Genomic DNA, 63,837 nt, shown 5'->3' with positions numbered 1-63,837 from the left:
AGATCCCCTGGGACTGGAATTTATGGGTGGTTGTGAGCCACTATGTGGGCGCCAGCGACCTCCGCAAAAGTACTGAGTTCTCTTAACATCTAAGACATCTCCCAATGACATTTTCTTTCTTTCTTCCTTCCTTTCTTTTGGTTTTTCGAGTCAGGATTTCTCCGTGTAGCCTTGGTTGTCCTAGACTCGCTTTGTAGACCAGGCTGGCCTCAAACTCACAGTGGTCCGAGCGTTGGGAATAAAGGCACGTGCCACCATGCCTGGCTAAATGATATTTTCTTAATTTGGGTTCTCCAAAGCAGAGTAGATGCCTAGTCATGAGTGTTAGTTCACAGGCAAGCCCCCCACCCTTTAGGCTCCTATCAATTTCTTATGTCATCAGGTAAAGGACCTGCCCACCACCCTAGCTCTCTTGATCTCTCTGTCCTCATGTTTTCTCTCTCTGTCCTTCTCTGCACTCATGGGTCTATGTCTGTCTGTCTGCTTACATGTCTGTCCATCATCTGCCTCTACCTGGAGGCCCTAACTTCTCTCCGCTTCCCCCCTCCTAAATAAACTTCCTTATGCCAGATATGTCGGGTGGCATAATCATGTATTAGAGTGTAGTGGGGGTGTCTGATGCCATCTGCAATCCCCTCTGAACTCTACTCTTTGAGACCAGATCACATGTAGCCCAGGCTGGCCCCAAACTTGCCATGTTTCTGAGGATGATTTTGAACTTCCGACCCTCCTGTCTCCACCTCCTTCATGCTGGGATTACAAGTGTGCGCCACCACACACAGTTTATGCACTGCCAGGGATCTGACCCAAGGTTCTTGCATGCTAGAGCAAAGCTCTACAGACTGAGGTGTGTCCTCAGCCTCTGAGTTGTGCTCTAGGACAGTCTAGGGAGGTGGCATGTGCCCTGATCCCTGCTCTCCTGAGCCTGCAGCAGGAGGAGTATGAGTCTGAATCTAGTCTATGGTACATAGTGAGTTCAAAGCCAGTTTGTGAGCCGGGCGTGGTGGCGCACGCCTTTAATCCCAGCACTTGGGAGGCAGAAGCAGGCAGATCGCTGTGAGTTCGAGGCCACCCTGGTCTACAAAGTGAGCCCAGGACAACCGAGGCTACACAGAGAAACCCTGTCTTGAAAAACAAAAACAAAAACAAACAAACAAAAAAACAAACAATCAAAGCCAGTTTGTGTCATATTGCAAGATCCTCTCTCGGGCTGGGGAGTTGGCTCAGTGGTTAAGAGCACCATATGCTCTTCCAAAAGACCAGAGTTCAATTCCCAGCACCCACATGGCAGCTCACAACTGTCTGTAACTCCAAGATCTGACACCCTCACCCAAATGCACATAAATTAAAATTAAATTAAAAAAAAAAAAGATCCTCTCTCAAAAAACAAAGAAACAGACAAACAAACAAAAAACCCCAAACAACCGCCTCCCCCCCCCCAAAAAAACCAGGAGGCCCCATCAGGTAAAGGTCCTTGTCACACAAGCCTGGCAGCCTGAATCTTGCCTTCCAGAACCCACATAAAGGTAGAAGGTGTCCTCTGACTTTCCCCCACACACCATGGCAGGGGCAGAATCTCCACACCCATATCTGTCTCCAGTACCATCAAAACCAACCAACAAACAAAAGAAGGTTAATGTCTTACATGATGCTAATTTCACCTCAATAATGCAAATTAGGTCGGGTATTAGATGAACAGAGCCTGGGGCCTCCATTATGCTAAGCACAGGATCCACGGCTAGACCCCACCCCCAGCCCTGTGTAGCACTGGTTGTCCTGGACTCACTTTGTAGAGCAGACTGGCCTTGAACTTATGGAGATCTGCCTGCCTCTGCCTCCCAAGTGCTGGGATTAAAGACGTGCGCTGCCACCACCACCCAGCCAAACAAAATTTTAATTGCTTTCTCTATAAGCAGGTATCTAATTTTCTGGAATGCAAAGTTCTTAACATTTCCAAACACCTCTCTAGACATCCTTCCTCTCACCAGATTGCCATCCTGAAGTCACCGTGCGGTTATAGAGGCACCACGGTCAGGCCCTTCTTGTGACCTTTCTAGAGACCAGCTGTCTGTAGTCACACTCAGGGTCTTGATGAAACAAAACCAGAACCCGCTTCTGCAGATGTGCCTTCTGACCACTGGATGTCATGAGTGTACAATCTATCCTCGGGACAGAGCCGCTGCCTTAAGGAAAGCAGCTTTGTGCCATCTGGCGGTGGCTCTCGTCTCTGCAGAGGACACTGAGCAGTAGATCTTCTGTTTTCCTGCACAGTTCAGGAAAGTGAAGTTATGTGGGAAAAATGAAGATCGAAGATCAAGTGTTCTTCAGATATGTCTCAGTGGTTTTGACCAAGAAAGGGAAACAACTTAGCACCCTTTGGTCTCAGGCAGCTCATAGCTTCAGTCACCTAAAGAATTAAAATGGAAGAGAATTTAAAAAGTCGGGTGCTTGCCTGGCATCAGTGGAGGTCGCTCCATGGCCGGGGAATCCAGGTGTGGTGAGCACTGCTGCATCCCAGCACTTAGAACTGGAGGCCAGAGGACCAGGAGTTCAAGGCCAGGCTGAGGTACAAGTACCCGTGCCTCTCAAAAACAATGGATTAAATACTCATTGTCATTGTCTTGTTCCCTATCTGGTCTTTATTTGACAGGAGAGCAATGTCCTTTTTATCGTCCTGAATAAGGTCTGTCCTACTTTGTGTTGTGACAGGACTCAGCTAGACAGACGTGCCGCTGGCTCCATCCTTGCTGAAGACAGTTCAGGGAGGGCTGGCTGCAAGCTGGACCTGTGAGACAATGACATCATCATCATCATCATCATCATCATCATCATCATTATTATTATTATTATTATTATCTTTATTTTGAGATTGTGTCTCACTATGTTCTTCAGGCTGGTAGCAAACCTCTGGACTCCAGTGGTACTTTTGCCTCAGCTACTGAGAGAACAGTCCTGTGGGCCAAGTCAGCGATTTAGCCTAGCTAACCTTTTTTTTTTTTTTTTAAGTTTATTTGATTGGGGCTGGAGAGATGGCTCTATGGCTAAGTGATTGCGTCTTTTGCAAAGGACCTGAGTCTGGTTCCTCCATGGCAGGCAGCTCACAGCTGCCTGGAGCTTCAGCACTGGGGCTCCACAGATGCTCAGCACCCCACCATGGCAAACATTTGTGTAGACATATTAAAAAAAAAAAAAAACCAAACCAGGCATGATGGCGCATGCCTTTAATCCCAGTACTCGGGAGGCAGAGGCAGGTGGACTGCTGTGAGTTCGAGGCCAGCCTGGTCTACAAAGCGAGTCCAGGACAGCCAAGGCTACACAGAGAAACCCTATCTCAAAAAACCATTAAAAAAAAAAAAAGAAGACTGGCTAGAGAGATGCCTCAGAGGTTAAGAGCACTGTCTGTTCTTCCAAAGGTCCTGAGTTCAATTCCCAGCAACCACATGGAGGCTCACAACCATCTACAATGAGATCTGGTGCCCTTTTCTGGCGGGCAGACACACATGCAAGCAGAATATATATAAATAATAAATATTTTTTAAAAAGGATAACTTTTTAATCTTATGTGTCTGCTTGCCTGTGTGGTGGGCAAGTGGGTGTACCAATGGACTGGGAAGTATATGCCACCACACCAGGCTACACTGGCTTTTGTTTTGTTTTGTTTTGAGATCATTGTAATCACAGCACCCTGCTCCCCGGTGCTCTCCATCATGACCTCTTTTCCTCACTTATTGTTGTCACTGCGTGTAGTATGTATATGTATATACATGCACATCCCTGAACATAACCTGCTCAGTCTACGCAGTGCCACTGCTGTGCTTGGCTGCAGGGCTGAGTCTTTGGCAGTGGACAACCAATTGGTGTGCTCGTCCCTAAGGAAGACCTCCTCTCCCGCATCCAGCTCTCCTCAGTCGTCTGTAGTGTAGGCTTGAAGCCCCCGGGAAGGCAGAAGGCTTGGAATCGGTGTGTAGAGAGATGGGAGTCAGGGGTTGAAAAAAGAGCGTCCACACATTTGGATGAGGCCTCTTACTTTAACTTTTTTTTCCCCTCAGACAGGGTTTCTCTGTGTAACAGCTCTGGCTGTTCTAGAACTCAGGCTGACCTCGAACTCATGGAGATCCACTTGCCTCTGCCTCCAGATTGCTGGGATTACAGGCGTGTGCCATCATGCTCGGCTTCGGCATCTTTTAAGAACTATTTATTTTATGTGTGTGAGATTGCTGCACACATGTATGTGCACCACACGTATGTAGTCCCTGTGGAGGTCAGAAGAGGATGTTGGATCCCGTGGACTTTAGTTGCAGACGTTTGTGAATCAACATGCAGGTGCTGGAAGCTAAACTCAGGTTCTCTGCAAGAGCAGTGAGTTGTCTTCACTGCCGAGGCCCAGCTCCAGCCCAAGCCTTTTCTTAATTTTTATTTGTTTATTTTTATTTTTTAGACAGGATCTCGTTCTGTAGGCCCAGCTGGCCAGCAGTTTACAACAGAGGACTTCCTGCCTCTATATCCTGAATGCCGCTGAGATTAAAGATGTCGCAATCACACTTTATTGCTAATATTATTATTGAGATATGGTTTTATGACTCACTAGGCTGGCATTGGCTTTGAACTTCTGAACGTCTTGCCCTTACCTCCTGAGTGCTGTGATTGCAGGCATATGCTACCATGCTTGCTTTAGTCAGTGCTGGAAATTGAACCCATGGTCACTCACATGCTAGGTGATCACTCTACCAACTGAACTATTTTCCCAGCCCCTAATTCTGTTTTTATAAGAATGCAAAACTAAGCTGGGTATGGTGGCACATGCCTACAATCCCAGCACTTAGGAGGCAGAAGCAGATGGATCTCTATGAGTTTGAGGCCAGGCTGGTCTACAAAGTGAGTCCAGGACACAGAGAAACCTTGTCTCAAAAAAAAAAAAAAAAAAAAACAGACAAACAAACAAAAAGACAAAACCAAAAACGAGAAAACCAAACCAAAACAAACAAAAACAACAATAACAAAACAAACAAACAAGAATGTAAAACTAACAGATGTGAGTATAGAGGCAGAGGCAGGCAGATCTGTGAGTTCCAGGCTAGCCTGGTCTACATAGGAAGTTCCTGGCCATTCAGGTCTACAGTGAGACCCTGTTTCAAAAACAGAACAGCGGTTTATGGGGGCTGAAGGGAAGCTGGAGAGGTGGCCCAGTGGTTAAGAGCACTGGCTGCTCTTGCAGAGGACTGGAACTTGATTCCCAGCGCCCACAGGGATGCTAACAATGGTCTGTAACTCGGTTCGCAGAGGATCCAGTCCAGTGCCCTCCTCTGGCCTCCAAGAGTATTGCACACAGGTGGCGTGCAGACAAACTGATAGGCTGAAAATAATAAAAATTTAAAAAGAAAGCAAAACCTCCAGAAGTCTCTTCAGCAGATTTCCCATGTGTCTGGATGTCTAAAGGCGATGGATGAAGCTAATCTCAGCTATGAGAGGCATGGGGAGGTGCCCGGGGAATCAGGCAATGTCATTAGCCCTGTCTCCCATTGCAGCTGAGCAAATGAATCCAAAGAGACAGAGTAACAAAAACACTATGTTCATATAAAAGGACCAAAAATTCCTAACAAGTAGAGGCTGAAAATTAGGACAGTGCTAGGAGGACCATCGATCATTCATTCATTCATTCATTCATTCATCCATCCATTCATGGCTTGTTATATATAAGTTCTTGCTTACTTACAGGGCTGGAGAGATGGCTCAGAGGTTAAGAGCACTGGCTGCCGTTCCAGAGGACCCAGGTTCAATTCCCAGCACCCACATGGTAGCTCAAAACTGTCAATAACTTCAGTTCCTTACACAGACACCCATGCAGGCCAAACACTGAAATGCACATTAAAATGAAAATACTTGCTTACAGGTTTTGTTTCTTGTCCTTTGTCAGATTTGGACATCAAAGATATACTGGCTTCATAGAACAGCTTGGCTAGCCTCTCTAGACAAGGCCGTGTTGGTAAACATGTGGGTTCTGCCGCTCCCTCTCTCTGTTGTGACTGCCTGGGGTAGGGGAGGGGGGCGGGGAGGGGGTCAGGGCGGCTGCAGAGCAAGTGCAGCCACAGACAGTAGGTAAAGAGCAGACTGCCCGAGTTTGGTTCTTGTGCTGTGGTTTACCCAGCCCTGTCTAGCCTATGGTTTTTTATTTTTATTTTTTTATTAAATCTTTGGGAAAACTTTGACTCCAATACATCCTGGGTTTGTTTTCCTTTTTTTTTTTTTAGACAGGGTTTCTCTGTGTAACCTTGGCTGTCTTGGAACTCCCTCTGTAGACCAGGCTACCCTTGAACTCAGAGATCTGACTGCCTCCTCAGTTCTGGTATTAAAGGTATGTGCCACCAGCGCCAGGCTCTGGGCTTGCTTTTTTGTTTATTTTTTAATTAATTAATTAATTAGTTATTATGTGTACAGTGTTCTCTGCCTGCATGTACACCTGCATGCTAGAAGAGAGCATCAGGTCACATTATAAATGGTTGTGAGCCACCATGTAGTTGCTGGGAATTGAACTCAGGACCTCTGGAGGAGCAAGTCAGTGCTCTTAACCTCTGAGCCATCTCTCCAGCCCTGGGCTTGCTTTTTAATTCTCTAATTTTTTTTTTGTTTTTTTGTTTTTTTGTTTTTTGAGACAGGGTTTCTCTGTGTAGCCTTGGCTGTCCTGGACCCACTTTGTAGACCAGGCTGGCCTCGAACTCACAGTGATCCTCCTGCCTCTGCCTCCCGAGTGCTGGGATTATAGGCATGCCCCACCACGCCCGGCTAATTCTCTAATTTTTTATTCAAATATTTACATATTAAACAATTTTAGTCTTATTTGTGGTGTGTGATGTGTGTGTGCGTGTGCGTGTGTGTGTGTGTGTGTGTGTGTGTGTGTGTGTGGTGTGTGTGTGTGTGGTGTGTGCGTGTGCGTGTGTGTGTGTGTGTGTGTGTGTGTGTGTGTGTGTGTGTGTGTGTGTGAGCTTGTGTCACAGAGCACCTGTGGAGATCAGAGGACAATGTGAGAGTCTGTTCCTCTTCTATGTGGGTTCTGGGAATTAAACTCAGAACAAGTGTCCTGATCCAGCTTGGATCTGACCCAGCTTGCCTAAGAAAGCAAAGTCGGGAAACCTCGCTCCTCTGCTCAGTTCTTGCTTCCAGGTTCCTGTCCTGAGCTCTCATCCTGGTTTTCTTTCATCATGGATTTCTTTAAGCCAAATTCACTCTTTTCTCTCCAAGTTGCTTTTTCTAAAATTCATTTTTATTTTTATTTATTTTTTGAGACAGGGGTTCTCTGCGTAGCCCTGGTTGTTTTGGGACTCACTCTGTAGACCAGGCTGGCCTTGAACTCACAGAGATCCACCTGCCTCTGCCTCCCTAGTGCTGGGATTAAAGGCGTGCGCCACCACTGCTCAGCTCAAGTTGCTTTTGTTCATGGCATTTGCTGCTGAGACAGAAGAGCAAACTAGGACATCCACCTCCTGGGAGATTGACACGTTGGGCTGTGGTGCCACCTTCTTGATGCCTCACCCATATTTTAGGTCCCCAAGGCTGGTCTAGATCAGTTAGCTGACTACCATTAGCACAGCAGCCATTGAGAGCTCAGAGGAGAAGGCCCGGCATTTGTGTGCTCTGTGGTTCATTTTGCTCTTCCAAAGCCACTCCACGCCTGGGAGCCTCAAGACATGGCAGTGTGTCATTTTGTCCTCTGAAGTCTGAATCCAATTTCCAGGAAACCTTGGTTTAATTCACCTTTTGTATGTGTGTAGGTGTGCATATGTATGTATGTATGTACGTACGTATGTATATAGATATTTGTGGAGGCCAGAGGTCAACCTTGAGTGTCATTTCTCAAGAGCTGTCCATCTTATTTTGAGACAAGGTCTCTAATGGCCCCTGGGCTCTCCAATTAGGTGAGGCTGGTTGGCCTGGGAGCCCCAGGTTCTGCTTGTCTCTGCCCTAGGCTAAAATTACAGGCCCACAGCACCAGCGCCCAGCTTTTTACCTGGGTTCTGGTTTTTATGCTTGCACAGCAAGTACTTTGCCAAATGAGCTGCCCTCCTCCCCCTGCCCCGTCCCGCCCCATAATTTAACCTAATGGCGGTTCCGTGGCTCCTTCCCTCGCTGGGGCAGACTAAATATTAGCTGAGTCCCCTGGGAACTGCGGTTGGTTTCTGCCGCTGTGTTAACGTTTCCCTGGGAGCTTTAAACAAACATCTGTTCCCCCAGACGGGCATCTGTGACAGACCGAAGTATGATTTCACCTGAGTTCAACTTGGGGAAACTGGTGAGTTTATTATGCTTTTACTCACAAGACCATGGGTGACCCCGCCCCAAACAGCTACATTGTTGCAAAGTTCCACTCCACCATGGAAGCTGGACCATGAGTGACCCCCCCCCTCCAAAAAAAAAAACTCCAGCTACATTGTTGCAAAGTTCCACTCCACCATGGAAGAAGCTGCGTCATGGAACCATCTATCCCGTGAACCTTTCTTTCACTTTCTGTATAGTCTAGACTCTCCCAAGATCACTTTCCATGAGGGAGGGGGAAGTAGGAGCAATAGCTGAAATCCCAGGTTAGGGTCTTCCGAACTTCCCTTCATCCATTAGTGTCAGTGACTCCATCACCACTACCATAAACCTGGGTATCACTGTGTTTCTCTGTTCTAGTTGCCATGGTTACCAAGCCACAGCATTTTCAAGATGGCGTCAGGTTCAGTTCAGAGGGGAAAACAGTGCATGGCATTGACTCAGGCCGAGAGACTTGACGATATGAACGAGCTGGGATCTGGGATGGGGTTATTGGGGTTCCCAGGAGGGACAGGATTGTAACCTTAGCACCCTTCATCAGGTAGAGGCAGGGGATCAAGGAGGGAGCAGGAGTAGGGGTGACAGAGGCCAGAGGCGAGGACTCATGCCTGGATATGCAGGTGGCCACCAGGGGCTAATTGTCCACTGTCTACTTGAGCCTCTGAGGATCTGTCATCTAGACCTCACCTCCTGATCTGTTAGAGAATGAATGTTTCCCTATTTCTCACATGTGTAGGTACACATCCGTGCATGGCTGCACATGTCTGTGTGTGTGCACGGGTGCGCGCGTAGGTCAGAGACCCACCTCCCATATCATTCTCCAGAAGCCTTCCACCTTTTATTTGAGCGTTCCTCGCTGGCCTAGACCATTGGCCAGTAAGCTTCCAGAGACCAGCCAGTCCCAGTCTCCCATCTCTTTGTTGCTGGAGTTACAACTGCCACATTGCTTGACCTTTATATGGGTTCTGGGAGTCTAAGCTCAGGCCCTCATGCTATTGAGGCAAACGCTTTACAGACCAAGCCATGGCCCCAGTTCGCCTCTATTTGAGCACTGAGGCTGTGGACATTTGTTTCCGTGTCACCAAGAAACCAACAGATGCTTCTTTCTCACTGGGTTAGCACTCACCATAGATTCGAAATGGACCATTTGATCAGTTAAGGGTCTGGTGGAGAGACACAAATGTATCCTGGAGAAGTAAATTGAGGCAGAGACTGACAAAATGATACAGCAGGTTCCACGCTCCATCAACAAGCAGCTAGGCCAGGGAGCAGCCAGCCCCATTGGCTGGAACTTTGCTGGGTTTGCACCAAGAAGGGTCAGGCAGCGCTATTCATATTTTTAGGTATTTAGGTACTCACATATTTAGGTATTGTTACTTTTACCTAAATTAACAGTATAGGAGAAATTGGGATGGGAATTTTTTTTTAGATTTATTTTATTTATTTATTATGTATACAGTGCTCTGCCTGATCAGATGGTTGTGAACCACCATGTGGTTGCTGGGAATTGAACTCAGGACCTCTGGAAGAGCAGCCAGTGCATTTAACCACTGAGCCATCTCTCTAGCCCAGGAGATCTTTTTTATTATTTCATTTTATTTGTTTTTTGAGACAGGGTTTCTCTGTGTGTATCCCTGGCTGTCCTGGACTCACTTTGTAGACAAGGCTGGCTTCCAAATCACAGGGATCCACCTGCCTCTGCCCCCAGAGTGTTGTCATTAAAGGCGTGCGCCACCTCGCCTGGTTCCAGAGATTCAAAAAATTTTTTTTATTATGTATACAACAATCTGCCTGCATGTACACCTGCCTGCCAGAAGAAGACACCAGATCTCACTATAGATGTTTATGAGCCACCATGTGGTTGCTGGGAATTGAACTTAGGGCCTCTGGAAGAGCAGACAGTGCTCTTAACCTCTGAGCTATCTCTCCAGCCCCAGGGGAGAACTTTTTAAATGTGTGTTACTGATACCCATAAGGAAGAATCATGGATTAATGTGTATACATGTATATGAGTGTGGTGCATGTGGGCATCTATTTGTGGCATATACTCATGCACACATTTGGAAACCAGAGGAGGCTTCCTGTGTCCTGCTCCATCACTCTCTGCTTTATTCCCCAGAGCCAGGGACCTTCACTGAATATGGAACTAGGCTGGAAGCCATCAAACCCCAGTCCTTCTGTCTCTGCCTCCTATACTGGGAATGCACATAGCCCTGCCCAGCTTTTATTTTTATTTGTTTTAAATGGGTGCTGGGGATTCAAACTCATGTGTCCAAGTTTGTTCAGAAAGTGCTTTTTATCCCCTGAGCCATCTTTAGAGCCCTGATCTTTTTTTTTTAATATTTTATTTTTAGTTACATGTAAATGTATGTTGCATGTGTATATCAGTAAAGGTGTCTGAGGAGACCAGAAGAAAGTAGTAACTTTGCTGTGATCTACCTGATGTGGGGACTGGGCATTGAACCTCAGTCCTCTGGAAGAGCTGCCAGTGCTCTTAACCACCGAGCCGTCTCTCCAGCACCGTGTGTGTGTGTGTGTGTGTGTGTGTGTGTGTGTGTGTGTGTGTTTTCTGAGACAGGGTTTCTCTGTGTAGCCTTGGCTGTCTTGGACTCCCTTTGTAGACCAGGCTGGCTTGGAACTCAGTGATCTGCCTGCCTCTGCCTCCCGAGTGCTGGGATCAAAGGCACATGCCACCATACCCGGCCTTCCTTTTGTGTTTTTCAGACAGGGTCTCACTGGGTATCCCTTGCTGTCATGGAGCTCACTATGTAGAGAGGTAGAATTTACAAAAATCTGCCTGCCTTTTCCTTCCAGAGTGCTGGGATAAAGCATGCACCACCACCACCTGGCTCTGTTTTGTTTTTAATGAAAGAAATCTCATGTATTAGGTGAGGATGACCTTAAGCTCCTGATGTACAACTCCTGGGTGCTGGTACCACGCCCAGGAAGGAGGGTGGAGCTGATGGAGCATGTGCCTATAAGATAGCCTTGCCTATAGATAGTCTATGGTGGGTGCTGAGATCTACAAGGGAAACCAGCGGTCTCCTCTAAAACTGGGCAAGTTCATCATCACAGACTCTGAGGAAGACAGGGCAAAGGTAATCCTGAGGAACTGGAGCTGGCTATGGTTGGGCATTTCATAGGAATCAACGACTCGGTAGATTCTGCCCACTCGTCTATGTGCAGTTCTGAGAAATGTGGTCGCCTGCTAGGTGTCTGGCCAAACAGGTGAGAATCAGTAAGGATGAACCCAGAAGAGGAAGGCGGGCAGAGAGACAGCAGCTGGTGCTCATTATAAGAATGTCAATGAAGCCGGGCGGTGGTGGCGCACGCCTTTAGTCCCAGCACTCGGGAGGCAGAGGCAGGCGGATCGCTGTGAGTTCAAGGCCAACCTGGTCTACAAAGTGAGTCCAGGACAGCCAGGGCTACACAGAGAGACCCTGTCTCCAAAAAAAAAAAAAAAAAAAAAAAAGAAAGAAAGAAAGAAAGAAAGAAAGTCAATGACCAGCTAGGTTAGTGATGCACACCTTTAATCCCAGCACTTGAGAGGCAGGCAGATATCTGTGAGTTCGAGGCCAGCCAGGCCTGTATAGTGAGACCCTGTCTCAAAACAAACAAACAAAACATCACTGCAAGATGTCATTTTCCATAGGGAAGAGTGTCACATATGCCTGTAACCTCAAGAGACATGAATATGTTATATGCAGGACCATATTGATATTTATATTAATGGGCTTCAGTCACTAAGAAAAGTGTTGCTGGCTCTCTGGAGGCAGAGGCGAGTGGATCTTGGTGAGTTCCAGGCCAGCCTTGTCTAGATCAGCTGGAACTACATAGTGTGACCCTGTTTACAAACAAAACAAAAAACAGAAAAGGGGAAGAAGAGAAAGAAAAGTGTTGCTGGTGGGCTGGAGAGATGGCTCAGAGGTTAAGAGCACTGGCTGCACTTCCAAATATTCTGAGTTCAATTTGCAGCACCCGCATGGTGGCTCATAACCATCTATAAAGAGATTTGGTGCCCTCTTCTGTCCAAGAGGCATACATGCAGACAGAACACTATACATAATAAAGTATATATATGTATATATATTATATATATATATAAAAGAAAGAAAAGAATATATATATAAAAAAGAAAAGAAAAGGGACAAAAAAGCATTACTGGGGCTGGGTATGTAGCTCAGTTGGCAGAGTTCCTAGCCAGCATCCATGAGACCTTGGGTTCGATCCACTGCACTGCATAAATTAGCATGGAGGCACACACATGCTTCAAACCAACACTTAGGAGTAGGATGAGATCAGAAGTGAGTTTCAGGCCAGCATTGGGTACATGAGGCCCTATCTTTAAAAAGAAAAAAAAAAGAAAGAGAAAGAAAGAAAGAAAGAAAAAAGAAAGAGGGCTAGAGAGCTGGCTCCGTGGTTAAGAACACTGGCTGCTCACCCAGAGGCCCTGATCCAATTCCCAGCAACCCCACGGTGGCTCACAACCATCTACAATGTCGTCAGATGTTAATTTTTCTCTTGGGTGCTAGGTCTCCAACCTTGAGCTCTAGGTAAATTCACTGCCACTGAGTTATACCTCCAGCCCAGGAAAAGCTTAGACACATTGCTGTTATTATGGTTAAGAAAGCAGCCTTCACCCAGAGCCAGGCAGATTTCTGAGGCCAGCAAGTTTGAGGCCAGCTAGGACCACATAGCTCTATGACAGCCTCAAACCAAACCAAACAACACAACAGCAACGAAAGGCCCACGCGCAAGCAGGCTCCAACTGTGAAAGATTAAACGCTTTGGTGGTTAAATAGGACCAAGTGATGTAGAAAACCTGTGCAGAACGGCTCAGCCTTCAGGATCCCTGGGAGCTCACGGTCCTGTGGGACATGAACAATGGCCTCTCTGTGTTGGGCACAGCATATTCTGATGCAACCAGAGCCGCTCTTCCTGCATGAACCTGAGTGCTGGCTCACTGCGCTGTCTTCCACCTCACCTGTGCTCCCCTTCCTTGCTCTTGTCCCTGTTCCCTGTGCGGATGGACGGTTCCTCCCTGCCCATGTGAGGTGAGCACACCTCCCTTCCAGCTGGGCAGGAGGTGCCGACCTGTTTACTTGGGCTGCTGTCACCTCCTGCTCACCTGGGATGGCCATGTCTCCCTGTCTTCCTTTTCTTCACCCCTTTGGACCTTTCCATCAAACAGTCAGTCATAAACTCGAGAAGCACAAAGGTGCCTTTCTCACTCTTAGCTCTCCACTGCGGTGAGGATGGTACACTTGCCGGAGCATCTCAAACAGCCAATCAGATCATGAGCAGAGAAAAACAGGAGGTTAGAACAAAGATAAGTTTCAATTACCTAGGGGGCATGTGGCAGGATAAAGGTAGAAGGAATTTACACCCCTGCGTGAGTGCACACACGCACGAGTGCGCGTGGATGACCCACAAATACAAGAAATAAGATATTTCCTCTTCAGAGTTGATGGATGGAAAATTTTAGGAAGACAATGAGTCAGAAATTAGGCAACAAGATTGCTATTATCTTATTCTGTGCTGAGTATGTCATTGGGAGTAGGCAGTCCAGAGGAGGGAGGGGACCTCGTATCTAGTAATGTGTCTTTGTTAGCAAGTGGCTCTTGCATTTCAGGAGCTGATCTGATCTACTCCCTTTAATAATTTAATTGATCTCTTTAACACAGGTGTCAGCATCAGCAGCTGAAATAAGGGTGGGCAGCATGGCTTCTGTGCATGGGGTGGGCAGTTTGGCCTCTGTGCATAGGGTGGGCATCATGACCGATGTGCATGGGGTGGGCAGCATGGCCTCTGTGCATGGGGTGGGCAGCATGGCCTCTGGGCATGGGGTGGGCAGCATGGCCTCTGTGCATGGGGTGGGCAGCATGGCCTCTGGGCATGGGGTGGGCAGCATGGCCTCTGGGCATGGGGTGGGCAGTTTGGCCTCTGTGCATGGGGTGGGCAGCATGGCCTCTGGGCATGGGGTGGGCAGTTTGGCCTCTGGGCATGGGGTGGGCAGCATGGCCTCTGTGCATGGAGTGGGCAACATGGCCTCTGGGCATGGGGTGGGCAGTTTGGCCTCTGTGCATGGGGTGGGCAGCATGGCCTCTGTGCATGGGGTGGGCAGCATGGCCTCTGTGCATAGGGTGGGCAGCATGGTCTGTGTGCATGGGGTGGGCAGCATGGCCTCTGTGCATGGGGTGGGCAGCATGGCCTCTGGGCATGAGCATGGGCAGCAAACCTGAGGCATGGTGGTGGCAGTGGGCTTGACGTTACAGACCCAGTCACTGCAGCCATGTACAGCATGCAAGGAGACTCCTGGCCAGAGAAGCACAGGGCTGTCTGCCATGATCTCCAAAACGCTAACCTCAGGGTTGCAGAACGCCACGGGAGATGCGGCTGGGAGCTGCTCGCAATGGTAAACACAATAAATGTCGCTACTTTCCGGAGCCCTCCTACCTCAGAATAGTTGTTCTCTCTCCTCTGCCTCCTTCCCTCCTTGTTGGACTTTGCTTTCCCAAGGCCCCATTTACTCTGAGTTCCCTCGGCACCAGCTTTCTCTCACATTACTCTCTGAGCCTCCTCAGATCAGCTGCCTCCTGACCCTAAGCAACACACTCAGTTTCCCAATGCAGATTCCCAAGAAAATATACATGCCTTAAACCCCAGTGCTCTGAGGCAGAGGTGAGCAGATTTCTGAGTTCAGGGTCAGCCTGGGATAAACAGTGAGACCCTGGTTCAGTTTTGTGGTTTTCACTCAACTTGAAACAAGGTGCTGTGTTGTCGAGAGTTGGTGGGATGTCACTTTTCTTTTTTCTTTCTTTCTTTTTTTTTAGAGACAGCATCTCATGCCATCCAGGTTGACCTCAAACTCAATATACAGCCAAGGATAATTTTGAACTTCTGAGTGCTGGAAATATTGCCCATCTGCTACCACACCAAGTTTACGTGATGTGTGGGGGCTTGAACCTGTCCCATGCTGGCAAGGACTCTACCAACTGAGCCACGTCCCCGGCTCTCAATAATATTTTTGTTTCTTTTTGTTTTAGTTTCACTTTATTATTTATGCCTGTGTACAATTGAGTGTCTGTGTGAGTGTGTGTCCCTGTGTGTGCACATGCATGCGTGCATGCGTGCGTGCATGTGGATCAGGTGCTGATGTTCAAAGAGCCTGGAAGTGCATCAGATTCCCTGGATCTGGAGTTACAGGTGGTTGTCATCTGCCTGGGGTGGGCGCTGGGAACTGAACCCAGGCCCTCTGCAAGAACAGCATTCCATCTTAACTGCTGAGCCATCTCGAGTAGCCCATCTCTCCTCCCCGCCCCCAGCTTCATTCTGTAGCACAGGCTGGCTTCCAACTCCTGGCTGTCATCAACTCACCACACTCTTTCTGCTTCAGTCTCCCAATTGTGATGACATTTATTAAACTGTTCATCAGAGACGGGGGCTCATGGGGTCAACAAGGTGGCCCTTTCGGCTGGTCCTGGGGCTCAGCAGACCAGGCAAGACTTGACTTAGCCAAGACAGCAAACTCAGGTTTGAGTTCGGAGAAACTCAATGAGCTGAAGAGCAAGTGCTTTGTGACCGCTGGTCCCTCTCTAACTGGGTGACAATGGTAAGTTACTTCCTTTTCAGAAAACGAGCAGTTCAAAATAATGCCAGTGGCCCTGCACTGAGCCTACACATAAATGTACGGCTGAATGTACACACACACACACACACACACACACACACACACACACACACACACACACACACACACACTGTCATAAGCTCCTACTGAAGACGGGGAAACTGACACACAGTGTAGCTGGGTAGCTGTTTCCTTCGAGAATCCTTGAGTTTTATGGGTCTAGGACCTCAGTGGAATCTTCCCAGCAACGGGTGTCCCCTGACTAAATGGCAGCAGGGGGCCCTTTGAAGTATGAGCAACCCTCCACCTCTCATAAACTTGATGTGACTAATGCCACCATGTTGCTACCCCAGCATCGCACACAGTGGGGACAGTGAGCAGGGGGATAAAGGACACTGGTGAGGGGATTGGCCATTTGTCAGAGCAGATCAATTCTTCCCATCTGGCCAGCATGGCGGGTGCCCTCCAGCAGCCCCTCCTGCCCTCTGCCTTTGCCTCTCTGAAGGGCACGGGAACCCCTGGCTCGTCAGCAGGCGTAAATGCCGGGTTCTCCGGCACTAGCAGGTGGGCGCACAAAGATTAGGCAACTCATCGGTTCAGCTTGGGTGTTCCCGAGTGTCCTGCAGCTGGCAGAACAAATCACCAGAGAAATACACGAGCCTGCGCCACCTCCACCTCCTCCACCTCGGTGGCCCCAAGGCATGTGTGCAGACATAGCTCAAGAGCCAAGCTCCAAGGTCAAGGGCTGGAGAAACCTATTTCTGCCTGCAAGTGGGGCTCCTACATTTCTTGCCTAAAGCTAGGGTACCAGACTATGTTCCCAGTTACCTACAAGGCTCAGGGGTGGGAGAGTGAAGTGGGGGGGGGAGGGACCACCCTGAGCCATTTTTTTTTCTCTCTAAACCTATTTAGTTTTATTTCACATGCATTGGTATTTTGCCTGAATGTATGTCTGTATGAGGGTGTATTAGGTTCCCCTAGAAGTGGACTTAGAGACAGCTGTGATCTGCTGTGTGGGTGCTGGGAATTGGACCTGAGTTCTCTGGAAGAGCAGCCAGTGTTCCTAAACGCTGAGCTATGTCCCCAACCTCCAACAGGGATGTTCTTATGTCCACTCTGGGACAGGCAGGAAATACCAGCTGGAACCTGGCAAGGTTTGCAGGCCCTGGTGGTTCCCTCAGCAGCCAGGAGAAAGGGCAGATGAAATAATACCCTGTTTCAGGGTATACTGTCCAGGAAGCCCCTGTTTCTGGGTACACTGTGCCTCAGGCTCTTCACTCATCACTGAAGGGCCACAATGCCTGCACTGTGTGGCCCCTGGACCGAGTTTCCAAAGATGTGGAACAATCAGCCATGGGCTAATTGGCTGTGGTAATGCCTGGGGAGGAGGTGAGGCACGTGCACACAGCACCATGTCAGAAGGGCCATTGTGGGGAGGTGTTATTGTTCAGTGGGTGCAGCAAGGGCGGATCAGCCAGCTGGACCTGGGAAATTGTTATTTACAGTTTCTGAGCTTTTAAAAGAAGTGCAGCCCAGAGCCTGTCCTGCATTCACAGCTACAGCATCTACCATGAGGGCTGTGGTGACCATGGTGTCCCTGTTCCTCCTGGGCATTCCGGCACTGTGTCAGTGGAGCTACTCAGGTAAGCCACCTCCTGGCACCTCAAGACAGAGTGACAAGGCTGCCATCTGTACTCAACATGGGTCCTCTGTTGGGGTCGGCCTGCTCCTTGTGGGTTCACATTTGTTTTGCTATCAATGAAGAAGCAAATAGACTTACAACCCTGAAGGAGGAGAGGAGACAGCCTTTTGCCTCAGCCCGGCTTCCGTTGGCGGCTTTAAAAGCTTTTCCACTCAGGGCTGGCGTGGTGGCGCACACCTTTAATCCCAGCACTTGGGAGGCAGAGGCAGGTGGATTTCTGTGAGTTTGAGCCCAGCCTGGTCTACAAAGTGAGTCCAGGACAGCCAAGACTACACAGAGAAACTTTGTCTCGAAAAACCAAAACAACAACAACAACAACAAAAGCTTTTCCACCCAGTATTGGCTGCTTCAAGAACCCACTTCTGAGTGTGAAGCTCTTATTGGTGTCAGAATATGTGACAATCGAGGTGTCTGGAAAGGACACCCATGGCCTCATAGAGACTGCTAGACCACAGACAGCCTCCTCCTCAGAAATGTGCCCACTCACTGTTCCCCCAGGATGCCTTGCCTCCATCAGAGCCTACTGACCTTATGACCAGTCAGCCTTTCCAAGGAGAACTATAGAAGAATCTTCCCACTTGTATCTTTATAGAACCATGTTGGGGGTGGTAGTGCCTGGGGGTTGGGGAGGCTGGAGGCTGCTGGAATGTGCAGGAGGCCAAACTGTCACTGGACACAAATTTTCTCTTCATGGTCCTCTCCCCTCATACAGGGACTCATATTCAGAGTGGACTTTAGGTCCTAAATCAAGGCTCAGAGGGCAGCTCCACCAGTCATCCTATTCAGAGAAGGGTCCCACGGCTGCCTGGGAAGATTGGGGTTTTCCGGTGTCAACCTGCAGCCTTATCTACTGGCAGTGAGTGGTTCAGAGGTGACAGAAATGGAGGATTCAGATGGCAAATCCTTGTCTTCTTCGTGGTGTTTGAGATTCCCAGACTGAAGGTCTCCCTCTCACATGCCCCACAGCGCCTGGAACAGGGGGGCTTTTGTAAATACCTGGTAGGTTCCCCTAGCCCTGGAGGCCAGCCTTGTGCACTCTTGGCAAGCTCTACTGCTGAGCTATGCCCCAGGCTCCTTCGCATTATCCAAAAGTCCGAGACCCAAGGTGTTTGGATCAAGAACTGGGCTGTGTCACAGGCTTCTTTTTTCTTTTTTCTTTTCTTTTCTTTTCTTTTTTTTTTCCGAGACAGGGTCTCAGAGTCCTTGGCTGTCCTGGACTCGCTTTGTAGACCAGGCTGGCCTTGAACTCACAGCGATCCACCTGCCTTTGCCTCCCTCCCAAGTGCTGGGATTAAAGGTGTGCGCCACTGCACCTGGCACAGACTTCTTAATCTTGGCATCTTGCCTCTAAGAAAGAATTGTTTTAAAAATTGGTTCTAATTACTATTATTATTATTTTGTGTTTTTTTGAGACAGTTTCTTTATGTTATCTTGGCTGTCCTGGACCAGCTTTGTAGACCAGGCTGGCCTCGAACTCACAGCAATCCTCCTGCCTCTGCCAGCCAAGTCCTAGGATTAAAGGTGTGCACCACCATGCCTGGCTGGTTATAATTATTGACTAGGATGAAAATAATCAACTTCTCTGTTGATTGCACACGAAGCAGCCCCAACTTGAGCACCGTTCCTAGAGAAAGCTATGAGCTCATTGAAAGCTACTCTTTTTAAAAAGTTTTTCCTTTAAGATGTATTTATTTATTATATATACAGTGTTTTGCTTGCATGTGTGCCTGCATGGCAGAGAAGGGGACCAGGTCTCATTATAGATAGTTATGAGCCTCCATGTGGTTGCTGGGAATTGAACCCAGGACCTTTGGAAGAGCAGTCAGTGCTCTTAACCACTGAGCCATCTCTCCAGCCCAAAAGCGTCTCTTGAAGTGTCCTCTATTGCAACAGGCTGAACAGAGCCAGGCGTGGTGGCTTGCCCTTTAATCTTAGCAATCAGGAAGCAGAGGCAGGTAGATCTCTGTGAGTTCAAGGCCAGATGGGACTACATAGAGAGACCCTGTCTAAAAGCCAAAACCAAGCCAAAACAAGTGGCTTAGCAAATGTCCTCAGTGCTGTGGGGCCTCTGTCATCTGCAGTGACTGGCCTTCACTACTGTGGCCTCACAATTATTAACTGTCTCCTGAAAGAAGGACTTTTCAACCTTCCTTTCCTCCCTCTCCTCCCTCCCTCCATCTCTACCCCTACTCTTTTCTTCTTCTTTTTTTTGAGACAGGGTTTTTCTGTGTAGCCTTGGCTGTCCTGTAGAGCAAGCTCGTTCTTTCTTTCTTTCAGATTTCTTTTTGGGAGGATTGGCTTTTTTTTTTTTTTTTTTGAGACAGGGTTTTTCTGAGTAGCTCTGGATGTCCTGTCCAGGCTGGCCTCAAATTCACAGTGATCTGCCTGGCTCTGCCTCCCTGAGAGCTGGGATTAAAGACATGTGCTACCATACCCGGCTAGCTCTGGTTCTTAATGCCTGTAGCTGCAAAGGACGACGGGAGCCCCATTGCCACACTCCGAGTCCTCAGCTTAGTGTGGAACTCTCCTGGCTTGTCTTCTGGAAGTCCTGCTTCTGTTTCCAGAAGGATGCCCTGTGGGTCTTGCCCCCAGGAGACCCTGACACCGGCCTGGTAGGAAACCTCAGAGGAGGCTCAGCTGGGCAGTTCTGAGCTGGGCCCCACTCTCTCCTGTTGCAGGGGATTACCCACAGTTAAATGAGTGGGCTGAGAAGTACCCTACTTGCGGGGGACAGAGACAGTCGCCCATCGACTTGCAGACGAGGAAGGTGAAATACAACAAGTCCTTGAGGCCCCTGATCCTGGTCAACTATGAGGAGGAGGAGCTGGCGTTCCCCATGACTAACAACGGACACACAGGTAAGAGGTGCTGGTGGCCTTAGAAGTCCACATGGGAAGCAGGTAGTGCGCATGTGTGCCAGGAGCAGCCTGCACAGGGGCCGGATTTTCATGGGCTGAGGGAGAACCTCTCGCCTTGCACATGCTAGGCAAACCTGAGGAAGGCTGGCTACACTTGTCAGCCTTCCTCGCTTTTAAGACACTCTGGCTGGGCTCAGGGGAGGATGACCCTGAGCTCCTGAGTTTCCCACTTAGGCTTCCTGAATCTGAGCTTATGCTACCTACCATGAACAGTTTTCATAGAGCGGGGAGGGGGTGGGGATATCAAACCCAGGGCGCAAGGCATGCTGGGCAAGTACTCTCCCTCAGCCCCGCTGATGGTCATCTGAAGGCAGCAAATGTTCAGATGCCTGTTGTCTGACGAGATCCAGGATAAATTGTCGTTCCTCACAGAGGGAGCAAAGGCTTTCGGAAGGTGAATCCATTTTCACAGTCTGGAACCGTTAGTAGGTGGATCTGCGGACAGAGAGATCTGGGCCTGGGCTTTTCAACAGCACAGCCACAGGCTCCGAAGGACAGCTCCTTTCCAAGCTGCCTGAGCAGGACTGTCAATGGGGCAGGATGGAGACAGCCTGTCTCCTAGAAGCTGAGAGCTGGGAGCAGGAAGTTGCTGGGATCTCTCTTGCTGCTCCTGCAGTGGAAGGTCCATTGGGAAGCTCAGCGGGGTCCAGGTTCCTGCCTCCCATTCGCTCTGACAGAGCTGACTCAGCAACTTCCTCGTTTATAGTTTCTTCTGTTCTTGAGAAGTGAGCTTTTGCAGGTTCTAAATAAAACCGTGTTCTACAAAGGGGCCGTTCACGTCTTCACGCCTGGATTAGCGTGTTAAGGTGATCTAATCACAGCTCCCAACTCCTTTAGATGATTTGGGGGGAAAGAAAGGGACATCCCAGAGAGGAATGTTTGCATCCACAGGCACCTGTAAACACTTTCCAATTAATGAGGGAAGGAGAGAGAGAGAGAGAGAGAGAGAGAGAGAGAGAGAGAGAGAGAGGAACTTGTAACACTCCTCACTTGTGGAGATCAAGGATGAATCTCAAGACTTACTTTCCTTTCACCATCTTGTCAGATATAGGAAGCAAACTCAGCCCAAATGCCTTGCCAGCAAATTTCTCTGCTTCGAGTCATCTCAGTGGTCCCACCGCCATTTTGGTAACTTTGAATAAGAAGACCGTGGCAGCAGGGGAGAGCGTTTGTTGCTTGCATAGTCCTGAATCAGATCTTTTTTTTTTTTTTTTTGGTTTTTTCGATACAGGGTTTCTCTGTGTAGCCTTGGCCATCCTGGACTCACTTTGTAGACTAGACTGGCTTCGAACTCACAGTGATCCGCCTGCCTCTGCCTCCCCAGTGCTGGAATTAAAGGCGTGCGCCAGATTTCTCTTCAGATTGTACAAATCTTTCGCCTTTTACTGAATCAGATCCTTTAAAAAGCCCTTTGACCCACTATTACTGAGTGTGTGTGCTAGCTGTGTACGTGCACAAGCCACAGAGCACCCACACCAAGTTGCCAGGCTCAAATGTCAGACGCTGTGATCTGCTGGTCATCCCGCTGGTTCAGATCTTTCTCTCTTTTGAGTCAGGGTCCCGCATTGTAGCCTCGACCAGCTGAGAACTCATGATCCTCCTGCCTCAGGATCCTGAGTGCTGAGATGGCAGACAAGGCTCAAGATCATCTCTTTCATCCTATCCTGGAGACCTAGGCCTTGTGCCTGTGTGACAGACACCCAGCAGCTGAGCTGTATTCTCAGCTCCTAAATTAAACTGTTTTGTTTGATTTAAAACAGGGTCTCCTGGAGCCCAGGCTAGCCTCCAGCTGCAGGTGCAGCAAGATTAGCCTCAAATTCTGATGGTTCCATCTCTACTTCTTCTGTGCTGAGCTTGAAGCATGTGACAGCATGGCCGACCACAGTACCTTACTGTCTTTTTCTAGTCATTCTCTGGTGTCACTACCCAGTTTTACTCTTGCTGAGCTCCTTCCAGGCGACAGAGACAGTGAGATGAATCTCTGCATCATTTGATACAAGTCCTGGCCCTGTAGTAAGTCTGGAGGGCATGTGGCAGAAGGACCTGTTCATTTTTCCTCTGGCAAACAAGCCTCACAATTTAGTGTTAGAATCTCCGTCAGTTTAGGTCCTAAACCAAGCAAGAGCTCACATGGTCCTGGCTGGCTGTGTAACTTGGTTTCTTGTCCTCTGGGGACAAGCTGAGCCACAGCATGGTGTGTGGTTAGTGACTGGATGTAGGTGCTGGGTTCTCAGCCCAGCTCTGTCCCGGCCCAAGGAACCACAGGAAGTTACTGAATCTTCCCCCTCCCACAGCAGCTTCCTTGTCCACAAACAGCCCAGCATGGTGCTGCCTCCAGTCCAGCAGAGCTGGCCCTTCTGTGGGCTAGCTAACAGGCTCATGCGGAAAGCCACGAAGCCATGTTTCAAACTAGCAATCCTCCTGCCTCAGCCTCCAAGTGCTGGGAGTATAGGCATGTACTATGGACAATATTTTTTCTGAGCTTTCCCATTTTATAGGACCAACCAGCTGGATCTGCTGCACTGGAGTCTCCCCTCCCCCACAGCCTGTTGGTTCTGGACAGAGAGGTGTCCTAGCACCCATCTTGACTGCTCTGTGTCCTGTGCACCACTCCCCTTGCCTTTGGGGACAGCACTCTCATCCATCTATAACACCTTGGGTTGTCTTGGGTGGTGGGTGGGAGGTGACCAGGGAGCTGTTACTGGGAACTCTGAGTGTCCCTGTGTTTTGTTCTCTCTTGCAGTGCAGATCACCCTGCCCGACAGCATGCACATGGTAGACTCTGATGGCACTACATACAAAGCTGAGCAGATGCACTTGCACTGGGGAGGAGCGTCCTCAGAAATCAGCGGCTCTGAACACACCATTGATGGGATGAGACGTGCAGTGGAGGTCTGTGAGGACTCTAACAGGGTTCACGTTCCTTCAAGCTCCATCATCACTTTTATTTTTATGAATATGTGTTTGTATGTTTGTGTTATGTAGGTGTCATGTGTGTGCACATGCATGTGAGTGTGCATGCATGTATATATGCATATGTGTGGAGACCAGGGGTTAACACTGTCTTCCTCTATCACAGTCCAACTGTTGTTTTGAGACAAGCTCTCCCACTGCGTCTGGGTCTCCTCAGCTAGCTAGACTGCCTGGCCACTGAACCCAGGGATCCTTCTGTCATGGCTCAGCATTTAGATTACAGGCCTGCACTGCTTGCCCAGTTTCCCTTGGAGGGTGCTGGGGATTGAACTCTGTTCCTCATGCTCACACAGCAGGTGCTTTACCAACTGAGCCGCCTCCCAGGCTCTGCTTTCCTTATTAAAATAGCCAATATGACTCTGTGAAGTGGTGATGGCTCAGTCACCCTGTGGTTGATTTTGTTTTTGATTTATTCAGAAACTACTCCCTGGTCTCTGCTCTGTAAGGGAATGGAAACGGGATCTCTCTTCTGGGAACTCACAGCATGGCAGGCGTCTCTCGCCTGGCTGGTGGCAGGCTGGCCTCTGTTTCATCTGAATTCGTGTGTTAGAGCTTTAGGGTCCCTCTTGGCCTGTGTCCATCATTGGGCTGATTTCAGGCTTACTGATGATTACAGAGGCTTCCTGAGGGAGGAGCCTTCACTGCTCACTCTCTCCTCAAGCCCTGTAGAGGCCTGAGGAGGGCACAGTGGCCTCATATGATTCAGCCTCTGCCAGGAGGGAGGTTGGTTCAAGGCAAACCAGAACCACCATCTTCCAGAATCCCACTTTCCCTCTTTACAGTCTCAGGGAATTTTCTGGTCTTGGCTGCTGGGACCTGTAGCCTGCATGGGAGGAGAGAGGTCAGGGGTGTGTGAGATCGTCTGGGGCCTCAGCGGGAACAGCTCACGTTCTTTCCTTTTTTCCCCTTAGAATCCTCTAAGTGTTCGATGTCCAGATGACCGGCCCTTGACTGCTTTTTCTCACTCACAGATTCATGTTGTTCACTACAATGCAAACTACGAGAGCTTTGAGAGAGCCATGGAGCAATCTGACGGTTTGGCAGTAGTGGCGTTCTGGATTGAGGTAGGCTGCAACTACACATGTGTGTCTGCAATCGGGCTGTGCCCTCATTGTGTGACTGTCACATGCCCTTCAGTGTCTCTCTCCATCCCTTCCTAAGCTCAGAATTGCTGGGAAAGCTCCCTTGGTGGAGGGCTGACCATTTCTCCAGCCCTTGGTCACTCCTGTGTCATGAACCATGGGACCCTGAGTAATAAGGTGACTGAAAGACCTGGTATCCCAGAAGGGTTGGCTGGACACAGGCTGCTGAAATGGGCCACGTGAAGCCTCCAGACAAAGGCAACAGTGCGGCGATCTAAGAGCGACCACAGGATGGACGTAGGGATGGGTGATGAAAGTAGCCAGGAGGCGGCTGGAGAGATGCTCAGAGGTTCAGAGCCCTGGCTGCTCTTCCCAAGACTCAGCTTCTGGTCTCTGCACTCACATGGCTGTTCACAACCAGTTCCAGGAGAGCAAATGTCTTCATTTGCCTCTGAGGGCCCCAGACTTGCACATGGTGCACGGACGCACATGCAGACAAAACTCCCACACATAGAAAATAAATGAATCTAAAAAATAAGTTCAAAGTAGACAGGAATCTAATTTTCAAAAACTTAATGTGAACCTGGACAAATTTACAAAGAAAATGAAAAACTCAGTGTTTCCATAGTGTCTCAAAAGATAAACACAAAGCTGTTGTGGTGGTGCAAAGCTGTAAACCCACACTCAGGAGGCTGAGGCAGAGGAGCACAGATATTAAGTCAGTCTGGGCCAGACAGGGAGATCTTTTTTGTTTTCCTTTGAGACAGGATTTCTCTGTGTAGTGACAGTGAGATTTTGTCTCCAACAAAACACTGCAAAGGAAGATAAAAAACAAAACCATGCAGCCCACCTCCCAGCATGCAGCACGGGCTAGCAGCACGCAGTAAGTTAAGATGGTAGAATGTCCAGTATGCATGAGGCCTAGAGGACTCCCCCACCCCAGGGCCACTCTGGTCCCTGCCCCTCCTGGGGTCAAACAGGAAGATTCTTCAGGACCACGTTGGTCAGGAAAAATAAGGAGCTATTCAAGCTGGGCAGCAGAGAGGACTAGGTAGAAGTCAAGGCCCCAAGCCAAGGACCAGTCAGTGAAGAAAACAAATGTGATCACATGGTCAGAAACTGACAGCACTCATAGACAGAAGAGTGCGAGGCCACAGTCCAGCAACAGGGACAGCAGCCAGTCAGATCTCTACTGGGGAGACACCAGAGAGACACTCAGAGGGGCCATGAGTGTGCGCTGAGCTTCTCATGTGTAGAGCGTCTCTAGAAAGACAAGTCACAAGGGGTTTGAGACTAACCTGCTTCCAATTCACAGTGGCCACAGATCTACAACTGTCCTTAGGAATTCAGGCTAAACAGGAAAAGTGACAAATCTCAGAGTAGAGGCCCTCAGATCTCTGTGAGTTCAAGGCCAGCCTGGTCTGCAAAGCAAGTCTAAGACAACCAAAGCTACACAGAGAAACCCTGTCTCAATGTCTCAAAACACCAAAAAAGAAGAAAATAAAAGAAAAGTGACATTTAAGAGCCAGGTATGACTGAGCAATGGTGGTACATACCTTTGATCTCAGAAGACAGAGACAGGTAAATCTCTGAGTTCAAGGCTAGCCTGCTCTACAGAGTGAGTTCCAGGGCAGTTAAGGCTACATACAGAAACCCTGTCTTGAAAACGAACAATGGAAAAACAGCCAGGTATGGTGTACATGCCTTTAATCCCAGTTTGAAGCCATCCAGGTAACTTAAAGAGTCCCAGGCTATCCAGGGCAACATATTGAGACAAAAAAGTGACATTTAAAAACCAACCAGAGCCAGGTGTTGGAGATCACACAGGTAATCCCAGCACTCAGGAAGCTGAGCCAGGAGAGCTGTCAGTTCAAAGCCAGCCTGGCCTACGTGGTGGGTTCTTGGACAGCCTGAATTACAAAGGCAGACACCAAATAAATAAATCAATAAAAATTAAAATCTAAAAATATCAAGCTTAGCTGAGATACTAACTGCTCAACTCTGTTGGGGAGGCATAGTCTGCAGATTGAAGACAGGGAAGTACCTAAACAAATGTACAGACAGACGGACAGACAGACAGACAGGCAGACGGACAGACAAGAAAGCATCCCAGGGCAATTGTAAAAGATGGGAATCCAGATTTGCTTCCAGATATTATCAAATATGTCCATGATTCAAGAAACAAGTTTCCATATCAGAGAAACAGGGAGAGACAGGGAATGGAGAGATGCAGCTCAATCAGGAAAGTGCTTCCTGTGCAAACATGGGGACCTGAGTGTGATCCCAACAGGCTTGGTGGCACATAGGCATGTGGATGTGCACACACACACACACACACACACTGAGAAGACAGAGATAATAGTGAGATAGCTTGGTGGGTAATGTGGATTGTGATTCAAGTTTGGCAACCTAATTCAACCCCTGGCAACCACTTAAAGGTGTAAAGAGAACAATTCCACAGAGATTTCCTGCGACCTCTACCCATGTGCACCACGGTCACGTGTCCCCCCGGCATATACAAACAGTAATAATAAAGTTAAGAGAAGAGATAAGGAGAATAATATGAATAATTCACGTAACCTATATGAAGGAGGAAAGAAATCAGCACAATGGGCCCGATAGTCTGCTGTGATGACGTGTGCTGTAGTGCTGCAGCCGGGAAGCAGAGCAGAGACCTGCAAGTCTGAGGCCAGCATGGTCTAGGCAGAGAGTTCTAGAGCAGCCCAAGCTACACAAGGAGATTGTGTGCCAGGTGTTAGTACTGCAGGCCTTTAATCCAAGCACTGGGAGGCAGAGACAGCTGCCTCTATCAAGTTGACGCTAATCTGTTCTTCATAATGAGTTCCAAGACAGGAAGGAAAATCTTTTCTCAAAACAAAACAAAACAAAGCAAAACCAATATCAAACCTAAACCAACCAAATTAACCACAGAAAACAACAATAAACTATGCCTTTTACACCAAAAGCAACTTTTATTTTCTTCTTTTAAAAAAAAAATCAGGGCTGGAGAGATGGCTCAGTGGTGAAGAGCCCTGGCTGCTCTTGCAGAGGACCAGAGCTCAGTCCCTAGCACCCACATGATAGCTCACAACCTACTGTGACTCCAGTTCCTGTGGGTCTGATGCCCTCTTCTGGCCTCCATGGGTACTGCATGCAGATGGCTCACATACAGACACACAGACAAACTCTGATACGCGTTAAAAACAAGTCAATGAAATGAACTCTCATATGAAAGAGTGTCCTAGCAATAGGGCTACAGGAGCAGTTTTGCCTAGGACTTCATGTCTGTCAGAAGCTCTGAGGACAGAGCCCAGGCAGTTGATAACAAGGAACAGTCCTCTTGTCCCTCCTTCCACAGCTGAGACGCTGCCTCCTCGCTCTCTGCTCAGCCTCCCAGTCAGGAAACCAAGCAGCTGGTGTGGGGTAGTGGGCCAAGTTCTCCTCTGTACCGAGTGCTCTGTGCTTCTCCCCAGATTGACAATTACGCTGAAAATACTTACTACAACAGCTTCATTTCTGAGTTGGCCAACATCAGGAATCCAGGTAAGGAAAGCCGCCAGGAGGAGAGGGTTGAGTGTGGGGTGAGAAGGGAAGCCACAGCCCTTCTGAGGGAGGCGGGGTCCCTCCGGCTGAGGACACTCGTCCTGGCCTCTCTGCTGTAGCTTTAGGAGGGAAACATACCTCTGAGAAGCCTGTTCCCAAGTTCTTGTGCATTGCCCTCCTCAGCTCCCAAGTGTGGATACCTTTTTAACAGATAAGTTGACGTTTATTGTGCAATTTTACCCCCAACAGAACATGTAGCAATTATGGAGGTATATGAGGTAAGAAAATCAAAATCCCAATTAGAACACCGGAAATAATTAGCTCTAGTTACAAATGTCACTTATAATTAAAAATATTGAATGTTGCTGGGTGGGTGGTGGCATATGCCTTTAATCTCAGCACAGGCAGATCTCTGTGAGTTCGAGGCCAACCTCCTCTACAGTGTGAGCCCCAGGGCACCCAGAGCTACACAGAGAAACCCTGTCTAAGAAAAAAAAAAAAAAACCACACCAAAAGAAAAAATGGAATGTTTAAAAAACTCTTATAACATTTTAGGTTCCTAAAAGAAATGGCTCAACACTTAAAAAACAACCTACTCTTCTATATAAATTGCTCACAAAACATTTTTTATTCCTTTTTATTTTTTATTTTTGGTTCTTTTGAGACCGGGTTTCTCTATGTAGTGTTGAATGTCCTGGACTCACTTTGTAGACCAGGCTGGCCTTGAACTCACAGCGATCCACCTGCCTCTGCCTCCTGAGTGCTGTGATTACAGGTGTGCACCACCACCGCCCGACCTGTTTTATTCTATATTATACTATGTATTTTAGCTTTGTTAAGATAGCCCTAGTGGGGAGCTGGAGAGATGGCTCCAAGGTTAAGAGCACTGACAGCTCTTCCAAAGGACCCGGGTTCAATACCCAGCACCCACATGGCAGCTCACAACTGTCTGTAACTCCAAGATCTGACACCCTCCCACAGACATATGTGCAGGCAAAACACCAATGCACATTAAAAAAAAAAAGATAGCCCTAGTGTGTATGATGTCTACAAAGTACAATAAAATAGGAATTATTCAGAGAAGCCACAAGGCTCCATCAATAAAAATATTAGAATTCAAGGGTTTGTTGCAGTTTCTCCACAAGTATTCATCATAGAAAACAGTGTTGGCTGTGACATGTCATTCTGGATAAAAATAACCACTTGAAACACCTGAGGGAAATGTTATTTAGCTGATGGAAGAGCTACTTGCATTATCAGCCAAAGGGCATGTGTGTGTGTGTGTGTGTGTGTGTGTGTGTGTGTGTGTGTGTGTGTGTGTTTAGAGGAAAGAGTTGACATCAACCATAAAGGGCAAAAATAATACCCAATAATTACTTTTTTTTTTTTTTGAGACAGGGTTTCTCTGTGTAGCCTTGTCTGTCCTGGACTCACTTTGTAGACCAGGCTGGCCTCGAATTCACATTGACCCGCCTGTCTCTACCTCCCGAGTGCTGGGATTAAAGGCGTGCACCACCACACCCGGCACCTACTTTTCTTATATTTCTTTTTTCTTTTTTTTTAAATGTCTTTTTTTTAAAGATTTACTTATTTATTATGTATACAGTATATATGCGTGCCCACCAGAAGAGAGCACCAGATCTCATTATAGATGGTTGTGAACCACCATGTGGTTGCTGGGAATTGAACTCTGGACCTTTAGAAGAGAAGCCAGTGCTCTTAACCTCTGAGCCATCTCTCCAGCCCTATATTTCTTTTTTACATATACACTTATTATTACACATAAATAAATTAAGCTACATACAGCAGGAAGAACCACGAAACAATCAGGAATTATATAAATGTTACATTCATAGTGATTTGGCTATTTGTATTTGGCAGACTTGGTGAAAACATCTTTCCTATATTGGTGAGTCTAAAATTGGGAATGAAAATCATTATCTATCATATCTCATCTCTATTAACTTAAAACATGTATCTGGGGCTTAACCCCCAAACAACTAAGCTTCATTGTAAGACTAAACCATCTGGTCTTCAACCCTATCAGAGACTTCACCACTTAATTTTTAATGGTACAGTTTAAAATGTTAGCTGTTACATTTACACATTAGAGGCCACTGGCATGACCCGGCCTGTGGGGTTTGACTAAAACTCGGGAGGAAGATCACTTGTTGAGAATGCAAGACACAAAAAAGGAGAGCAAGTCTGATTGATTAAACTCTCAAACTTTATTAGTCAGGCAGCAGCTTTTATAAGTCAGAAGGCAGGGAAGCATATTGCTATAGCAACCCAGCTGCAGGCTAACCTCAAACACAGGGAATTCCAGGCAGAGTCATAATGTCCTGCCACATAGGGTATCTGGCTCCCTCTTTGTCTAGTCTAACTGCTAAACCATAACAGGGTCGCTCCATCTCTATCTGTCCCTAGTCTAACTGCTGACCCACACCAGGGTCAGCTACTTTCTGGTGAAAGGCAAGCTCTGGGAAAGAAAGAGACTTAAAGGTGCAGACTTGGACAAGATGGCTGAACATTAGCCATATGGCCTATTGTCCCCAACACTGGCATTCCCAGTAGTATATTAAATTTTGGGAAATATAGGGAGTACTTTAATTGTCACAATGATTGGCCTTGTCAGTTTGACTATTGAAGGCAGTAAATTACCAAAAACTTTGCTTTTAAGCTTCCATTGCTGGCTGTAAGGGCTGTGCTAAGTATGGATTTTTTTAAAGATATTAATGTGTGGGGGTGTTTGTTTGTGTGCTCAGGCACACCCCCAGAGGCCAGAGCCTGCATGCTCAGTTGTTAAGAGAACTTACTGCTTTTGTAGAGGACCTAGGTATGACTCCCAGGACCTACACAGTGGCTCACACCTGTCTGTAGCTCCTGATTCAGGGATCTGAAGCCCTTTTCTGACCTCTCTGGGCATCAGGCATCCACGTGGTGTACATACGTACATGCTGAGAAGATACACATAAAAATAAAAATAAAATTATAATCGTATTCTGTATGGAGAGTGAAGAGATGACACAAGAGCTTTTAGAGACAGGGTTCCTCTCTGTAGCCTTGGCTGTTCTGGCCTCGCTTGGTAGACCAGGCTGGCCCCTAACTTTAAGGGATCTGCCTGCCTGTCTCCCAAAGGGTTGGAATTAAAGGTGTGCACCACCACCCCTAGCTCTAGGTGACTCAACAGTTAAGAGCACTTGTTCTACAGTAATTAGGACCAGAGTTTGGCTGCCATCTGACAGGCTGAGTGTCCACAAATGCCTGTAACTTTAGCTCTGATCCCTTGGAGATGGAGTTACAGGCAATCTCAAGTCACCTGACATGGTGCTGAGACTGCACTAGGGGCTTCTGGGAGAGCAGGACATGCTCTTAACCACTGAGCCATCTCTCTAGATTCTGGGAATCAATTTAAAGCCCAGGCTGGCTTTGACGTCATGGGCAGCTTCCTGCCTTGGTCTCCCAGGTGCTAGGATTACACGTGTGCACTGCAGGCCCAGCTCCCTGCTCTGCTCCCATCCACAGAGCAGTAAACTGGGGGAAACATGTTTGCACTCCTCGGCTTCTTCATTCTTTGGCTTAGGTCAGGACACTGGAACATTCCATACCCTGAGGCAGAGCCTGAGCTGTCCCTCCTGGGCAGCAGAGCTCCTTCCTACTGCATTCCCTGCCTTTTCCCTCAGGAGAAACCACAACTCTGAAGAATGTTAACATTCGGAACCTGCTGCCTCAAGACATCCAGCACTATTACACCTACCTCGGCTCGCTCACCACTCCGCCCTGCACAGAGAATGTCAAGTGGTTTGTGTTTCAAGATACCACCAAGCTCTCCAAGGCCCAGGTAACAGCAGCGCCCCTTTATCTAAGCCTCCCCTGACTGTCTGGCTAACAAGGACTCTCCCAGAAGCCCACCTGACTCCTTGGTGTCTGCCACATACAGGCCTCAATCTGGGTTAGTTAGATTTCTGCTGCTGTGATGAAACCCCATGGCCAAAAAACCGTGGGGAGGAAAAGGTTAATTTGGCTTACATTTCCATAAACCTGTTCATCACAGAAACTCAAACAGGGCAGGCTCCTTAGGCAGGAGCTTATGCAGAGGCCATGGAAGGGATGCTGCTTGCTGGCTTGCTCCTCATGGCTTCCTCAGCCTGATTTCTTATAGCTCCCAGGACCACCAGGTCAGGAATAGCACCACCCACAATGAGCTGGGCCCTTATCAAGCAATGAGTAATTAAGAAAGGGCCCCACAGCTGGGTCTTGTTTGTTTGTTTGTTTTTCGACACAAGGGAGTTCTGTCCTAGGCCCTGGGGCAACTAACGTTCTAGCATCCGACACTATGCTGCTCTCTGTCCTGTTAACACACAGCTTTCTATTCAGCCTTTATAAGATGAGTGAACTTTATTTGTATTTGGGAGTGTCTGAGTGTATGTCTGTGGTGCTGGGGTGTGCATATGTGCACGTGTGCATGCGGGAGCCCGTGGAGGTCCGAAGAGGCCGTCAGATCTCTTGGAATCATAGGAACTTATAGGCTGCTGTGTGGGTGCTGGGAACCAAACTGAGGTTCTGTGAGACCCAAAAGCATTCTTAACCAGTGAGCCATCCCTCCAGCCCTATGTTCAGTTTTTAGAGGAGAATTCTTCTACAGGTCACCTTTTGTCTTTCAGAATAATAAATAGTCCAGCTACAAGAATCAATCAACCAATCTCCCTCCCTCCCTTCCGCCCTCCTTCCCTCTCTCCTCAAACCATCCATTGCCACCACCTCTGTCTCCTCCTCCTCCTCTTCCTCTCTTCCTCTGCCTCCCCTCCTCTTCCCTCTGACAGGGTCTCACTCTGTAGCCCGGGCATCCATGGCAATCCTCCTGCTTCCTCTTCCTGGATGAAAGGCTCACAGGCATGAGCCTCCAGCCCGGCTCTAAGTGCTTCTAGACTTTAGTAATAGACAAGAACACATGGGGACACCATATGCTTTCGTGGAGTTGAATATTCTGCAAACACTACTGAAGCTACAAGGCAAATCTAATATTTCTTCAGACTGATTATTTTCCTTAGAAACAAATCTTCCTTTTCATTTAACTTGATTTCTCTTTTCCTGGAGAATATGGAAAAGGCATCTGTTAGGCAAGGACTCTCCCACAAAAACACAGTGCTCTGTAGGCTGGACTGTCCCCAGATAAGTGACAGAGCAGGAGTCAGTTGTCTTGGAAGAATGCTCCTTAAATCTGGATCTAGAAGATTCTACAAGTGACGTTATTAGACAGAACTGAGCTCAGGCTCATTCACCTGTCACCTCAGCAGAGGCTGAGGCAGGAGGATTGAGAGCTCTAGGGCAGCCTTGGACACACAGTAAGTTCTGGACTGCCCTGGGATACAAAATAAGATAGTTGTCAAACAAGCAAAACAAAACAAAACAAAAAACCCAAGGCTCAGATGATAGCTTGGTTTTAGGAATACTTGCCTAGCCTAGCAAGGCCACGGGTTCTATTCCCAGCACTGTCAGGGAAAATCTCAAAGCACACAAAGAAGAAGACAGCGTGAATGGGAGTCATCAGTGTGAGACTTACAAAGATGCCGGACGGGGGAATTACCAGACAAATAATGTAAGTGTGCCTGATATGTATAAAGAAATAAGAGATTTAATATGGGGAAATGACAAAAAGCACAAAATGATCAAAAAAACAAATGAGATTTTTAAAGAGGAAATTTTGTGTTTCTCTGTGCAGCGTTGGCTGTCCTTGAACTCACATTGTAGACCAGGCTGGCCTCGAACTCACAGAGATCCACCTGCCTCTGCCTCCCAAGTGCTGGGATTAAAGGCATGCAGCACCACCATCTGCCTGGTGGCATAAAACCATATTAACCCCAATTAACAATTGAATGACTGGGTTTAACAGCATGTTAGATTTAATTCAAGAGACTCTTAGTAAATTGGAAGACAGAGGAAGGAAAGTGGTCTAACCATGGCACAAAGAGATGCAGGTGCAAATGTGCAATTAAGCAAAGGGATGAAGGGTAGAGTAGAAAGAGCCAGAAGATGTCTCACCAAGTTCCAGGGGAGATCTAGCTAGGTGTGGGGTGCATGGCTTTAATTCCAGCACATGGGAGGCAGCAGCAGTCATAACGGGGAATCTGAGGTTAGTCTGGTCTACATAGTAAGTTCCGGACTAGCCAGGGCTATGTAGTGAGACGCTGTCTAGATGTAGTCACAGAGAGAGGGCAGGAGACTCAAAATCTTAGAGGGAGGGAAACAAAGGGAGAATCCAGACTTTTTTGCATGCAGCAAAAAGCACTTCTCAAGGATGTAGACAGAATATATTTTAAGAAAAACAAACACTGAACGCACCATGGTATATTTCTGTTACCGATGGATTTTTGTTCTGTTAACCAAATACTCATATAAAAAAGAGGACACAAGTGTGTGTGGGATGACAGATGGAAGGGCAGATGAGTGAGACCTGAGGTCACAACTGGCTGACCACTCAGAACCGCTGGACCTGAGGTTTCCTCGCAGGCTCTCACTGTCACACAGATCCTAGCTCCTGTCCAGTCACTAGCTGAATGCTTTACATTTCCCAGTGCTTCCCCTGCATAATTCACCTTCTGTTGTCTGCAGGTCATGAAGATAAAGAATTCTATCAGAGATCCCAACAACCGGACCCTTCAAAATAATTATCGAGAGACCCAGCCCCTCAACGGGAGAGTCGTGGAAGCCAATTTCCAACGATGTGAGTGGCATCAACTCTTACTTGTTATGTGTGATCTGTAGTCCTCAGTGTCCGTCCCTTTTCATCCTGGTGTCTTCTAGCAATAGAGGGAAAGATGGCCATTTCCAGGCAGGGATGCTCACACAGGCCATGTGCACAGGTCAGGAGAAGGTGGGAACACCCATTTCTCCCATCTCATTGAGAGCAACAGAGGAGGCACAGAATGGTTTGTAGCCTCCCTGATCTTGACAGTTGGTGGGAGAAACTGCTGCCCTTGATGTCCTCCCTCCTCTTCTGGGGCCCAGGGGACACTTGCTTGCAGAGCTGCTTCCTGGCCTGGGCTCACTTCATGGAGGACTATAAAAACAGAGGGACAGGGGTTGGCATCTGAGAACCCTATGCTGTGAAATTGTGTGTGTGTGTGTTTGTGTGTGTGTGTGTGTGTGTGTGTGTGTGTGTGTGTGTGTGAGAGAGAGAGAGAGAGAGAGAGAGAGAGAGAGAGAGAGAGAGAGAGAGAGAGAGAGAGAATCTGGGTTCTTAGGCCTCTCTGTAGGAAGGCGCCCCTACTGAGTGTCTCAAGCAGGAAAGAAAGGCAGGGCTTGGGAAGTGCAGAGGTAACCAAAAAGCAAAGAACTACAGTTTAATGTGCATTCTAAGTCTCCAGCATACCGTGTAGCAGGGGAGTCAAAAGCCAAAGAATAAAAGAGAACAAAGGCAGGGCAGGAGAAGGACAGGGGACCTGAAGCTCCTGAGGGAAGGGGCAGGAGAGTGGCCAGAAAAGGACTCCCAGAAAAGGCGACCCCCACGGGAGAGCCTGGGGTTTAAGGCCTGGGTTGTAAAAGAGAAGGAGACGTCTGCGACTGTGGATCCCGGTTACAGTAAATATCCTGAGATATCAAAGGGCCAATCTGGATGTAGGAGGACTCAACCTTTGTCCTCCAATGTCCCACAAGAAACCAAGTGACAAAGGTACTCCAAAACCTCTGTCTTCTGAGTGAAGGCTCAAGTTACCTTTACTGAGCCCAAGTGAGGCTATTTCCCAAGAGCCTGTCCCTTGCTCTTCCTGTATTACACATCAACTCCCAGGTGTCGTGTTACAAGTCACACCTCTGCCCACCCACATGCACGTTAGGGCCCATTTAACCCTCAGCATTTTACTCCCTGGTACATTTATTATTTTCTCTTGTTGTTTCTCTTCCCATAAAGTGACAGCAGATGTAACGACAGTGTCTGCCATGCCGGACTCAGAGTTGCCTGTGAGGATTCCTAGTCCTAGAGACTTGGTCACGTGGTTACGTGCTTCATGGCATTTAGACCTAGGCTAAGCAAAGAGTGTTAGACTCATTCATTGGCCTATCTTTTTTCCCATGATTTTCCATGTTCCATTTTCCTTTATACAACTTTTTACTATTCTTAAAAAATATTATTATTATTTACTGTTTTTGCAACACGAACCACCAGAGCATTTGGTGTTTCATATCCCAGATGCTCTTTCCATGGGAGACTCTCCAACTTACCCTCAGAAGAGCGCACATGTCCTAGACAGTCACCCGCACTAGGATGCTCCCTGCAGTGGAGCCTACATGTCCTCCTGGTCCTCACGCTGAACCCCCTGTGCCTGGTGCCTGCCTCCCCTCCCAGTGGGCATCAGGAGGTCCTTTCCCCTCACTTCCACCATGGGACCTCAATTACTGTGCCCTGTGCATAGAACGGATGCATTTTGCTTTTCCTTGAGACACGGATTCCTGTAGAGCCAAGGGCAGCTTCACTCAGCAGCTGCATGACCCACAGTGTCACACAGTTCTATAGAATCCCACCCCTGTTGGTCATATTAACTCACAGGAACATTCATGTGATCATTTAACTGACCATATGAACTAATCATACAAGGGAAGCCAAGGAATCAGAAGCACACAGGTTGGAGGACTTGGGATGTGACTTAGAGTTAGTACATGTGTGAAGCTCTGGTGTGCTTCCTCAGCAACACACACATGTACGCACACACACACACACTCACACACACATACACGCACACACACATACACACATGGGAAGGAGCTATGTCAGGCTACTCTGCATTTCCTTTTTCTGTAATTACTTGCAAGTTTGATCTTTTAAAACTAATCTTTTTCTTAAAGTGTGTGTGCGTGTGTATGTGTGTGTGTGTTTTATGTACACATGTGAGTGTGGGTGTGGAAGCACAAGGCCAACACTAAATCTCTTCTTCACTTTATTTATTTTTGAGACAGGACTTCACTATGTAGCTCTGTCTGGAGTGCAATTTCCTGTGTAGACCAGGCTGGCCTCAAACTCACAGGTATACACGAGTTTTGTTGGGATTAAAGGTGTGCACCTCATGCCTGGCTCTTCAATATTTTCCGTTTCTTTTTGAGATGGGGTTTCTCACTGGAGCCTGAGCTCACTGATTCGGTAGGCTGTCTGTCTCCATCCCCCTAGGCCCAGGGTTTCAGCAGCCTGCCACAGTGCACAGCCTGCACATGAGTCCTGAGATCTGCTCCCTCAGATCCTCATCTTGCATGGCAGGCCCTCTGTTTTGGAGAGCTGAGGAATCCTTGAGTTGACTATGTAAAGAAGGGATGAGGCCCTGAGTGAATGTGTGTTGTCTGCCCTGGGCACAGCCATGTCAACCAAGTGCCCCAGACCCATGGCAGTGGGCAAAGCCCTCCCCAAGTGAGGGTCAGAGGAATCAGTGTGTGCAAGGACTGAGCATTTCTGGGATTCTGGGCTGTGTGTAGTAGGTGCACAATTCACCTGATCTCAGGTCTCCTGTGTGTGTCTCCTTGTTGCCCCAGGCAGGTTTCCAAGCCATGCAGGGCATGGCGCTTTGTCAGCGCAGTCATCTCTGTAACCCTGTAATAAATATTTTAATTCTCTCTCTCTCTCTCTCTCTCTCTCTCTCTCTCTCTCTGTATGTTTCTGTCTCTCTGTCTCTGTCTCTCTGTCTCTGTTTCTCTGTCTGTGTCTCTGTCTCTTTCTCTCTCTGTTTCCTGCCCCCCTCTCTTTTTTTCTCTGTCTGTGTCTCTGTCTCTCTCTGTCCTCCCCTCCTCTCTGTTTCTCTGTCTCTGTCTCTTTTTGTCTCTCTCTCTCTCTCTCTGACAGCGCTGGGTTGCCATCCATGAGAAGAAGTAAGCTACATCAGATAGCAGAGAAGGCATGCGGATGGGACGACGTCGCCGATGGAAACAGACTTGGCTGGACACGCAAAGGGATGGAGCCTTCCACAGTCTCCTGTCAATCATTCACTTAAATTTAGGGCCTGGGGATGCAGCTCATGATAAACAGCTGGCCTTGACCCTGGGCTTGATCCCCAGGCCAGAGAAAGGAAAATCATTCACTTTGATCTAAGTTACAAATCAGCCTGAACTTCCCTGTAGCATTTAGATGTAATAAAGTGATTTTGGAAATTTTCATTTTTTAATTTCTGTGTTACTATTCTTCTGTACCAGTTTGTTTTTTAAAAATTAAACTCTACTTTTAATTTTATGTGTGTGTTTTTCCTGTATGTGTCTGTGTATAGTATGTGTGTAGTGCCCCCCAAAAGGCAAGAAGAGGGCAGTGATTCCCCTGGAACTGGAGTTACACGTGGTTGTAAGCACCACGTGGTGCCAGGAATCAAACCATGTCATCTGCAAGAGCAACAAGTGACCCTAACCACTGAGCCATCTCTCCAGCCCCTTGTGTCCCTTCTTCTCCTTATTCTGAGGGACAGTGACGGGGATGCGGAGATCACACGGGAAAGTGCATTTCTTTCTTTCTTTCTTTTGTTTGTTTGTTTGGTTTTGTTTTTTTGAGACAGGGTTTCTCTGTATAGTCCTGGCTGTCCTGGACTCACTTTGTAGACCAGGCTGGCCTTGAACTCACGGCAATTCTCCTGCCTCTGCCTCTCAAGTGCTAGGATTAAAGGCATGTGCCACCACGCCCAGCCTTTTTCTTTTTTCTTTTTTTGAGACAGGGTTTTGTGTAGCCCTTGCTGTCCTGGACTCACTTTGTAGACCAGGTTGGCCTTGACCTGACATCAATCCACCTGCCTCTGCCTGGCATTACAAGTGTGTGCCACCACACCTGGCGCAGGGGCACGCCTAATGGTGGGCAGGTGATGACTTCATCTGTTGCTAGGCAGCCTGGGGCGGGTGTGCTAACACAGCTCAGCTGGAAGGATGGAGTGGGTGGGGCAGGTACACGCAGAATATTGTGGGATGCAGATACTTAAGTAAGACAGTGCAGGGACCATGTAACTTTTCTTGTTCTGTGACACAATATCTGACAAAGCAACTTAAGGAAGGAAGGGCTGCCTCTGACTCATTGTTTTAGGGCTGCTGTCCATCATGGCGCAGAGGCACACAGCAGGATTGAGACGTAGCTGTTCACTTCGTATCTGCAGTCAGAAAGGGGCAGAGACACATAGAGAGCGAGAGAATGATAATATGTTGGTGCCCAGCCTGCTTTTAAATTAGTGTCAGGGCTCGAAGTCATGGAATAGTGTGACTCACACTCCTGGTGGCTCTTCCCTCATCGGTTAACCTGATTTAGAAATCCTGTCAGGCATGTCCAGAGACCTGCCTACCGGGTGATGCTAGCTCCTGTCAAGTTGTCAATCAATATTAACTGAGGCAGGATAGACAGGGGAATTGTGGGGGCACGGGAGGGAAAAGCTGGGGTGTAGTTGAAGCCTCTTGCTCACTGTTGGTGCCTTGGTACCTGGGCTGGAACCCAGGGCCTTATCATGCCCTCCTCATGCTCCACCACCGAGCTACGCCTCTGCCTTGATCCACAGACAATAAAAAATTTTTTTTTGAGATTTATTTATTTTTATTTCATGTGTGAGAGTGTTAGGTCAGTGCAGTGCCTGCTGAGGCCAGAAGAGGGCGTGCTTCAGCCTCCGGGGTGCTGGGACTAAGGGTGCAAAAGACTCAGACTATTGCCTTAAAGAACACAGCAAGGCCAAGCTACACTGTGCTGCTGAGAGAGATGGAGACCCACACCTAATGAGGGTCTAGTAAACTAAATTATGTTGCCCTCAGGCGCAGCAGGGTCAGCACAGTGGACAGCCATACTAGGAGCTCTCTGCCCCCTCCTCCAGATGAAGACAAACCAAGCAAAACAAATCTCCCACATGGGACAGGGATGTCACAACATACAGAAATGACTAATGGGCATAGCTGCAAGCCCCATGGCCTCAGGACAGCTGATCCCAGCACCCCAGCCTGTCTTCAGAACCGAGGTCACCAATGTCCCCTCCTCCTGCTGGAGGCTCAGCCAAAATGGAAGAAAAGACTGGGGCAGAAATGTCTGCCTGCTGGGGGCCCCTGAAGTAGATGCATGCTGAACACACACCCTATTAATGAGCTCCATATGTCCTCAGCTCCATCAGGACTGTCTGTCTCTATGGCCGACTGAGACAGGAGTGAGGCCCCGAGGAGGGACAGGGGGGCCCACAAGCATTCATCAGTAGCAACTGGCCCTGCTCTGGCTTTGTGGTTCAAATTCATGTAGCTGCCGCCCCCCCCCCCCCTCCAGGGAAAGAAAAACTCAGCTCAATGGCACCTCCTGGTGTCTGACAAGAGCAATTACAACACTACTTGTGGAGCCACTGTGGACTGCTGAATATGTTGATAAGGCAGTTGATATTAGAAATAGCCAAACATTTTCAGATGTTTAGTAAGATGCTATGAATATTTAGACATATTTTTATTTTAAAAGATAAGGCATGAAAAATCATGATTCTTCAGCAAACCCTGGTTGTGGTGATGCATGCTTGTAACCCTAGCACTTTGGAGACATGAGGCTTTGAGGATTAGAGCCTCAGGTCATCCTTGGCTACTTAATGAGTTCTAGGCTAGCCTGGACTACATGAGACTTCCTCCCTCTCAATAATACATATAAATCACCTAAGAAAATGGAGGAGGAGGTAAAGAAACCCAACAACATTTTTTAAGAGAAGCTTTGTTTTCTTATATTATATATATATATTTATATTATTACACACATATAAAATAAACTACATACAGCAAGAATAACCATGACCAGGAATTGTATTAATGTTACATTAATAGTGTTTTTGGCTATTTGTATTTGGCAACCATGAAGAAAACATCTTTCTTGTCTTGGTGAGTCTAAAATCCGAATGTAAACCAATATCTATCATGTCTCATCGCTACCAACTTAAAACATCTATCTAGACCTAAAAACATCTTAACTCCTAAACAACTAAGCTTAATTGTAGAATAAACTATCTGTTCTTCGAATCCATCAGAGACTTGAGAAGGAATGAAATTAATTACCTGAGTAAATAGGAAATGCAGGTTAGCATCTACCAAAGTGAAAAAGACAACATGACAGAGACAATTTGCTGCCTGAACAATCACCCAAAACTCTCTATAACATTGGAGCATCATCTTCATCCTTCTGGCCCACTGTATCTGACAGACTTATTTTATTTGTGAGGCAGGAACTATTGAGGACTTATTTATCCTGCCTTGGCAGAGTTTGGCCGTCAACTCTCCCTGCATCAAAGCTTGCCCATTTTTAGGCAGAATTCTTTCAGTGGCCAAAATGAGGACCTATTGTCCAGTGGGTGGTTTGCCACACTTGAAGCCATCTCCATAAGGAGGTTCTTTGATGCTCATCATCTTCTTTGCGGGAGGCTGGGAGTTAACCTGTCTTGTTGTCATTGAATCTTTGAAATAGTAAAAACATCTTTAAATGCCATATTCTGTAGGTCTCTGAGGTTTTTGAAGACCCCGTCTAACTATTTTTTTTACCATATCTATCTATAGAATAATATTTATCTGTTAAATCTAGGATGTATATATTTTTTAAAGATTTATTTATTTATTATTTATTCCTCTGCCTGCATGCCAGAGGAAGGCATCAGATCTCAGTGTAGATGGTTGTGAGCCACCACGTGGTTGCTGGGAATTGAACTTAGGACCTTTGGAAGAGCATCCAGTGCTCTTAACCTCTGAGCCCTCCTTCCAGCCCATATGTTCTTTTTTTTTTTTAAAAAAATATATTTTATTATAGCCTGTATATTCTTATAATATAAGTAGGCTAGTATTTGACATGATCATGATTTGATCAATTAACAATTAACTTGTATAACTTACTTATCCTAAGCAGCCTGCAGTAGCAGTTTCAAAGTATGGGAGGTAAACCTGTGTTCTACTTGAACTGTATGGGTACAATACCTTTATATTAGAGTAGAAATATATACACATATATGCATAATGTATGTGAAGAATAATCTTAAATTTGAAATTATACCGGTGTATCAAAATTAAACTCATTTTGCATCAATATACAAAATCAATGCCAATGAATTAAAAATAACCTTGTGAGTAACAATTAAGGCCTTAAATTGAGTAGATTGAATAATCTACTTTTTTGTCCTATCATCCCCATGTATTTCTATATTCCTCCTTCTTTCTTTTCAACCTCTGTCTCCAAACTTTTTTTTAACTCTTTTTAAAAAATTTAATATTTATACAATATTCTGCCTCTGCGTGTGCCTACATGCCAGGAGAGGGCACCAGATCTCATTATAGATGGTTGTGAGCCATCATGTGGTTGCTGGGAATTGAACTCAGGACCTTTAGAAGAACAGCCAGTGCTCTTAACCTCTGAGCCATCGTTCCAGTCCCCTTGTCTCCAAACTTAACAAGGAAAGATAAAGGAAAATGAGAGACATCCCTGAGTCCAACCGCGTTTTTCTCTTAATAAGACCAAGAGTAACTGATTACCAACCACCTATGAAAATAAACATCCATAGCCAAGGAAGCAACGAAAAATCTACCCATCCCCTCTTAGAGGAAATGGGGCATCATTCTCTTAAGGTTTCTTCTGGCTGATTTGGGATGAATAATACCTTTGTAGGGGCCCAAATAAAATTGAAGAAAATGGTTAAACAAGCTAGGAATAGCATTTGTGGTCCAGTTCCTAAATGTTGAGAAATTACAGGCTTTAGAAGTCCTGTGTGTGACAGTCTGAAATGCTGGACCAATTGGGATCAGAAGCTTTCTTTGAAGCTGTCCTGTTCTGATGAGGCACTTGATGCTGGAACAGGAAGGATGCAGGATGTCAGGACCCAACATGCTGAGAGGCATAAATCCTGTCAGGTCTGATCTAGTGTCAGTGTCCAGTTCTTTTGTTCTGAAAACTATAATTTCTCACAAGCATTATACAGTCCTAAAATTACGAATGTATGAGGTGTGCGGGATGCACAGAACCACTAAGGCTGGTTCTCTGCGATCCGCCTGCCTCTGCCTCCCCAAGTGCTGGGATTAAAGGCATGGACCACCATGCCCGGCTTCTCAGTATTCTTTATTGCTATTGATTTTATTGATATATGAACCGAATCATGTCATTTTCCTACTGAAAGCCCTCCAGTGGTTTTCCGTTGCCTGAACTTCATTTCAAAGCCTTAATTGTTGGCTACATTATTCTGTCCCTGGTTATTTCTAGACTGTTACCTTTTACTGAGTCCCTTTTGCTCACTGAACTCTGGGCCATGGCATTCCAATCTCAGGGCCTGGAACATGTATGAGAGAGAGAGAGAGAGAGAGAGAGAGAGAGAGAGAGAGACAGACAGACAGACAGACAGACAGACAGACAGATAGACAGAGAAGAGAGAGACAAAGAGAGACACACGGAGAGAGACAGAGAGAAAGCACGTATGTGTATGAGTGTGAATGTGAATGTGAGTGTGTGTGTGAGTGTGAGTGTGTGTGTGTGTGTGTGTGTGTGTGTGTGTGTGTGTGTGTGTGTGTGCCCTCAAGGGCACAAGTCATAGGAGCTATGTGGAGGTCAAAGGACAATATCAGGTGTTGGCCTTTGCCTCCCACCTTGCTTAAGACAGGGTCTCTTTATTGTTTGTCATTGCTAGCTGGCCTGTGAGCTTCTGGGGAGTCTCCTGCTCCCATCCACTGTCAGAGCCCTGGGTGGAGACACACCAGCTGTGCCAGGCTTTACATGGCTGGGTGATCTGAGCTCAGTCCCTCATTGTTGTACAGTATAGTTTACCCACTGAGCCATTGCCCCAGCCCTGAAGAATATTCTTTCTTGCAATGATTCTCCAGCCACACCAACATAAAGACTATTTATTAGAACACGCACCTTACTGCAGAACCGAACACGACTCACTCAGCAACGTTGTGGTGAACGACATCATCAGGGGCAGCAGCAGGGAGGAGTGGGGCAGGGAGAATGTGATGGGCTCAGACTAGGGTCTTTTCAGAGAGGTGGTCCATCGCTGCCTTGGCCTCCAACCTGCCTGCCCCTGCTGCTTGGAGTTCATCAGTCCAGGGGCTCCCACAAGCCACTGGGGGAGCTGGGCCCCGGGTAGATCCTCTTGATGCTTGTTAGGATCAGTGGACTAAACCAAAGAGTCCAGCCTGCCACTCCAGGAATTGAGTGCACAGTTCTACAGTTAAAATTTTTTTAATGTTTTATTTTAAACCTTTATTTATTTATTTTTTTTAAGAATATAACTCTAGTTGGCTTGGACTATGTAGACCTGGCTGGCCTTGAACTCACAGAGATCTGCCTGCCTATGCCTCTTGAGTGTTTGGATTAAAGATGTGTGCTGTTATGCCCACAATGTCACATATGCCATGACACAAACGTGGAGGTCAAAGGACAAGCACTGGCATCAGCACAGGAGTAGAACTCAGGTCACCACACTTTATGGCAAGAGCCTTTCCCTGCTGGGACATTTCTCCATCCTTTAGAAAATTTCAGTAAATTTTAGCCAATAAAGGCCTGCTTGGTTTTGAAGTAGCCAGAAGTTGGCCATCATTTGCTTTATTTGTTTGCGTATGAAGGCAGGCCTGAAACTGTGTGTGTGTGTGTGTGTGTGCGCACACACACATATAAAGAGCTCTAGAATGTTCCACAGCAAGAGTTTACAGTCTTCCTTATGCTTGGGTTGGATGATAATGTCTCCCCTACAAACAGCATTGATTCTATAATAGTAAGAAACCAAGTAATAAAATCACATAAAAGCAGCTAGACTTTTTCAATATTTAAAATTTCTGGACTGGTTCAACAGCTCAGCAGGGAGGGCACTCTTAGTTAAGCCTGATCACCTAAGTTCAGTCCTCAGGATCCCCATAGTAGGAGAAGAGAGCCTGATTGCACAAAGGTCGTCCCCTTACGTGCACATGTGGTAAGAAATACATAAATACATAATACATAAATATTATACATAAATATATATAATACATAAATATAATATAATATAATATAATATAATATAATATAATATAATAATACATAACTGGTGAGCTCAGGGTTCAGTTAGAGACCTTGTCTCCAAAATTAAAGGTGGAGAGTGATTGAAGAAGATGGCCAGTGTTGACCAAAGGCCCCAACATGCATGTGTAGAAACACATATACACACAGCAATGGCCTCAACTCCTCAATAGAAAGACACAGACTAACGGAATGGCTGTGGAAACAAGTCCAACATTCTGCTGCATTGAAGAAACATACCTCAGCTACAAAGGTAGACATTACCTGAGGGTAAAGGGATGGAAGCACACGGACCCAAGAAGCAAGCTGGAGTAGCCATTATGATATCTAATAAAATAGACTTTCAATTAAAATTGATCAAATATATGGGGAAGGACACTTCGTTCTCATCAAAGGAAAAATTCACCAAGCGGACATCACAATCCTGACTAACTATGCCCCAAATTCAAAGGTACCCTCATTCGTTTGTTTGTTTTTGTTTTTTTGTTTTTTTGAGACAGGGTCTCTCTGTGTAGCCTTGGGTGTCCTGGACTCACTTTGTAGATCAGGCTGGCCTTGAACTCCCAGTGATCACCTGCCTCTGCCTCCTGAGTGCTGGGATTAAAGGCGTGCGCCGCCACCACCCGGCTGGCACTTTCATTCATAAAAGAAACACTTTTAATGCGTAACTCACACATCAATCCCAACACATTAATAGTGGGAGACCTCTACACCCCACTCTCACCAATGCTCAGATCTTCAAGGCAGAAACTAAATAGAGAAATAATGAAGCTAACAAAGGTCACGAATCAAATGGGCCTAACAGACATCCACAGAACTTTTTATCAAAACACAAAAGAATATACCTTCTTCTCAGCACCACATGGACCCTTATCCAAAACTGGCCATATAATAATTCACAAAGCAAGCCTCAAAAGATACAAATAAATTGAAATAATTCCCTGCGTCTTATCAGACCACCATGGTATAAAGCTGAACTTCAACAACAATAGAATTAACAAAAAGCCTACAAACACAAGGAAACTGAACAATGTTCTATTCAATGACAACTGGGTCAGGGGTGAAATAAAGAAAGAAATTAAAGGCTTCCTAGAATTCAATGAAAATGAAGGCACAATGTATCCAAACGTTTAGGACCCAGATAAAAGCAGTGCAAGGAGCAAAGTTCATAGCACTAAGTGCCTTCATAAAGAAATTAGAGATATTGCATACAAGCAACTTAATGGAGTACCTCAAAACCGTAGGAAAAAAAGAACCAGACACACCCAAGGGGAGTAGATGGCTGGAAATAATCAAACTCAGGGCTGAAATCAATAAATTAGAAACAAAACAAAAGAATCAGTGAAACCAAGAGCTAGCTCTTTGAGAAAATTAACAAGATAAACAAACCCTTAGCCAAACTAACTAAAAGGCAAAGGGAGAGCATTCAAATCAACAAAACCAGAAATGAAAAGGGAGACATAACGGATACTGAGGAGATCCAAAGAATCATTAGGTCTTACCTCAAAAGTCTGTATGCCAAAAAGTTTGAAAATCTAAATGATATGGACAATTTTCTAGATAAATTCTGCTTACCAAAGATGAATCAAGATCAAGCAAATGAATTTAATAAATAGTCCTGTATCCCCTAAGGAAACAGAAGCAGTCTTCAAAAGTCTCCCACTTGAGCCGGGCGTGGTGGCACACGCCTTTAATCTCAGCACTCAGGAGGCAGAGGCAGGTGGATCACTGTGAGTTCGAAGCCAGCCTAGTGTACAAAATGAGTCTAGCACAGCTAAGACTACACAGAGGAACCCTGTTTCGAAAAACCAAAAACCAAAAACTGAAGAAAAAAAAACCCATCAAAAACAAACAAACAAACACAGAAACCCCCAAACAAACAAAAAGCAAAAAATAAGAAAAGAGTCTCCCAATTAAAAAAAGCCCAAGGCCATATGGATTCAGCACAGAATTCTACCAGACCTTCAAAGAAGAGCTAATACCAATACTCCTCAGACTATTCCACAAAATACAAACAGAAGGATCACTACCAAACTCATTCTATAAAGTCATAGTCACTTTAATACCTAAGCCACACAAAGACCCAACAAAGAAAGAGAATTTCAGACCAGTTTCTCTTATGAACATAGATGTAAAAATACTCAATAAAATAAGGCAAACTGGATCCAAGAACACATCAAAAAAATCTCATCCACCATGACCAGGTGAGCTTCATCCCAGGCATGCAGGGGTGGCTCAATGTACAGAAATCCATCAATGTAGTCAACCACACAAACAAACTGAAGGAAGAAACACACAGACGTGATCAGCTCTTTAGATACTGAAATAGCATTTGACAAAGAAGCCAAAACCTTACAATGGAAGGGGCATGGGAAGAGGGTGACCTCAGCTCTAAAGACAGGCTGGGGTGCTGGGATCAGCTGTCCTGAGGCCATGGGGCTTGCAGCTATGCCCAGTAGTCATTTCTCTATGTTGCGACATCCCTGTCCCATGTGGGAGATTTGTTTTGCTTGGTTTGTCTTCATCTGGAGGAGGGGGCGGAGAGCTCCTAGTATGGCTGTCCACTGTGTTGACCCTGCTGCACTTGAGGGCAACATAGTTTAGTTTACTAGACCCTCATTAGGTGTGGGTCTCCATCTCTCTCAGCAGCCCGGTGTAGCTTTGACTTGCTGTAATTTTTGTTTTGTTTTTTGTTTGGTTTTTCTTTTCTTTTCTTTCTTTCTTTCTTTCTTTCTTTCTTTTTTTTTTTTCCGAGACAGGGTTTCTCTGTGTAGCCTTGACTATCCTGGACTCACTTTGTAGACCAGGCTGGCCTCGAACTCACAGTGATCCGCCTGCCTCTGCCTCCCGTGTGCTGGGATTAAAGGTGTGCGCCACCACTGCCCTGGCGACTTGCTGTGTTCTTTAAGGCAATAGTCTGAGTCTTTTGCACCCTTAGTCCCAGCACCCCGGAGGCTGAAGCACGCCCTCTTCTGGCCTCAGCAGGCACTGCACACATGGGCTGCACTGACCTAACACTCTCACACATGAAATAAAAATAAATCTCAAAAAAATTTTTTTTATTGTCTGTTGATAGAAACAGAAATCCTGGTCAAGGCAGAGGCATAGTTAGGTGGTGGAGCATGAGGAGGGCATGATAAGGCCCTGGGTTCCAGCCCAGATACCAAGGCACCAACAGTGGGCAAGAGGCTTCAACTAGACCCCAGCTTTTCCCTCCCGTGCCCCCACAATTCCCCTGTCTATCCTGCCTCAGTTAATATTGATTGACAACTGGACAGGAGCTAGCATCACCCGGTAGGCACGTCTCTGGACATGCCTGACAGGATTTCTAAATCAGGTTAACCGATGAGGGAAGAGCCACCAGGAGTGTGAGTCACACTATTCCATGACCTTGAGCCCTGACACTAATTTAAAAGCAGGCTGGGCACCAACATATTACCATTCTCTCGGTCTCTATGTGTCTCTGCCCCTTTCTGACTGCAGATACGAAGTGAACAGCTATGTCTCAATCCTGCTGTGTGCCTCTGCGCCATGATGGACAGCAGCCCTAAAACAGTGAGTCAGAGGCAGCCCTTCCTTCCTTAAGTTGCTTTGTCAGATATTGTGTCACAGAACAAGAAAAGTTACATGGTCCCTGCACTGTCTTACTTAAGTATCTGCATCCCACAATATTCTGCGTGTACCTGCCCCACCCACTCCATCCTTCCAGCTGAGCTGTGTTAGCACACCCGCCCCAGGCTGCCTAGCAACCGATGAAGTCATCACCTGCCCACCATTAGGCATGCCCCTGCGCCAGGTGTGGTGGCACACACCTGTAATGCCAGGCAGAGGCAGGTGGATTGATGTCAGGTCAAGGCCAACCTGGTCTACAAAGTGAGTCCAGGACAGCAAGGGCTACGCAAAACCCTGTCTCAAAAAAAGAAAAAAAAAAAAAAAAAAGAAAGAAAAGAAAGAAATGCACTTTCCCGTGTGATCTCCGCATCCCCGTCACTGTCCCTCAGAATAAGGAGAAGAAGGGACACAAGGGGCTGGAGAGATGGCTCAGTGGTTAGGGTCACTTGTTGCTCTTGCAGACGACATGGTTTGATTCCTGGCACCACGTGGTGCTTACAACCACGTGTAACTCCAGTTCCAGGGGAATCACTGCCCTCTTCTTGCTTTTTGGGGGGCACTACACACATATTATACACAGACACATACAGGCAAAACACACACATAAAATTAAGAGTAGAGCTTAATTTTTAAAATGTAAACTGGTACAGAAGAATAGTAACACAGAATTTAAAAATGAAAATTTCCAAAATCACTTTATTACATCTAAATGCTAAAGGGAAGTTCAGGCTGATTTGTAACTTAGATCAAAGTGAATGATTTTCCTTTCTCTGGCCTGGGGATCAAGCCCAGGGTCAAGGCCAGCTGTTTATCATGAGCTGCATCCTCAGGCCCCAAATTTAAGTGAATGATTGACAGGAGACTGTGGAAGGCTCCATCCCTTTGCGTGTCCGGCCAAGTCTGTTTCCATTGGCGACGTCGTCCCATCCGACGTCTTCTCTTCTATCTGATGTAGCTTACTTCTTCTTCAGCGCTGAGAGAGAGAGAGAGAGAGAGAGAGAGAGAGAGAGAGAGAGAGAGAGAGAGAGGGAGAGAGACACAGACACAGACACACACAGACAGAGAAACAGAGAGAGAGAGACCGAGGGAGAGAGATAGAGAGACAGAGACAGAGAGACAGAGAGAGACAGGGACAGAGACAGAGAGTCAGAGAGAGAAAGACAGAGAGACACAGACACAGAAAGAGAGAGAGAGAGAGAAAATATTAAAATAATTATTACAGGGTTACAGAGATGACTGCGCTGACAAAGCGCCATACCTTGCAAGGCTTGGAAACCTGCCTGCGGCAACAAGGAGACACACACACAGGAGACCTGAGATCAGGTGAATTGCGCCCCTACTACACACAGCCCAGAATCCCAGAAATGCTCAGTCCTTGCACACACTGATTCCTCTGACCCTCACTTGGGGAAGCCTTTGCCCACTGCCATGGGTCTGGGGCACTTGGTTGACGTGGCTGTGCCCAGGGCAGACAACACACATTCACTCAGGGCCTCATCCCTTCTTTACATAGTCAACTCAAGGATTCCTCAGCTCTCCAAAACAAAGGGCCTGCCATGCAAGATGAGGATCTGAGGGCGCAGATCTCAGGACTCATGTGCAGGCTGCTGAAACCCTGGGCCTAGGGGGATGGAGACAGACAGCCTACCGAATCAGTGAGCTCAGGCTCCAGTGAGAAACCCCATCTCAAAAAGAAACGGAAAATATTGAAGAGCCAGGCATGAGGTGCACACCTTTAATTCCAACAAAACACGTGTATCTCTGAGTTTGAGGCCAGCCTGGTATACATAGCAAATTGCAGTCCAGACAAAGCTACATAGTGAGATCCTGTCTCAATAATAAATAAATAAGATGAAGAGCAAGTGAAGAAGAGATTCAGTTTTGACCTTCTGCCTCAATACCCACACTCACTGTACATAAACCATACACACACACACATACCTACACACACCCATGTGTACATAAACCGCAGGCACATATGCACTTTTAAAAAATATTTATTTATTTATTGTATATGAGTGCTTTATGTGCAGAAGAGTGCATCGGATCACATTATAGATGGCTGTGAGCCACCATGTGGTTGCCGGGAATTGAACTCAGGACCTCTGGAAGAGCAGGCGAAGCTCTTAACCACTGAGCCATCTCTCCAGCCCCACATATGCACTTTAAAGAAAGGATTAGTTTTAAAAAGATCAAACTTGCAAGTAATTACAGAAAAAGGAAATGTAGAGTAGCCTGACATTGTTTCTTTCCATGTGTATATTTCGTGTGTGTGTGTGCACATGTTTGTGTGTGTGTGTGCATGTGTATGTTGCTGAAGAAGCAAACCAGAGCTTCACACATGTACTAACTCTAAGTCACATCCCAAGTCCTCCAACCTGTGTGCTTCTGATTCCTTGGCTTCCCTTGTATGATTAGTTCATATGGTCAGTTAAATGATCACATGAATGTTCCTGTGAGTTAATATGACCACCAGGGATGGGATTCTATAGAACTGTGTGACACTGTGGGTCATGCAGCATGCTGAGTGGAGCTGCTCATGGCTCTACAGGAATCCGTGTCTCAAGGAAAAGCAAAATGCATCCGTTCTATGCACAGGGCACAGTAACTGAGGTCCCATGGTGGAAGTGAGGGGAAAGGACCTCCTGATGCCCACTGGGAGGTGAGGCAGGCACCAGGCACAGGGGGTTCAGAGTGAGGACCAGGAGGACATGTAGGCTGCACTGCAGGGAGCATCCTAGTGTGGGTGACTGTCTAGGACATGTGCGCTCTTCTGAGGGTAAGTTGGAGAGTCTCCCATGGAAAGAGCATCTGGGATATGAAACACCAAATGCTCTGGTGGTTCGTGTTGCAAAAAAAAAAAAAAAAAAAAAAAAAAATAGTAAATAATTTATTAAGAATAGTAAAAAGTTTTATCAGAGAAATTGGAACATGGAAAATCATGGGAAAAAAGATAGGTCAATGAATGAGTCTAACACTCTTTGCTTAGCCTAGGTCTAAACGCCATGAAGCACCTAACCACGTGACCGTGTCTCTAGGACTAGGAATCCTCAGTCAACTCTGAGTCCAGCATGGCAGATACTGTTGTTACATCTGCTGTCACTTTACGGGAAGAGAAACAACAAGAGAGTATAATAAATGTACCAGGGAGTAAAATGCTGAGGGTTAAATGGGCCTTAATGTGCATGTGGGTGGGCAGAGGTGTGACTTGTAACACGACACCTGGGAGCTGATGTGTAATACAGGAAGAGCAAGGGACAGGCTCTTGGGAAATAGCCTCACTTGGGCTCAGTAAAGGTAACTTGAGCCTTCACTCAGAAGACAGAGGTTTTGGAGTACCTTTGTCACTTGGTTTCTTGTGGGACATTGGAGGACAAAGGTTGAGTCCTCCTACATCCAGATTGGCCCTTTGATATCTCAGGATATTTACTGTAACCGGGATCCACAGTCGCAGACGTTTCCTTCTCTTTTACAACCCAGGCCTTAAACCCCAGGCTCTCCCGTGGGGGTCGCCTTTTCTGGGAGTCCTTTTCTGGCCACTCTCCTGCCCCTTCCCTCAGGAGCTTCAGGTCCCCTGTCCTTCTCCTGCCCTGCCTTTGTTCTCTTTTATTCTTTTGGCTTTTGACTCCCCTGCTACACGGTTAGCTGGAGACTTAGAATGCACATTAAACTGTAGTTCTTTGCTTTTTGGTTACCTCTGCACTTCCCAAGCCCTGCCTTTCTTTCCTGCTTGAGACACTCAGTAGGGGCGCCTTCCTACAGAGAGGCCTAAGAACCCAGATTCTCCCTCCCTCCCTCTCTCTCTCTCTCTCTCTCTCTCTCTCTCACACACACACACACACAATTTCACAGCATAGGGCTCTCAGATGCCAACTCCTGTCCCTCCGTTTTTCTAGTCCTCCATGGAGCGAGCCCAGGCCAGGAAGCAGCTCTGCAAGCAAGTGTCCCCCAGACCACAGAGGAGGGAGGACATCAAGGGCAGCAGTTACTCCCAACAAGTGTCAAGATGAGGGAGGCTACAAACCATGTTGCGCCTCCTCTGTTGCTCTCAGTGAGATGCGAGAAATGGGTGTCCCCACCTTCTCCTGACCTGTGCACATGGCCTGTGTGAGCATCCCTGCCTGGAAATGCCCATCCTTCCCTCTATTGTTAAAAGACACCAGGATGAAAAGGGACGGACACTGAGGACCACAGACCACACATAACAAGTAAGAGTTGATGCCACTCACGTCGGAAATTGGCTTCCACGACTCTTCCGTTGAGGGGCTGGGTCTCTCGATAATTATTTTGAAGGGGCTGGTTGTTGGGATCCTTGAGAGAATTATTTATCTTCATGACCTGCAGACAACAGAAGGTGAATTATGCAGGGGAAGCACTGGGAAATGTAAAGCATTCAGCTAGTGACTGGACAGGAGCTAGGATCTGTGTGACAGTGAGAGCCTGTGAGAAAACCTCAGGTCCAGCGGTTCTGAGTGGTCAGCCAGCTGTGACCTCATGTCTCACTCATCTGCCCTTCCATCCATCATCCCACACACACTTGTGTCTTCTTTTTATATGAGTATTTGGTGAATGGTACAAAAAGCAGTCAGTAACAGAAATATACCATGGTGAACTCAGTGTTTGTTTTTCTTAAAATATATTCTGTCTACATCCTTGAGAAGTGTTTTTTGCTGCATGCAGAAAAGTCTGGATTCTCCCTTTGTTTCCCTCCCTCTAAGATTTTGAGTCTCCTGCCCTCTCTCTGTGACAACCTCTAGACAGTATCTCACCACATAGCCCTGGCTAGTCCAGAACTTACTATGCAGATCAGGCTGATCTCAGATTCCCCAAGTTATGCCAGCTGCTGCCTCCCACGTGCTGGAATTAAAGCCATGCACCCACACCCAGCTGGATCTCCCCTGGAACTCAGTGGGACATCTTCTGGCTCTTTCTACTCTACCCTTCATCCCTTTGCTACTTTGCACATTTGCACCTGCATCTCTTTGTGCCATGGTTAGACCACTTTCCTTCCTCTGTCTTCCAATTTACTAAGAGTCTCTTGAATTAAATCTAACATGCTGGTAAACCCCAGTTATTAATTGGGGTTAATATGGTTTTATGCTACCAGGCAGATAGTAGTGGTGCATGCCTGTAATCCCAGCACTTGGGAGGTAGAGGCAGGAGGATCTCTGTGAGTCGAGGCCAGCCTGGTCTACAATGTGAGTTCAAGGACAGCCAAGGCTACACAGAGAAACACAAAATTTCTTCTTTAAAAATCTTATTTGTTTTTTTTTTGGATCATTTTGTGCTTTTTGTCATTTCCCCATATTAAATCTCTTATTTCTTTATACACATCAGGAACATTTACATTATTTGTCTGGTAATTCCCCCGTCTGGCATCTTTGTAAGTCTCACACTGATGACCCCCATTCACGCTGTCTTCTTCCTTGTGTGTTTTGAGATTTTCCCTGACAGTGCTGGGAATAGAACCCGTGGCCTTGCTAGGCTAGGCAAGTATTCCTAAAACCAAGCTATCATCTGAGCCTTGGGTTTTTTGTTTTGGTTTGTTTGTTTGACAACTATCTTATTTTATAGCCCAGGCCAGTCTAGAACTTACTGTGTGTCCAAGGCTGCCCTAGAGCTCTCAATCCTCCTGCCTCAGCCTCTGCTGAGGTGACAGATGAATGAGCCTGAGCTCAGTTCTGTCTAATAACGTCACTTGTAGAATCTTCTAGATCCAGATTTAAGGAGCATTCTTCCAAGACAACCGACTCCTGCTCTGTCACTTATCTGGGGACAGTCCAGCCTACAGAGCACTGTGTTTTTGTGGGAGGGTCCTTGCCTAACAGACGCCCTTTTCCATATTCTCCAGGAAAAGAGAAATCAAGTTAAATGAAAAGGAAGATTTGTTTCTAAGGAAAATAATCAGTCTGAAGAAATATTAGATTTGCCTTGTAGCTTCAGTAGTGTTTGCAGAATATTCAACTCCACGAACGCATATGGTGTCCCCATGTGTTCTTGTCTATTACTAAAGTCTAGAAGCACTTAGAGCCGGGATGGAGGCTCTCGCCTGTGAGCTTCCTATCCAGGAAGAGGAAGCAGGAGGATTGCCATGGCTGCCTGGGCTACAGAGTGAGACTTTGTCAGAGGGAAGAGGAGGGGAGGCAGAGGAGGAGAGGAAGAGGAGGAGGAGGAGGAGGTGGCAATGGATGGTTTGAGGAGAGAGGGAAGGAGGGCGGAAGGGAGGGAGGGAGATTGGTTGATTGATTCTTGTAGCTGGACTATTTATTATTCTGAAAGACAAAAGGTGACCTGTAGAAGAATTCTCCTCTAAAAACTGAACATAGGGCTGGAGGGATGGCTCACTGGTTAAGAATGCTTTTGGGTCTCACAGAACCTCAGTTTGATTCCCAGCACCCACACAGCAGCCTATAAGTTCCTATGATTCCAAGAGATCTGACGGCCTCTTCGGACCTCCACGGGCTCCCGCATGCACACGTGCACATATGCACACCCCAGCACCACAGACATACACTCAGACACTCCCAAATACAAATAAAGTTAACTCATCTTATAAAGGCTGAATAGAAAGCTGTGTGTTAACAGGACAGAGAGCAGCACAGTGTCGGATGCTAGAAGGTTAGCTGCCCCAGGGCCTAGGACAGAACTCCCTTGTGTCGAAAAACAAACAAACAAACAAACAAAGACCCAGCTGTAGGGCCCTTTCTTAATTACTCATTACTTGATGAGGGCCCAGCTCATTGTGGGTGGTGCTTTTCCTGAGCTGGTGGTCCTGGGAGCTGTAAGAAAGCAGGCTGAGGAAGCCATGAGGAGCAAGCCAACAAGCAGCATCCCTTGCTGCCCTGTTTGAGTTTTTGTGATGAACAGGTTTATGGAAAGGTAAGCCAAATTAACCCTTTCCTCCCCACGGTTCTTTGGCCATGGGGTTTCATCACAGCAGCAGAAATCAAACTAACCCAGATTGAGGCCTGTATGTGGCAAACACCAAGGAGTCAGGTGGGCTTCTGGGAGAGTCCTTGTTAGCCAGACAGTCAGGGGAGGCTTAGATAAAGGGGTGCTGCTGTTACCTGGAACAAGGAGAGCTTGGGGGTATCTTGAAACACAAACCACTTGACATTCTCTGTGCAGGGCGGAGTGGTGAGCGAGCCGAGGTAGGTGTAATAGTGCTGGATGTCTTGAGGCAGCAGGTTCCGAATGTTAACCTTCTTCAGAGTTGTGGTTTCTCCTGAGGGAAAAAGCAGGGAATGCAGTAGGAAGGAGCTCTGCTGCCCAGGAGGGACAGCTCAGGCTCTGCCTCAGGGTATGGAATGTGACAGTGTCCTGACCTAAGCCAAAGAATGAAGAAGCTGAGGAGTGAAAACATGTTTCCCCCAGTTTACTGCTCTGTGGATGGGAGAAGAGCAGGGAGCTGGGCCTGCAGTGCACACGTGTAATCCTAGCACCTGGGAGACCAAGGCAGGAAGCTGCCCATGACGTCAAAGCCAGCCTGGGCTTTAAATTGACTCCCAGAATCTAGAGATGGCTCAGTGGTTAAGAGCATGTCCTGCTCTCCCAGAAGCCCCTAGTGCAGTCTCAGCACCATGTCAGGTGACTTGAGACTGCCTGTAACTCCATCTCCAAGGGATCAGAGCTAAAGTTGCAGGCATTTGTGGACACTGGACTTGTTAGTCGGGATCCAAACTCTGGTCCTGATGACTGTGGAACAAGCGCTCTTAATTGTTGAGTCACCTAGAGCCAGGGGTGGTGATGCACACCTTTAATCCCAACCCTTGGGAGACAGGCAGGCAGATCCCTTAGAGTTAGGGGCCAGCCTGGTCTACCAAGCGAGGCCAGGCCAGCCAAGGCTACAGAGAGGATCCCTGTCTCTAAAAGCTCTTGTGTCATCTCTTCACTCTCCATACAGAATACGATTAAAATTTTATTTTTATTTTTATGTGTATCTTCTCAGCATGTACGTATGTACACCACGTGCATGCCTGATGCCCAGAGAGGTCAGAAAAGGGCTTCAGATCCCTGAATCAGGAGCTACAGACAGGTGTGAGCCACTGTGTAGGTCCTGGGAGTCACACCTAGGTCTTCTATAAAAGCAGTAAGTTCTCTTAACAACTGAGCATGCAGGCTCTGGCCTCTGGGGGTGTGCCTGAGCACACAAACAACACCCACACACACATTAATATCTAAAAAATCCATACTTAGCACAGGCAGCAATGGAAGCTTAGAAACATAGTTTTTGGTAATTAACTGCCTTCAATAGTCAAATTGACAAGGCCAGTCATTAAGTTTGACAATCGAGTTCTCCCTGTAGTTCCCCAAACTCAATATACTGAGGGAATGCAAGTGGCCTCTAAGTGTAAATGTAACAGCTAATTTTTTAAACTGTACCATTAAAAGGTAAGTGGTGACAGGGTATTATTTTTGCCCTCCAGATTGTTGATGTCAACTCTTTCCTCTCCTCTAAACACACACACACACACACACACACACACACACACACACACACTAATGCCCTGGGCTGATAACACAAGTAGCTCTTCCATCAGCTAAGTGACATTTCCCTCCGGTGTTTCAAGTGGTTATTTTTACCCAAAATGACATGTCGCAGCTAACACTGGGGCCAGTTGCCTTTCCTCTGTTTTCTCTGATGAATATTTGTGGAGAAACTATGACAAACCCTTGAATTCTAATATTTTTATTGGTGGAGCCTTGTGGCTTCTCTGAATAACTCTTATTTCATTGTACTCTGTAGACATCACACACACTAGGGCTATCTTAATAAAGCTAGAAAGTGTAGTACAGTATAGGACAGAAAAAAAGTTTTGTGAACACTTTATATAGAAGAGTAAGTTTTTTTTTTAAGTGTTGGACCATTTCTTTTAGGAACCTAAAATGTTGTAAGAGTTTTTTAGCCATTCAATTTTTTTTTTCCGAGACAGGGTTTCTCTGTGTACCTCTGGCCGTCCTGGGACTCACTCTGTAGAGGAGGTTGGCCTCGAACTCACAGAGATCTGCTTGTGTCTGCCACCCCAGTGCAGGGATTAAAGGTGTAGGCCACCACTCAGCCAGCAACATTCAGTATTTTTAATTATAAGTGACATTTGTAACTAGAGCTAATTATTTCCGGTGTTCTAATTGGGATTTTGATTTTCTTACCTCATATACCTCCATAATTGCTACATGTTCTGTTGGGGGTAAAATTGCACAATAAACGTCAACTTATCTGTTAAAAAGGTATCCGCACTTGGGAGCTGAGGAGGGCAATGCACAAGAACTTGGGAACAGGCTTCTCAGAGGTATGGTTCCCTCCTAAAGCTACAGCAGAGAGGCCAGGACGAGTGTCCTCAGCCGGAGGGACCCCGCCTCCCTCGGAAGGGCTGTGGCTTCCCTTCTCACCCCACACTCAACCCTCTCCTCCTGGCGGCTTTCCTTACCTGGATTCCTGATGTTGGCCAACTCAGAAATGAAGCTGCTGTAGTAAGTATTCTCAGCGAAATCGTCAATCTGGGGAGAAGCACAGAGCACTCGGTACAGAGGAGAACTTGGCCCACTACCCCACACCAGCTGCTTGGTTTCCTGACTGGGAGGCTGAGCAGAGAGCGAGGAGGCAGCGTCTCAGCTGTGGTAGGAGGGACAAGAGGACTGTTCCTTGTTATCAACTGCCTGGGCTCTGTCCTCAGAGCTTCTGAAAGACAGGTGTGTCTTTTGTGGGAGTATTGACTTCATTGGCTTGGGTTTTTTTATTTGTTTGTTTGTTTTGTTTTGTTTTTATTTATACAGTATTTGGCCTGTATGTGTGTCTGCATACCAGACCAGGGCACCAGATCTCATTATAGATGGCTATAGTCACTATGTGGTTGCTGGATATTGAACTCAGGACCTTTGAAAGAACAGCCAGTGCTCTTAACCTCTGAGCCATCTCTCCAGCCCTCATTGACTTGTTTTTAACATGTATCAGAGTTTGTCTGTGTGTCTGTATGTGAGCCATCTGCATGCAGTACCCATGGAGGCCAGAAGAGGGCACCAGACCCACAGGAACTGGAGTCACAGTAGGTTGTGAGCTATCATGTGGGTGCTAGGGACTGAGCTCTGGTCCTCTGCAAGAGCAGCCAGGGCTCTTCACCACTGAGCCATCTCTTTAGCCCTGACTATTTTTTTAAAAGAAGAAAATAAAAGTTGCTTTTAGTGTAAAAGGCATAGTTTATTGTTGTTTTCTGAGGTTAATTTGGTTGGTTTACATTTGATTTTTTTTTTTTTTTGAGAAAAAATTTTCCTCGCTGTCCTGGAACTCACTATGAAGAACAGATTATTAGCCTCAACTTGAAAGAGGCGGCTGCCTCTGCCTCCCAGTGCTTAGATTAAAGGCCTGCAGTCCCAGTGCTTGCCTTGATTTTGCTTTTGACACAAGGTCTCTGTCTGTGGCTTGGGCTGCTCTAGAACTCTCTGCCTAGACCATGCTGGCCTCAGACTTGCAGGTCTCTGCTCTGCTTCCCGGCTGCAGCACTACAGCACACGTCATCACAGCAGACTATCGGGCCCATTGTGCTGATTTCTTTCCTCCTTCATATAGGTTACGTGAATTATTCATATTATTCTCCTTATCTCTTCTCTTAACTTAACTATTACTGTCTGTATATGCTGGAGAGGACACATGACTGTGGTGCACATGGATAGAGGTCGCAGGACATCTCTGTGGAATTGTTCTCTTTACACCTTTAAGTGGTTGCCAGGGGTTGAATTAGGTTGCCAAACTTGAATCACAATCCACATTACCCACCAAGCTATCTCACTATTATCTCTGTCTTCTCAGTGTGTGTGTGTGTGTGTGTGTGTGTGCACATCCACATGCATATGTGCCACCAAGCCTGTTGGGATCACACTCAGGTCCCCATGTTTGCACAGGAAGCACTCTCCTGATTGAGCTGCATCTCTCCATTCCCTGTCTCTCCCTGTTTCTCTGATATGGAAACTTGTTTCTTGAATCATGGACATATTTGATAATATCTGGAAGCAAATCTGGATTCCCATCTTTTACAATTGCCCTGGGATGCTTTCTTGTCTGTCCGTCTGTCTGTCTGTCCGTCTGTCTGTACATTTGTTTAGGTACTTCCCTGTCTTCAATCTGCAGACTATGCCTCCCCAACAGAGTTGAGCAGTTAGTATCTCAGCTAAGCTTGATATTTTTAGATTTTAATTTTTATTGATTTATTTATTTGGTGTCTGCCTTGGTAGTTCAGGCTGTCCTAGAACCCACAACATAGGCCAGGCTGGCTTTGAACTGACAGCTCTCCTGGCTCAGCTTCCTGAGTGCTGGGATTACCTGTGTGATCTCCCACACCTGGTTCTGGTTGGTTTTTAAATGTCACTTTTTTTTTTTCTTTAAGAGAAGGTCTCAATATGTTGCCCTGGATAGCCTGGGACTCTTTAAGTAGACCAGGATGGATTCAAACTGGGATTAAAGGCATGTACACCATACCTGGCTGTTTTTCTGGTGTTCATTTTTAAGACAGGGTTTCTGTATGTAGCCTTAACTGCCCTGGAACTCACTCTGTAGAGCAGGCTAGCCTTGAACTCAGAGGGATCCACCTGCCTCTGTCTCCTTGAAGATTTGCGCCACCACAACCCAGTCATACCTGGTTCTTAAATGTCACTTTTCTTTTCTTTTTTCTTTTTTCTTTTTTCTTTTTTGGTTTTTTAAGACATTGAGACAGGGTTTCTCTGTGTAGCCTTGGTTGTCTTAGACTTGCTTTGTAGACCAGGCTGGCCTTGAACTCACAGAGATCTGACTGCCTCTGCTCTGGGAATTGTCACTTTACTTTTCTAGCCTGATTCCTAAGGACAGCTGTAGATCTGTGGCCACTGTGAGTTGGAAGCAGGTTAGTCTCAAATCCCTTGTGACTTGTCTTTCTAGAGACGCTCTATACATGAGAAGCTCAGTGCACACTCATGGCCCCTCTGAGTGTCTCTCTGGTGTCTCCCCAGCAGAATCTGACTGGCTGCTGTCCCTGTTGCTGGACTGAGGCCTCATACTCTTCTGTCTGTGAGTGCTGTCAGTTTCTGACCACGTGATCACATTTGTTTTCTTCACTGACTGGTCCTTGGCTTGGGGCCTTGACCTCTACCTAGTCCTCTCTGCTGCCCAGCTTGAACAGCTCCTTATTTTTCCTGACAAACGTGGTCCTGAAGAATCTTCCTGTTTGACCCCAGGAGGGGCAGGGACCAGAGTGGCCCTGGGGTGGGGAAGTTCTCTAGGCCTCATGCATACAGGAGACTCTACCATCTTAACTTACTGCTTGCTGCTAGCCCGTGCTTCATGCTGGGAGGTGGGCTGCATGGTTTTGTTTTTTATTTTCCTTTGCAGTGTTTTGTTGGAGACAAAATCTCACTGTCGATACACAGAGAAATCCTGTCTCAAGGGAAAACAAAAACGATCTCCCTGTCTAGCCCAGACTGACTTAAAATCTGTGATCCTCTGCCTCAGCCTCCTGAGTGTGGGTTTACAGCTTTGCACCACCACAACAGCTTTGTGTTTATCTTTTCAGATACTATGGAAACATTGGGTTTTTCATTTTGTTTGTAAATTTGTCCAGGTTTACATTAAGTTTTTGAGAATTAGATTCCTGTCTACTTTGAACTTATTTTTTAGATTCATTTATATTATATATGTGGGAGTTTTGTGTGCATGTGCGTCCGTGCACCATGTGCAAGTCTGGGGCCCTCAGAGGCAAATGAAGATGTTTGCTCTCCTGGAACTGGGTGTGAACAGCCATGTGAGTGCAGAGACCAGAAGCTGAGTCTTGGGAAGAGCAGCCAGGGCTCTGAACCTCTGAGCATCTCTCCAGCCGCCTCCTGGCTACTTTCCTCGCCCATCCCTACGTCCATCCTGTGGTCGCTCTTAGAACGCAGCGCTGTTGCCTTTGTCTGGTTACACTGGAGGCTTCACGTGGCCCATTACAGCAGCCTGTGTCCAGCCAACCCTTCTGGGATACCAGGTCTTTCAGTCACCTTATTACTCAGGGTCCCATGGTTCATGACACAGGAGTGACCAAGGGCTGGAGAAATGGTCAGCCCTCCACCAAGGGAGCTTTCCCAGTAATTCTGAGCTTAGGAAGGGATGGAGAGAGACACTGAAGGGCATGTGACAGTCACACTGCACATCTCATTTGGACATGAGGGCACAGCCTGATTGCAGACACACATGTGTAGTTGCAGCCTACCTCAACCAAGAACGCCACTACAGCCAAACCGTCAGATTGCTCCTTGGCTTTCTCAAAGCTCTCGTAGTTTGCATTGTAGTGAACAACATGAACCTGTGAGTGAGAAAAAGCAGGTCAAGGGCCGGTCATCTGGACATCGAACACTTAAAGGATGCTAAGGGGAAAAAAGGAAAGAATGTGAGCTGTTCCCACTGAGGTCCCATAGGATCTCACACACCCCTGACCTCTCTCCTCCCATGCAGGCTACAGGTCCCAGCAGCCAAGACCAGAAAATTCCCTGAGAATGTAAAGAGGGAAAGTGGGATTCTGGAAGATGGTGGTTCTGGTTTGCCTTGAACCAACCTCCCTCCTGGCAGAGGCTGGATCATATGAGGCCACTGTGCCCTCCTCAGGCCTCTAGAGGGCTTGAGGAGAGAGTGAGCAGTGGAGGCCCCTCCTCAGGAAGCCTCTGTAATCAGCCCAAGGATGGATGCAGGCCAAGAGGGGCCCTAAACCTCTAACACACTAAGTCAGATGAAACAGAGGCCAGCCTGCCACCACACAGCCAAGAGATGCCTGCCATGCTGTGAGTTCTCAGAAGAGAGATCCTGTTTACATTCCCTCACAGAGCAGTGACCAGGGAGTAGTTTCTGAATAAATCAAAAATAAAATCAACCACAGGGTGACTGAACCATCACCATTTCACAGAGTCATATTGGCTATTTAATAAGGAAGGCAGAGCCTGGGAGGCGGCTCAGTTGGTAAAGTACCTGCTGTGTGAGCATGAGGAACAGAGTTCAATCCCCTGCACCCTCCAAGGGAAACTGGGTAAGCAGTGCAGGCCTGTAATCTAAATGCTGAGCCATGACAGAAGGATCCCTGGGTTCAGTGGCCAGGCAGTCTAGCTAGTTGAGGAGACCCAGACTCAGTGGGAGAGCCTGTCTCAAAACAATTGGGCTGCGCATGTCTTTAATGCCAGCACTTGGAAGGTAGAGGCAGGTGGATCACTGTGAGTTCGAGGCCAGCCTGGTCTCCAAAGTGAAACTAGGACAGCCAAGGCTACACAGAAAAGCCCTGTCTCACAAAAGATAATAATGAAAATAATAACAATAATAATTGGACTGTGATAGAGAAGGCAATGTCAACCCCTGGTCTCCACACATATGCATATATACATGTATGCACACTCACATGCATGTGCACATACATGACACCTATATAATACAAACATACAATACATATAAACAGAGAAGTGATGATGGAGCTTGAAGGAACGTGAACCCTGTTAGAGTCCTCACAGACCTCCACTGCACGTCTCATCCCATCAATGGTGTGTTCAGAGCCGCTGATTTTTGGGAGTCCGCCTCCCCAGTGCAAGTGCATCTGCTCAGCTTTGTATGTAGTGCCGTCAGAGTCTATCATGTGCATGCTGTCGGGCAGGGTGATCTGCACTGCAAGAGAGAACAAAACACAGGGACACTCAGAGTTTGCGGTAACAGCTCCCTGGTCACCTCCCACCCACCACCCAAGACAACCCAAGGAATTATAGATGGATGAGAGTGCTGTCCCCAAAGGCAAGGGGAGTGGTGCACAGGACACAGAGCAGTCAAGATGGGTGCTAGGACACCTCTCTGTCCAGAACCAACAGGCTGTGGGGGAGGGGAGACTCCAGTGCAGCAGATCCAGCTGGTTGGTCCTATAAAATGGGAAAGCTCAGAAAAAATATTGTCCACAGTACATGCCTGTACTCCCAGCACTTGGAGGCCGAGGCAGGAGGATTGCTAGTTTGAAGCATGGCTTCGTGGCTTTCCGCATGAGCCTGTTAGCTAGCCCACAGAAGGGCCAGCTCTGCTGGACTGGAGGCAGCACCATGCTGGGCTGTTTGTGGACAAGGAAGCTGCTGTGGGA

At 47.0% G+C, this 63,837-nt stretch overlaps 2 protein-coding genes across 2 annotated transcripts in view; one reads left to right on the top strand and one right to left on the bottom strand.

Moving 5' to 3' along the window:
• Positions 1 to 17,419: 17,419 nt before the first annotated feature.
• LOC311599742 (carbonic anhydrase 6-like) lies at positions 17,420 to 38,362 on the top strand. Its single transcript, XM_084785730.1, has 8 exons — positions 17,420 to 17,580; positions 20,318 to 20,497; positions 23,301 to 23,449; positions 24,502 to 24,594; positions 28,086 to 28,155; positions 31,839 to 31,996; positions 34,768 to 34,879; positions 37,979 to 38,362. Exons 1-8 carry the CDS (start codon positions 17,508 to 17,510, stop codon positions 37,996 to 37,998), a joined length of 855 nt encoding a protein of 284 aa, XP_084641856.1. The 5' UTR covers positions 17,420 to 17,507; the 3' UTR covers positions 37,999 to 38,362.
• An 11,318-nt stretch (positions 38,363 to 49,680) lies between these two features.
• LOC311599741 (carbonic anhydrase 6-like) overlaps positions 49,681 to 63,837 on the bottom strand; it is a 19,137-nt gene continuing 4,980 nt past the window's right edge. The window contains exons 3-8 of the mRNA XM_084785729.1: positions 63,232 to 63,380; positions 61,951 to 62,043; positions 58,168 to 58,237; positions 55,807 to 55,964; positions 52,969 to 53,077; positions 49,681 to 49,712 (exon numbers count right to left, since the gene is read on the bottom strand). Coding sequence (XP_084641855.1) covers positions 49,696 to 49,712; positions 52,969 to 53,077; positions 55,807 to 55,964; positions 58,168 to 58,237; positions 61,951 to 62,043; positions 63,232 to 63,380 — 596 coding nt within the window. The 3' untranslated portion in view covers positions 49,681 to 49,695. The remainder of the gene's footprint in view (positions 49,713 to 52,968; positions 53,078 to 55,806; positions 55,965 to 58,167; positions 58,238 to 61,950; positions 62,044 to 63,231; positions 63,381 to 63,837) is intronic.

Source organism: Acomys minous (genome assembly GCF_964271855.1).
Source record: "Acomys minous genome assembly, chromosome: 6".
Taxonomy (NCBI): domain Eukaryota; kingdom Metazoa; phylum Chordata; class Mammalia; order Rodentia; family Muridae; genus Acomys; species Acomys minous.
Note: the sequence above shows the minus strand (reverse complement) of the source record. Positions and strands in the feature narration are given on the sequence as shown.

Excerpts from the sequence above, each read along its gene's own strand:
- LOC311599742 (XM_084785730.1), top strand. The coding sequence starts at position 17,508 with ATGAGGGCTGTGGTGACCATGGTGTCCCTGTTCCTCCTGGGCATTCCG. Across the intron at positions 17,581-20,317 it reads GTGTCAGTGGAGCTACTCAG|GGGATTACCCACAGTTAAAT; the intron begins GTAAGCCACCTC and ends CTCCTGTTGCAG. Across the intron at positions 34,880-37,978 it reads GGAAGCCAATTTCCAACGAT|CGCTGGGTTGCCATCCATGA; the intron begins GTGAGTGGCATC and ends TCTCTCTGACAG.